This window comes from Manis pentadactyla, chromosome 13 (genome assembly GCF_030020395.1).
Source record: "Manis pentadactyla isolate mManPen7 chromosome 13, mManPen7.hap1, whole genome shotgun sequence".
NCBI classification, from domain to species: Eukaryota; Metazoa; Chordata; class Mammalia; order Pholidota; family Manidae; genus Manis; species Manis pentadactyla.
The window spans coordinates 20754374-20826462 of record NC_080031.1 but is presented as its reverse complement, the minus strand read 5'-3'; the positions used below and the strand labels follow the sequence as shown (position 1 = coordinate 20826462).

The 72089-nt window shown below is 41.7% G+C and overlaps 1 long non-coding RNA gene across 1 annotated transcript; it reads left to right on the top strand.

The window, feature by feature from the left end:
* Nucleotides 1-44148: 44148 nt before the first annotated feature.
* Nucleotides 44149-69012, top strand: LOC130680369 (uncharacterized). The gene is made up of 3 exons (XR_008993360.1): nucleotides 44149-44272; nucleotides 51824-51990; nucleotides 67726-69012. It is a non-coding gene; the product is annotated as an uncharacterized LOC130680369 (long non-coding RNA).
* The last annotated feature ends 3077 nt before the right edge of the window (nucleotides 69013-72089 follow it).

Below are 72089 nucleotides of genomic sequence, written 5' to 3'. Positions count from 1 at the left end.
TGGACTCACCACCGCCCAGTCCTCCAAGTACCTGCTCCCTGGTGTCTGATCCCAGGGGCACAAAGTTTGCTTTCTTTCCCAGGAGGCTCCCCAGACCCTTGTAAAAAAGTCTCTGATGGCCGATCTCAGTCACAGAAGTTTCTGAATATCCTTTCACTCGGGCCCTACAGGTTCAGTCTTCTATTCTGAACATCGAGGTTCTGAGAATCTCTAATGAATATAACTAGGGAAAAGGAAAGAAAGGAAAATAATATGTATCGAATACTTAATATGTGAATGCACATTGTTAATTTCCTTACCTGTAAATTCTATCAACACAATGATCTATATATAGTGATAGATTTTGATTTTCTAGCCCTATTTAATTGATGAAGAAATTGAAGCTCAGAGGCATCAAGAAACTTGACCAAAGTTAACACATTAGTAAGTATCCAAGTTGGGATTTTAGTCCAAGTTTGGCCTCAAAGAACATGCTATTTCTACTATGCCACAAAGAACTATAAATTAAGAACAGAAGTGCTCACAGAGAGAGAGACAATCTATCAATGTGCTGAATGCTAATGAACATTAGTCAGTTGATGGACATTAGCTACGACACATTTGCCAGGAATATGACCTCTTTCTTGCAGAGTTTTGCTATTTATAGGGCATTGAAAATTGCTTCATTGAGTTCTGGCTGCACTATGTATTAATCACATTTTGGTACAATATAACTAGTTACTAAATTCTGATGTTGTGATACCCTATCTGCACAATTCTGTGCAATTGGTTAGAAAGTAAAATAATGAAAACATTGAAGCTGTTGCTTTCCATTGTGAGAGTTAAAAGATTTAACATCTCTAAATTTTATAGAATTAACTGATTTTTTAAATAATTAAATCAACTGGCTTATTTAAGCTTTGAAATTCCAAGAACCCAAGGTTCTTTTCAGTTTTTATGAAGCATAAGAGGAAGATTACCATCTATATCAGTGGTCCTCAGCACTTATAAGAAAACAAGGACCTCTTAAAATTGTCTTTTAAAAAATCAGAATAATACAAGCACATGGTATAAAAAATCAAATGCTTTAGAGAAATTGTGATGAAGGCCAGTAGTCTCTCATCTCACTGTTTACAATTACAGTGCATTTAGCTTTCAGTCTAAGAAGCAGCACTAGGCCAGTTATGTCACATCTCAAAGTCCATACACAGGGCCGGCCCCAGAAGTGTGTCTCAAGATCGCGCCTAGCTGCTCGGGAGCCTCAGTTTGTGCTTTGTCCCCTCAGAGTCTCAAGGTGGCTGCAAGCTCCATCTGTCCAGAGCAGTGCAAGACAGTGACTGTCTCCCCAGTTAAGAAACTGACACCCTTCTCTTCAGTTTGATCAGGGTCCTCCCTGACCCCATGACTGAAACTGGCCATTGAAACTTCAGGCACTGTTTGTCCAGATCAATACTTTTCTACCTTATTAGATCCAATGCCCTTTTGGAGAACACATTTTTCATAATCTCCTTTTTATTAGCCTGATAACAAGTGATGGACATCATAACCCATCTCTACACAAACACACCCAAAATTGTTAAAGTGTTTATATTAACATGTCTCAGACAAGCTCAGTTATGTCTAGACCTTTGAGGTAAAAGTGAATAAAGCACTGTCTTTTCCAAACCCAGATTTCTCCATTATGTATATATTCTTGTGACCTGAATATCCTATATTTCTCCATTTTTGCTTTGATTTCTGTCTGCCTTGACCAGCTGCCGTCAATGCTCACTTTTGCCCCTGAGCCTTAGGGAAGCGGATATCCCATTGGAGGAAGGACCTTTGAGCCTTAATCCTCCCTTTTTCTTTGAGTGACTCATCAGTACTTACTGAGTTTTGCCTATTTCAATCCAGGCCACTGTGATAGTTGCAGAAACTGCTATTCCAGTGAGTGAGAGAGTGCCAGGATCTCAGGTCCAGGGAAGGAAATAGAGACAAACATAGACAAAAATACAAAGTTCAACATTGTCTCCTTTGTGAAAGTGCTCAGAGACAGTCCTTAGGGACTCTGTAGTTTTGGATTTCCTAAATTCAGCCTTTTCTTGGGGCAAGTTTTCTCTACCTTGTTACTAAAAGGGAAAGAGGGGAAGATGATAAACATTTATTAAACCCCTACTGTGTGTCAGGGACAATGTCCACGTGATAGACCATTTACTGTTCACTAGGACACTCTGAGACAGCTGCTCCTGCACACACTCTGTAGATGAAGACGAGACTGTCTCCAAGGGTGATGAGCACAGAAGGGAAGTGTGGGGCTGCAAGTGGAGCTGGGTCCTGTGCGAGTCCAGAGTCCAGCCTCTTTCTAGACATCAAAGAAGTCATTCTCACCTCATCTCCCACTTCACTTTTATTGTTGTTTTAAATTAGAATGTCCTTGAGTTCCCCTGGTCCCAGAAAAAAATCCAGACTAACCCAATCCTCATGCCCCCACGTCTAGCCTCCACCTTTATTGCTTAAATTGCTTTCCAGGGGTCACCAGACTCTGCTTAGACAATTTCAGTGTTAGGAAAGTCTCTGCTTGGAGGCAGCCCAGAATCTTCAGTTGCAGTGGTTGTCAGAAAGCTCTTTCAGATATTGCCTTCTTGAAGCTTGACCCACTGCTACCAGTTGTGTTCTCTGAAGCCTCTTTGGGAAAAGTCTAACTCCCACTTTACACAGTGGCTCTACAAATATTTGAGTCAAAATTCATTTGGTTGTTTTCATGCACAATGAATGGGTTCACTGCAGATGAGTTCATCAATAAAATGCCCCCCACACACACACACACGTGGACCCTCCCCCACTGTTCTGTGTTCTCAACTGAGTTATGAGCTCAGCTCATTATTGACACCAAGTGAGGTGATGATTGACACCTTTAAGCCGCTTTGGGCGATTTAAGCTGTGCTGGCTCAGGTGATCAGTTTCACTGTATATCTGTTGAGTGACTTAATTAATGAGTCTTTAGAGTTGCACTCTCCTGAACCACACACACACGTATAAAGGGAAGTAGTTTTGCAGAAGTCTACATATTATATTTTTCCAATGCAATGATAGATGAATCAGATAACAAAAAGATGGACAACAGAAATTAGCACACATATAGTAGGAGACTGGGCATTACCTAATAGGTCCTGTTAGTCCCTATTCCAAATAAGACAGTGCAGAACATCCTGGGAATTTTGAACACACTCCAAAAAGGCCCTGAATAAGTTTTTTTCAATGTAAAATCCCCCACTCCTAATGGGCTCAGTTCCATACTGACTTTTTAGATTCAGCCATGGTAGCAGCCCCAGGAATAGGACACAGAGGAAATGGGGTGGGGTGCTTTGACCTAAAAGATGCAGGGAATTGGTAAAGGGTGGCAGAGTTGGTAGGACAAGATGGAGATACCAGGGTCCTGTTGGGAAAATAAGATCTAAAAGTGGAGGAGAAAGATGAAAACAGCATGGAGCAACAGTATATACTTACAGCTTGATTTTCCCAAAGTAACAGCAGTATAAGTGAGGTAGGTAAGAAGAAAGCACTGTATGTAGATTTGACTCTAGTGTCCATCTTCAGGAATTTACTTAATTGCTCATAGTCTCAATTTCCCCACATCCTTCTTCTCAAAGTTGCTGCAGGAGATTGATGTTCAAGATGCTGATGTAGGAGGACCCTGAATTCACATCTTCCCATGGACACACTGAACCTGTGCTGCATATGGAACAATTTCCTCTGGAAAAGAACCCAAAACTATCTGTGTAACTCCTACTCACAGGCAACTGAGAAAAAACCCACACTGAGGCAGGTAGGAGAGGCTGAGACACTGTCTGGCCATGAACCCCACCCCTGGCATGATGACCTACAACTGGCAAGGAACTCACAGCCTTGAGCTTCCAGGAGTACAAAGGGTTTGAACCCCACATCTGGTTCCCCAACTTTGAAGACCTGCACCTGGGAGACAAGCCCCCTGAACACCTAGCTTTGGAAGTCAAAGTCACTATAGTGTGGGCCTTCTAACCACGAAGGCTATGCAGACGTTGGCGTTTCCACATTGGCTCTCTTACGGTGGATATTAACAAACCCTAAAATAATTATTTCAAAGAAGGCACTTTTGAAGGTCCGTGAGATTTGGATATTTTTTTAAAGTTGGCATTTGATCGCTGTTCTGTTTTGTTTTTTGTCTGATGAAGCAGGAGAATGGGCAGTAAGTCAATTTGATGATCAAACATCAAGGCCTCTTTTCTAGGTACTTCTCCTACTTAAGGCACACACGGTGTTCTGTCGCCTGGCTCTTGCACCCCAGATCACTGGGAAATGATGAATTTCCCAAAAAAAAACCCTGGATCACCCAGGGCAAACTGGCAGCCCCAGCTCTGAGAATCTTGTCCAGAAGAGCAGCCCTGGTAATCCCTCCGGACAGCAGTGTCCACCGCTTGGACATTCAGCAGCATGCACAAAGGACTCCCTGGGCAGAGAGCTGAAGAACTTGGACGAGAAGGCAGACTCGTCTCATCTGCTGGCTCTGCGCCCAGAGCATCAGGCTACTGCCTGAGTGATATCACTAAATGGGGGGCAGGATAACCCCACCTGTCTCTAAATATATCATTCACTGAGCTTGTCTCTTACAACTCATTACTCAAATGAGATAATGACATAATGCACACAATATCCATGACATAATTTATATAAAATCCTTAAGCACAGAGTCTGGCACATAGTGAGATGCCAATAAATTTAACTCTTAGAAATATTATGAGATGTCCATGTGAGATGGGGTGTGGAAACTACTTTAGACAAGAAGGAACACACTGAGCCATGGACAGTTATTAATACTCAGTTCCATACTGACTTTTTAGATTCAGCCATGGTAGCAGCCCCAGGAATAGGACACAGAGGAAATGGGGTGGGGTGCTTTGACCTAAAAGATGCAAGGAATTGGTAAAGGGTGGCAGAGTTGGTAGGACAAGATGGAGATACCAGGGTCCTGTTGGGAAAATAAGATCTAAAAGTGGAGGAGAAAGATGAAAACAGCGTGGAGCAACAGAAAGAATCCCACTCAAGAACCAAGAGACATGGTCTTCATCCACGTCCAGTCCCGAGCTAGCTCAGCCTCTCTGGGTGTTATTCAACTATGAAGTGATGGTGTGTGATTAGATCACCCCTTAGGGCCTGTCCAAGAGTAGCAAAGGCAAACTTTTCCTACCTTTTCTTAAACCAGACTCTATATGTAATAAGTTTATAGTATAGAGGGAAACTTTGAAGAGTTCCATAAATGTAAAAACTGTCCAAACTACATAAGGTGACTTACAAATGAGAAAAGATAAAAATCTATGCTTTACAGAACCACATGCAGTGTCTGTTGTCCCAAGGCTCCAGTAAATCTTACCCACAGCTTGCATTCCTTTGCAGTTTAAAGCCAGTAAAGATATCTTGAAAATGAACTGTAAAATAAATTTTTTTCAACTGGTAAAGAAGAGGCATGTCAGAACCTTTGCAAAGATTCAGACTTCAAAAATATATGTGCCCTAGCATTGTTTGGTTTGTTTTATTCATGACATGCAAGTTATTTTGAAATTTTGAATAATGTTGAAGAAGGGCATGAAATTGTTATATTTATCCAAATACAGAGGTAAGTTACCAAAAAGAAGGATGTTTAAGGTGGAGGCATATTTATTTTTCTCTTATTTTCTAAAGCAATTAAAAGTCTTCTATCAACCTCCCTGCTTCAGTAAAATAAGAAGCTTAAAGTTTTGGAGAGTTCATTCAAAAGAGAAGTAAGGGAAGCTTGAAAATTCTCCCAAGTTCAGCCTAATGACTTATGAAGATAGATAGAAGTAGAAAACAGTAGAGGATTATGAGGACCCCATCTGGATTCCTGGGCCAGTGCCGGAAAGCTGGGATGGGAAAAAGGGGCAACTGATGAGAAACTTGTATATAAACAAATACCCTTGGAATTTAACTTGAGCTTCAAAAAGCAAAAGTTAACCCTCCCCTCCTCAGTCTCCAGCAGCTTATGTGCTAGGGGCACTTTGGCAGCGGGTGCAATTTATAGCTGAGGTCATTCAATCCTCACAGTCCAAGAGGAACTGCTCTGCTTCCATCCTTAGGGTGTGTGCTTTGAGCTGCTTCGCCAGCTTGAGTGATAGATGGGTTTGCAACCATCTATTCACATTCTCTGGCCCCGAAGCAAATGCATTTGATCAGGAACACAAATGCACAAGCAGCTGTCCAAGGTCAAAAGTATGGTCTGTGGTCCTGGCTCAGATTAAGGCTTGTGTATCCTCACAGGGATACATTTAACCAAGAGGTCAGTAAACAGTTCTTCTGATTATTCTTCCTAAAATACCTCTTTGATTATATCACCATACTAGTCAAAAACCTTCCATGGTCACAGGGTAAAAGATCGATATACAAAAATAAAATGTATTCATGTATGCTGCAGCAAAAATTTGAAAAATGAAATTTAAAGGATATTATTTACAGTAACATCAAAAAAACACTAATACTTGGGAATGAATCTTCAAAAAGTGACATTCGAGGCCTGATGATTGTAAAATATTGCTGAGAGAAATTAAGTAAGTGGAGTGATATGTCTTATGCATAAATTAGAAGATTCAATATTGTTGTCAGTTCTCTACAAATTGATTTATAGACTCGTATTAGTCTTGGTTCTCCAGAAAAATAGAACCAATAGGATATATATATTTCTCTCATATATATATGTGTGTATATATATGTATATATATTTCTCTCATATATGTGTATATGAGAGAAATATACTATCAAGAATGGTTCATGTGATTATGGAGGCTGAGAAATCCAACACCTACAATCAGCAAGCTGGAGACCACAGCACAGCTAAGGGTGCAGCTCCAGTCCAAGTCCAAAGGCCCGAGGACCAGGAGCACTGATGGTGTCGGTTCCAGACTGAGTCTAAGTCTGAAGGCAGGAGACCAATGTTCCAGCTCAAAGACAGTCAGGCAGAAAGAAGTCTTTTTTATTCAACCTTTTATTCTACTCAGTGGATTCGATGAGATCCACCCACATTGGGGAGAACAATCTGCTTTCCTAAATTTACTGATTCAAATGTTAATCTCATCCAGAAATATGTCCACAGACACACCCAGAAATAGTGTTTAACCAATTATCTGAGCAACCCTGTGGTCCAGTCAAGTTGAAACATAAAATTAACCTTCACAAGACTCAAGGCAATTCCAATAAAAATAAAAATAAAGAGTTGATTCTGAAGTTTATATAGAAATGTGGTGAACCTCAATAGCCAGACTAATTTTGAAAATGAATGTCAAGTTTGGGGACTCACACTACCTGAATGCAAGACAAACTGCAGTGCTGTAGAAGTCAAGCAGGTTTGGAAGTTGTATAAGGCTAGACAAATATCAATGGGATAGAATTAAGATGGCAGAAATAGACCTAAACATTAATGGTCAACAGACTTGCAACAAGATCTTAACTAATTCTACAGAGAAAAGAGAGTCTTTTTAACAAATAATGGTGGAAAAATTGGATAAACATATGGAGAAAATAATAAGTAAATAAACTTCCCTACCTTATACCACACACAAAAATTAATTCTAAATGAATCATAAATGTAAACATTAAACCTAAGTCTGTAAAGAAAACTTAGGAGAATATTTCTAGACTTTAGGGTAGGTAAATATTAGGATCCAAAACTTATAATCTTAAAAAATTAAATGCTGAACTTCATCAGATTATAATTTTTGTCCATCCAAAGGTATCATTAAGAAAATTAAGAGACAAGCCACAGACTGATTAATACTATTTTTATTACATATATCTGATAAAGAATTTGAAACCAAATATATAAAGTACCCTTAGAACCCATAAATAAACACATGCATATAGGATCAATTAATATATGATAAAGGAGCCATGAGTATACAATGGGGAAAAGACAGCCTCGTCAATAAATGGTGTTGGGAATACTGGATAGCTACGTAAAAGACAATGAAACTGGATTACTGTCTAACTCTATATACAAAACTAAACTCAAAATGGATTAAAGATCTAAACATAAGATATGAAACTATAAAACTCTTAGAAGAAGAACATAGGCAAAAATCTCTTGAACATAAGCATGAGCAATTTTTTCTGGACATGTCTCCCTGGGCAAGAGAAATAAAATAAAAAATGAACAAGTGGGACTGTATCAAACTAAAAAGCTCCCATACAGCCAAGGACACCAACAACAGAACAAAAAGGCAGCCTACAGTATGGGAGGATTTATTTGTAAATGATTTATCTGTAAAGGGTTAACATCCAAAATATATAAAGAACTCATATAACTCAACACCAAAAAAACAAAAACCCAATTGAAAAATGGGCAGAGGACCTGAACAGACATTTTTCCAAAGAAATACAGATGGCCAACAGGCATATGAAAAGATGCTCCACATCGCCAATCATCAGGGAAATGCCAATCAAAATCACAATGATATGTCACCTCACACCAGTCAGAATGACCACTATGCAAAAGACAAGAAATAACAAGTGTTGGAGAGGATGTGGAGCAAAGGGAACCTCCTACACTGTTAGTAGGAATGTAAATTGGCACAGCTACCATGGAAAGCAGTATGAAGGTTCCTCAAAAAACTAAAAATAAAAATACCATATGATGCAATAACTGCACTTCAAGGAATTTACCTGAAAACAAAATTTCTGATTTGAAAAGTCATATGCGCTCCTATGTTTATTACCACATTGTCTACAATGGCCAAGACATGGTAGCAACCAAAGTGTCCATCAGTAGATGAATGGATAAAGAAGAGGTGGTACATATATATACACAATGGAATAATTCAACCATAAAAAAGAAATCCTACCATTTGTGACAACACAGGTGGACATAGAGGGTATTATGCTAAGTGAAATAAGCCAGGCAAAGAAAGACAGATACCATATGATATCACTTATATGTGGAATCTAAAAACAAAACAAAACAAAATAAACAAAATAGCAGTAGACTCACAGACACTGAAAACAGACCAGTGGTCACCATGGGGAGGGGGTGGGGTGGATGGGTGGGGTGGGTGAAGGGAATAAAGAGGCACAAAATCACAATCATAATATAAGTTGGTCATGGGGATGGAAGTGCAGCATGAAGAATATAGTCAGGGATTCTGTAACATCTTCCTTTGTTGACAGACAGAAACCACTAGTTAGGGTGATGATTTAGTAATGTGGGTAACTGTTGAACCACTGTGTTGTATACTTGAAACCAATATAATATTCTTTATCAATTATACTTCATTTTAAAAAAAGAACTCCTACAACTCAATTAGAAAAAGACAACCCAATAAAAATGGGCCAAAGGCTTGGACACTGAACAACAATAAAAAATCTATATGAATGACCGGTAAGCACATGATAGATAATCTCTATCATGAATCACAAGGGAAATAAGAACTGAGAGCATAATGAGATACACTTCACATCCACTAAAATAGCCAAAAATAAAGGGCCAGCAGCACCAAATGGTATGAAGCAATCACACACATGTTGCTGTCGGTAGTGTAGGAGTTCAGTCACTTGGGAAAAAACACCATTTCTTATAAATATTCATCTGATTTTTGGCCAGGAAATCCATTCTAAAGATACTCACTCAAGAGATAAAGAAGTACATGCTCACAAAAGGACTTGTACAAGGATGTTCATGCCAACTTATAAGTAAGAGGCCCAGACTAGAAATGACTTAAATGTTCATCAACAGATGAACCCATATATAAACCATGGTATATTCTGACAGAGAAATACTACACAGCAAAAAAAGACCATACAAAACAAGATTAACCTCAAAGGTGTACTGTATGAGAATTGGTGGGTATGAAAGAATATTTACTGCAAATTCCATGTATATGCAGTTCCAGAACTGACAAAATATATTTATAGTTCTAGAAATCACAGCACTGGTTGCCTATTGGGAGGTTGACATTGGCTGGAAGGGGGTATGGAATGATGGATACCGCTAATGTTTTGTTTGGAGTGTTGCTTTCTTGGGTATATACATTTGTCAGATCTCACAGGATTATGTGGTTAAATCTGCATTTAAACTCCATGTAAATTGTGCGTGGTCCTGTAAAAAGTGTAGTCTTTGGATTCAGACAGACCTGAGCTCAAATTCCAAATTTGTCACTAACTAGCTGTGTGATCATGAACAAATCCCTTAACTTTTCTGAGTGTTACTTTCCTCTTCTATAAAATGGAAATAATAATTTCAATAACTGAGACATAAACATAAAAGTAAGATTATGTTTAAGAGATTAGCACATGTGGCCTCTCAATAAGTTCTCTCTCTGGCTATTTTTTATGCACAATGAAAACTGAAGCTGTCGGCCTTATATTTAAGACCATAAACACAGTCCTATTCTACCTTTCCATTCTTCTTCCCACTATTTTGCTATTTTTGTTGTATTTTAGCTACTTTGTGTTAATCTTAATTTTTTGCCCAACCAGACTAAAAGGTGCTAGAGGGTAGCATGCCCCACACCAGCACACCCCAGCTCTTATTAGCTGTGTAACCATAGAAAAGTCACTTAAACTCTGAATCTCAGAGTCTTCATTTTTAAAAAGGGTCATAGTACACATCATAGGGTTGCTATGGAGATTAAATGACAGAATATATTTAGTAAACATAACAGAATGCCTGAAATACAGTTGTGTTCAATAAACATGTGTCCTCTCTCCCCACTGCCTGTCTAACACTGAATCCCTCACAATACATAGCACTGTGCTGTCTAATAGCGGTGTCTCAATGTGCATTGTTGAGTGGATGTAAGTGCTCATGGTTCGGGGAAATGATCTCAGAAGCTCCTGGAGAAGCCATCAGTGACATAGGTAACAAGATATGGTTAGAGACAAGAGGCACTGGCAGAGATCAGAGGAAACCTATCTATAACCATGCAGAACATTTGCAAGATCAGTCATCTAAACACGGCTCATTAGTTAGGGACATCATGCAAGTATCTAAGAGTCTGACTGAAAGTTCAATATATTAACATGTATGTCCCTGTGTGTGTGTGTGTGTGTGTATAAATTGTTTGTTTCCCACACCAGCTAAGACACATATCTATATCATGTAGTTTCACTTGCATGAAACTGAAAGATCTGTTTATCAATAAAACAATCTAATGTTTCATTTGAAAATATAAAACAGACCTGCCTAGGTACTTCAAATTTGCAATAATTAATTAGGTGCTAATGGAACACAAAAATATTTCAGATTGCTCTGGAGGTAACAAGCCTAGCTGCAAGCACACTGAAAGGAAGTTGAGAAAACCTTTCCAATGCCCTGGAATGCTACTAACTTGTAATAGTAACTTGAACAAGCCACACAGTCTCATTGGACCTCAGTTCCTTTGGAAGTTACATTCATTGGTCTTCCACCTCCCAAATTTCCATGACAGAACTTCCCCCCTATTGTGTATTGTGGACTAGAAAACCTGACCAACCCACTGCTGATGACAGTAAGTGTGGATGGATTGGTATCAGTGAGGTCTAGTTCTTTGACTACAGTGCAATAAAGTAAGAAATTAATGACAAAGGATTCCTAGGAAAAAAATCATGTATTTGAAAGTTAAGAAATGTGTTGGTCAAATAAGAAATAAAGAGGAAAAGTTTCTAAATACTTAAAATGAAACAATGATGGAAATATTTTTCAGGACTAATAAGATGTAGCTAAAGTGGTTTGGGGGGAGTGAACTGTAGCTTTAAAATAATTTATTATGAAGGAAAATCAGAATAAACACAAAGAAAACAGAAGAACAAAAACAAACTAAAGAGATGAAATGAAAAGAGCATCTACAAAGTAAAATTTAGTCTTTGAAAAGACTAATAACATTGACAAATCATTGGCAAGACTGATCAATAAAAAGAGAGAAAGTACATGATAAAACAGTCCAGCCACAGATTCTGTGGAGATAAAATGCAAGATGATATGAAGAACTTTGTGTTAAAATTTTTAGAACTTAGATAAAAAGGCAAAATTCCTAGAAGAATATAATTTACCAAGACTTGCTTAAGATAAATTTTAAAAATTGAGCCTATAGTCATTAAACACCATTTTAAAAAATCTTCCCACAGAGATAAAGCAGGCTGGAAAAGTTATACCAAACATAAAAAGAAAAAAAATAATTAGAAACATGCAAACTGGCTAGTGCACAAAATAGAGGAAATACTCCCTAACACAGTTTATGAGACTAGCACAATCTTGAGAGGTACACTGACCAGTGACAACATGAAAAAGTTAAATTAAGGGCCAATCTTATTCATGCAATTTGTTCCGGAAATCCTAAGTCAAATACTGGTAAATTCTATTGAGCAATGTTAGTAAAGTTTAAAAACATGATACGTCAATACTAAGTTTGGCTTTTCCTATTATTGCTTAGGGTCAGCTAATTGCTATAATAAATTCTAAAATATATACTGATTGACATGATAGTTTACTTTCTACTCATGAGAAGTCCACAGTAGATGATTTGCCTCTGTAGAGAGACTGAGAGGCCCAGGACCTCCCATTTCTGGCTTGCCATTATTACGTGTTTTCCAAGATCCCATGCTCAGGTACCTCGGACTGTGGAAGAAGAATGAGGAGAGATGATAGTGCTCGGGGGATTCTATTAGACCAGGCCTGGAAGTGGTCCATATCACTGATAGTCCCCTGGCCTGAACTCAGTGCCATATGCCACGTGACTGCAGGGTCAGCCAGTAGTGTACTTGAGTTGTGTGCCCAAGGAGGAGGTGAATGGGTTGGGAGAACAGCTAGCCACAACTGTAACATCCCAAAGACAGGATGTAATTTCTCATATTAGCTTGTAAAATGAGAGAATGCATACAGTCATCTCAAGAGATGCAGAAAGCAATCCTGGAGCATCTGTTATATGTTCATGAAAAAAAATTGATCAAACTAGGAAGAAAACTGCCTTAACCTGATGTAGAGCAACTGCAAAAAAGTTCATTACAAACATCTAACTTAAGGGCAAAACACTGGAAGTTCCCCTGTAAGATCAAGAAGAAAGAAATGGTTACTGAGGTGATGGATGTAGTAATTAGCTTGATTGTGATAATCATTTCACATTCTACATGTAGATTAATCATCACATTGAATACTTTTTAAAAAATCACATGTACCATCTGAATATATATAATTTTTATTTGTTAATCATGCTTCAAAAAAGCTGGGGAAAAAATCAAGGTAAGGATTCTCATTATTACTATTTATATTCAATGCAACATTGGAGGTCATAGTTGATATATAAATAACACAAAAATAAATAAATAGCATGTGAAAGACTGGAAAGTAAGTAACAAAACTGCCATTTTTTTTCAAAAAGGATATGATTGGCCACATGAAATAACCCAAGGTAAACTAGAGTAAAATAATATAATTAAGAAGAGAATTCAGCCAACTTTGTAGATAAAAAAACTAACATAAAAAATCAATTGCAAAAAAAATTGCATTTTATATACCAACTAGACAGATCAAAATTCAGAACTTAAAGTGTCATTTGTAGTATCTTCAAAAATATAAATTATCCAAGGATAAATCTAATAAATGTTGTGAGAGCTTTTTGGAGAAAATTATAAACTTACTTAAAGAAGAGCTAAAAAAATGGATAAGGAAGACTTGCCATTGCAAATGTGTCAGTTCTCCGTAGTGGACCTATAGATTTACTGCAATTCCAATTCAAGTCCTAGTAGGATGTTCACGCACCTTAACAAGGAGGTTACAAAATTTAAATGGAGAAACAAAGAGTCAAGAAATTCCCAAAACTCTTTAGAAGAACATGGGATAGAGAGGGATTGCCCTACCACATATCAAGAATTATTATAAAGATATTAAGATGAAATAGAGTGGTAATGGCCAAGTGAGAGACAAACAGTTCAATGGAGAGGCCAGAAGGAGGCCTGCATGTGTAAGTCCCCCTTTACCCTTTACATATAACAGAGGGGACATTGTGAAGAACAGGACAGCTTAGTCAATAAATAATGCAGGGACAGTGGGTTGTCCTTACAGAAAAGAACAAAAGAGAATTCCTGCCCAACCTAATCAGTTCTCAATGGATAAGAGGATAAAGACAAAATAGAATTTTAGCATAATATACAGGAGAATATATTTATGACTTCAGTTAGGCAAGAATTTGCTATAATACCTACCAATCATAAAAGAAGACTGATAAATTCAACTGTATTAAAGTTAAGAAATTTTGTTCCTTAATAAACAGAATGTCTTTCATGTTCATGAAAAAGCAACATAAAGGAAATGAAAAGAAAATCCAGAAACTGGAGTAAATATCTGCAACACATAACCAGCAAAGGATTACTATTTATAAAAAATAAGAAGAGCTCCTAAATTCCTCAAAGCAGAATAAAACAGATACTCCAATAAAAAAGGGCTAACTAAATACCAGAATAGAAAGCACAAATGGCAAATAAAGATCTGAAGATATGTGCAGCCTCATCAGTAAAGTCACAGAGAAGGACCATTTTATACCCACCCATCTGGAAAATATTACGAAGCCTGAGAACACACAGTTGGTAAGACTGAGTAACAACGCTGTTAGTAGGAGTTTAAACTGGCACAACCACCCTGGAACACTATGGGGCATTATGTAGTAGAGTTGAATCTGTCATACACTGAGACCTGGAAGTTTCATTACTGGGACTAAAATCTATCAAATCTCCTGTTCATATGCATCAGAAGACATGGACAAGAATGTTTAAAACAGCATTGTAATGGTAAAAATGAAAAACAACCGAAATTTTCACTAATAGAGAAATGGTAACCAAATTGTGGCATATTCAGCACCAGATAGGATTGTAAGTATGAGTTTACATGGATCCATATAGTAAACCTCACAAATGTAAAAGTGGACATTATGGACAGGTTGCAGAATAATACACTCAGCAAGAAAGCAAGTAGAACAACAAAAAGGATATTATGTGTGGTTTTAAAACAACCGCTGGGATACAGACAACACTCACCCTAGTGCTTAAGTCAGGGGAGAGAGAGGGACTGCATCAGGGAGGGTTTAAGGGGGCCTTGAATGACCTACTCATAATAATCTCTTTCTTACAATGGACTGGTGAGCACGCAGATGTTCATTTTTGTCTTTTTTAATTTTCTTACTCACATGCTATATTCTTTTTTATGTAAATACTTAAGTATTTTTTAAATGCTCTGATATTCTACACTTACAAAATGCTAGCAGTGTAAGATAAGTCACCTAGTCTCTGTCCCATAGCTTTACAAAAAGATCCTTCCTTTCAGCCTATCTCCCTGATAGTTAGAAATTTCTTTTCATTTTCCCCCTTGCTTTGACAAGGGGTAAAAGAAGTGTTCTTCAGGAAAACCAGGGCACCTACTTGATGTCCCCTCCACATTACGAGACAGTTTGCTCTTCAGGTAAAGGATAAATGGTAGAAGGAAGTAGGCTGCCAAGAGAGAAAAGTCCCAGCCATGAGGACACAAGAGCTGGCTGTAAAATACTTCCCATTTCTCACTAGCTTTTACACCATTAGGACAATTATCATTAGACCCATTTACCAATATGGTTTATGAGAAACAAGGACAAGAAATGACACGGACAGGATTAACAGCTCTTCATGAGAGAATCAAGATGGGGAGCCATTTTCCTGAGTTCTCCCTAGTCCTGCATTCTTTTCTTTCTCTTTTTTTTAACCACTTTAAGTTATACACGAAGGATAAATCCACCAACAGTACAAAAAAAAAAAAATTAGGCAGCTGACAGACCAATACGAGATATTTTTGGATAAGGGCTACTTGCCAAGCCCACCCCTGTGTAATCCTTCTCATAGTCTCTGTCTCATTCTCTCTGTTTCCACTTTTCTTTCACACAATGAGTGAAGGCATCTCTCTGTCCACACACACATCATTTTGACATAGAGATATGGAACTTTAATTTCTAGACATAGGTGGTAGTTTTAATTTCTAGACTAAAAGATTTTGCTTAGCATGGCCTATGAAGACCTGCATGATCAGGCCCCTGCCTGCTTCTGCCGTAAGAAGACCGGACCCCCTTCATATCACCAGCCTTTTCTGACCTAGTCTCATCATTTCTTACTCCAGGATAGTGCTCTTTTTCCAATTATTCCTTGGATAATTAATTTTTGTGAGCCTTGTTTTCGCTTTCTTGAGGTAAGTTGCAGAATTTTCAGAATCTCCCAATTAGTCCATTTACATATCAATAGGTGTTTATAGCTGTAGCTTCCCGCAGCCTCTGGAACGGAGAGAGAACAGCCATTCTCTCCTCCCCTTAATTCCTAGTAGGTAATTGGTCTGACATCTGCCAGTCACCAAGGACCAGCCAATGGAGTCCTCCTGGAAGGGGTGGGTGGGAAGTAGAGAGCACACAGTGTGGGCAGAGCGTGAGTGGAGCCGGAGGAGATGGGCGGGGCGGGGCCAGCTAGCAAATTGGAGGAAGCTGTGAGCAGTTAACGATGGTTTCCCCCAACCTATCTTTTCCCTTGACTTATTTCAGTTTCATAAGGGATTCATTCCGGGCCAAAGGCACCCTTTCCCCACGGGGCAACACCTATTAATATCACATATTGCTGTTAAAATTGTTACAAGGCAGGGAGTGTCCCAGTAGGGGCAAATAGAGGCTGCGGGAAAAACAGCTCTAAAAAGAGAGACTGGGATGGGGTACAAGGGAACTTTGGGGAATGATGCAAATGTTCTATATCTGATTGTGGTGGTGGCTAGATAGGCATACACAGTTTAAAATGTATACTTAAAATGCGTTCATTGATTGCATATAGATTACTCCTGAATAAAGTTGGCTAAAAAGAAAGTGAGTCTTGAATATTTAGAGCCATTCATCCCCACTCCCCTGAGGAGCCAGACCAGCTTAGGAAGACTCGGCCGGTAGCACTGCACCTCATCACTCTCGGTCTACACACAGAGGGAATGGGGGGAAGGAGAGGGAGAGAAAAAGAGAGTCAGGTCTGGGTGGGACTGTGTAGCCTCTGTGCCTGCAGCGCTAAGGGGGCAGAGAAGGGGAGGGGGCATCATCCCCCTCAAAGCCAAGGAGAGCACTAGAGTTCTAAGAGAATCAGTTACAGAAATAGGAGTGTCTGTTAGAAGGGGAGCCCAGTGTCTTGTTGCCTTGCTGGACTCTTGGAGAGATGCAGAATCTGCAAGCCCAGTCACTGTTGCCACAGGAGCAAAGCAATGAGGAATTTCTTTGGAGAGTCTGTCACCCACACCCTGATGTTTTTTGAGCTATAAATAAACATAGAGACTGGTGCCACCTATTTCTAGAGCTTTCTGAAGGTGGAAGTCTTGCTGGAGAGCTTTGGCAAGGTAAGAAAGGACCCTGACTGACTGTGCCTGGGAAGAAGATGGAGGAGGGCACGGACCTACCCAATTCTCACAGCCACTGAGTGAAAAAGATGACCCTGAAAGTTCTCAGGCCCCACCAGAAGGGGTTCATGTGTTAGAGAAGGAAGCAAGGGTTAGTGGCAAATGAGGCAGAGCCGTCCATGCGAAAAGGTGCGGAATATGGCCCACTGGTGGAGTAAATAGGAAATGTGGAGTCCCTCTCCCAAGGGTCCTTGATGATGAGGGAGTCGAGATGAAGTGCTCACACTACCTCATCCCACCCTCGGGGAAGCGGCACGCATTTGCAACAGACACCATGCTAGCAGAGTCCCCAGAAGCAGATAAAACCAGAGCACACCACTGCAGGGCGCAGGACACTTGGTCACCACCCCACGGCCAGTTATAGAAGAAGATGCCACCTCAGCTGTCCTCACCTTCTGCCGCATCCCACCAGGGCGTGACGCCTTGAGCTAGAGGTGGGGAAGAAGCATCTCAAAACCAAGCCATTTCCTCCCAGCTCCCACCTTTGGCCAAAAGAGCCCATGCTGGCAGGAGAGAGTTTTGGATTTGGGGTTTTGAGTTTGAGCTTGAAGTTTGAAACCAGACAGAGCTTTTAATACCAAGAAGTGATCCAAAACCTATAGCTTGTGCCCAACAGATCTTATGATAGAGTCAAAATAGCCCTGTTAGAAACAGTGATTTAAACATAATAATAAATTTGTTTCATGTTTACAGCCTACTGAGATGAGATGAGATAGCTACTGAAGGGAAAGAGATAATGCTTGGTAAGTCCTTAATCAAGTACCTAGCAAATGGGTGAGAATCATTACTTACCCAGGTATAGAAGAGCCATTAAAAATAAATTTTGCTTTATCTCACTTTATTTTATGAATTTAAAGTCCATTCATTCCTCTATCCATTCAGCAACTATTTACTGAGCACCCAGTGTGCTCTGGTGCAATCAGAGGACGCGGTCCCTGCTGCGTGGAACGCGCCGCGTGCTGGCCCGACAACGCCCCATGCCTACCGTCGTCTGCTCCCTTGCTGTACCTCTCGGATGCGACCTCACTCTTCCTGTCTCACTTCTGGGGTTACTTCTAACCCACCTTTCTCTGCCCACTATGAGTCTTAGGCTTCTCAGTAAGACAATTCCTCCCATTTTATATAATACTTTGGAAAATGTAAACCTTCCCTGGTGTATTGGAAAAGGTACAGGATTTCCTGTCAGACTGAGCTCTGAGTGGGGACCCAGTTCCCGTCAGAGCACAGCCTCTTCTCAGCTGGATGGCGGGATTGTGGGCAGGCTCAGTGAGCCTGCGGAGAGGGATGTACCGCCTCATGGCAGGTTGTGCGCATTAAATGAGAAGATGTATGTAAAGCGCTTAAGCACTCTGTAAATCATACTTAGTATTACCATAACAGGTGAATCTGAGCAAATCACTCAACCTCACTGAACCTAGTTCCCTCGCTTTTAAAACAAAGATGCTAATTACAGACTTGTCTGCTTCACCGGGTTGATGTCAGACCCACTGAAGTGATAGAAGTGAAAGACATTTTATATATTATAAAGAGCTATTCAGTGGCATGCTTTTGTTAGCATTCTCAATGATACACTGAGCCGAAAGCTTCTTTTAAAAGGACTCCAAGGAAAAGTGAAAAAAAGAGAGAATACAGCCATGGTGTTGCCATGGCCTTTTTATGACATTTATAAGCAATCTGGAAATCATCCAGCTCCAAGAGTTAATTTGATTCTGCTTTGAATCACAGAACTGCCGTTGGAGCATTTCAGTTCGCCTGTCTCTTCCTCAGTCTTGATTTGACATGCCCAGAGTCAGTAGGGAAAATGCCAGGCTCGGAATGGACTGGAGCCTCTCCATCCATGTTCTTTGCTTTCTTTGGACCTCGCCCTGGAAGGCGCCATCTCCTTCCCAGAGTTTTGAATCCTGTGGGAAACATCAGCTCTCATGAAGTAAAGCCAAAGTATGAGCATTGTTCTATTGGATGCAAGAAATCATCCCAGGAGAGCGTGCTTTGGCCCTGGGAATTGTTATGTTACTGATTGCTTGAGAGAAGCAATTATCTGCCATGGGAAAGACTTTTCCCTAGCAGGGCCCTCTGCATAGGAAGCATGTTTCAGGAGGTGGGAGGGAGGTTCTCCCTCCGTGTTAGATGCCCGGAAGCTCCGGGAATGAGGCTCCTGGTGCTTATTTATGCAGTCACTGCCATGGTCTAAACCTGTTGGTTCCCAGAACGGCAAGCCAGTCCTTCAGCCGCTCAGGTTCTAGGTTGACAGGAGGTAGTACTTGCTCCGTAGGTTACAAGGTTTAAGTGTCAAAAAAATATATTTTAAAAGTGAAATGCTTAGAACAATACCTGATGCATAGTAAGAACTCACTGTATGTAGGATGACCACATAATTTATTATCTTCTATGATTTATCAGGACACTTTTGAGAGTAAAAGGGGCCTTGCACAGATGGAACACAGATGTTACAACCAGGACTGCCGCAAGCACACCAGAGTGAATAGTGCAGTGAGCCTGTATTAGCTGGTACTGGTCCCAGGGTATGCAGACCCCAGCGGCTGGGAATGGGTTAGTGCTGGTGAGCTTGGAATTGGCTCCCTGAGCCACCAGACTCCCTGAGGACTGTGTGAGGCTCGGTGGAGGTAGGCATGTCTCCCTGCTGGTACTGCCAGTCCCAAAGCGGTAGTGGGAAGAACAGCCCCCACATGTGGGCTCTCTCTCTGTTCTTACAGAGGAGTCATCCGGTGGTATCTGAGCTCTATCCCCGGTACCCCTAAAGAAGGGGACTAAGAAAGTCTCAGTGTTGTAGGGTCCACTTTTCCTCACTGACATTCCACAAGGACAGGCCAAAGAAAACTGGTTGGCATGAGGGTGAAAAATAAATGCACCACAATCCAGATAAGGAATCTTCCCCTACTTGATATATCCCACCAAACTGAGAGGCTGATGTGGGGAGTAGGTGAGAAGCCAACCTTCTGTGTCCCCCAAACCACCCATCACTGCCATAACCCTCCAGCGGTACTGAAGCACTTGGGGTGGACACCTCCTCATGTAATCTACTGCCTTCCCTACCTGCCATATTCATTTGCTTGCTCATTCATTTAGCAGTTCTTAAGGCCAAATTCTCTTCTAAGCACTGAGGATACAGTAGTGAATAAATTATAAAAAGTTTTATTATATTCTAGAGTTTTGCTCAGTATATAGGTAATAGCTACATGAGGCTATTTAAAGTAATTTAAATTAAATTAAATTAAATGTTTGATTTTCTAAGTTGCTATGGTCACATTTCAGGTGCATGATAGCCACATGTGGCTCATGGCTACTGTACTGACAGCTCAGACATAGAACGTTTCCATCATTACAGAAACTTCTATTGGATGGCACTGTTCTAGAGGGAGGAAAATAATAGAAATGCAGTAAACAAGTTAATAGACAAATATGTTATAAATCAGATGATGATAAAAGTGCTTTGCAGATGTATTAAGTTAAACAAGGTGCCTAGAGAGTTCACTGGAAAAGGGAGATGAGGGATAGGGTGGTGGGGACACCTTGCTTATGATTCGAGCTAATCTCTCTGCTAAATGTTAAAATATTTCCTTGCCAAGTGCTAAACAAGCATGGCCCAGAGCCCCTCTGCTATGCCTGCCCTCTCCACCACGTTGGCTGTCTTGGCTCCATTTTCAAAGCATTCCTTACAATCCAGCTATTGAAAGATGAATTCCTAGTTGAGCAGAGGACAAGCAGGACCCTGATGGTGCTCGGTGCCCATGACTGCTCTGATTCATCAGACTTCAGAATGCCAGAACGTTTGAAAAGCATTTTGAATATCACTCTTGCCTAAGTGTCATTTAAGCACATCTCAAAGGAAATGACAGGAGTGGCCATGGGGACATATGGAGAAAGGTATTCCAGGCAGAGAAAATAGCAAGTGGGAAGGCCCGAGGCTGGGGCACACTTGGTGTGGCCCAGGAAGAGTGAGAAGGTGCTGTGGCTGGAGCACGGTGAGCAGGCGCAAGGAAAGTAGTAGAAGATAGAATAGGAGAGAGAAGGAAGTTGTGGATCACAGGGGCCTTGCAGGTCAGTTGCTTCAGGTTTTTATTGCCCCAAAAATGTTGCCTAAAGAGAACCACAAAACCCAGTGGCTTAAATCAATAAGTCTTTTCTACTTATGAATCTTTGGTTCACCTGGGCTCTAATGATCCTGTCCTGGCTTATCTCACTAGACTTGTTCGTTGAAGGTCAGGTGGTAGACCGGCTATTCTTGAAGGGCCTTATTCCCGTGCCTGACTGTTGACTGGCTGCCTGCCAGGGCAAGGAGGCGACAAGACCACATGTCTCTCACCATCCTGCTGGCTAGTCTGGGCTTGTTTACCTGGGCACAAGACAGGCCCAAGCCCAGAGGTGGTGTGCTGTCTTCCACACTGCATCCTGCCAAGCAAATCTCAGGGCCCGCCCAGATTCCCTGGATGGGGAAACAGACTCCGCCTCCTACTGGGAGGAGCTGTACAGTCACTTTGCAAAGGAGGCAGATAACAGAGAGGAATGGAGAATTTCACCATTTATATAATCAATTTACTCCGCCATTGTAAAGACTTTGACTTTTAGTCTGAATATCAAGGGATGCCATTAAAGTTTGCCATTAAGGGGAAGAGGGATGTCACATGATTCCATTTGTATTTTAAAGTGATCCCTCTGGCAGCTGTGTGGAGAATAGACTGTAGGGGACAGTGGGAGAGACAGGGAAACTAGTTGGTAAGTATTACAACAGACTAGGTGAGAGATAATCGTTCACTGAGAAATGATACCAGGGGTGGAATCGTAAAAAGTGGAAAATTCTGAATTAGATTAATGTCACAATGGATTAGATGTAAATTAGAGAAAGAAAGGTGTCAAGGATGGCTCTAGCCTGAACAGCTGGGAAAGTGGAGTCACCGTTGACTGGCATGGAGAAAGCTGTGGGCAAAGCAAGTTGGTGGAGAAAGATCAGGAGATTCTGATGGGGTGTATGATAGATGCTTGATGCATCTGTTAGACATCAAAGTGGCAGTGTTGGCCGCACAGGTATACTATACTAGCCTGGAGTTGGGATGGAGAAATAAATTAGGGGTTGTTGGCATATAGGTGATATTTAAAGGCATGAGATTGGATGGGATCACCAGGAGTGAGAAAATAAGACAAAGGACTGAGCCCTAGGAGCCTCTGACATGGAGAGGGGAAGCTTCGCAAGAGCCTAAGAAGGAACAGCCAGTATGGTGAAGGGAGAGCCAGGCGACATGGTGTTTTGGAAGCCACTTGTAGAAGCATGTGAGGGAGAAGAGAGCAGGTCGACTGAGTCACTTCCACATCCAGCTTCCATCCAAGGAGTTCTTGGAAGATGTGTGCTTTAGAGTGTTTCTCTGGAATGGACAAATGTCTTCCTTCAGTCTCATGGATATTAATAGGAAAACGTGGTCTTAGGTTTTGCCTGGGGTACCAGTGAAAAGGAGGGAGATTGAGCCTGTTGCATAGAAGGGGCCCGCCACTGACCTCCTGTGGCTAGGATTCTCCAAGAGGCTCTCTCTGGCTCCCAGGACAGGACACTGGTGCTGAGACTGTGCAGGGGCTCATGATCCTCCAGAGAAAGCCTGGGAAAGAGAGGCACCATTGTCCGGAATGTTGTAGACACCAAAGAATGTTGGGTAAAGAATGAATGAATGAATGAATGAATGAGAGAATGACTAGATAAATGAAAAGTAGCCATGGTCATAAACTACAGTTAGTGATGAAGAGAAAATGAAATTTTAAAAAGGCAGATCCTGGGGCGTGAGAAAGAAAACACATGGGTGACTTGAACCAAGACGTTGCCTGTGAGATTTACATTGATCACAGCCCTCTCCACCCCATCATATCTTTTCACTCTTTCCCTGACACTCAGAGTCCCAGCTCCCTCCTTCTCCTTCCTTACTCTACAGAAGCTCCTGGCTCTTCCTGAGAGGTAGATGGGCACCGGACATGGGATAACACATCCTAGATTTAAGGTCCACTTCCACCAGCTATTAGCTGAGTTAATATCTGATTTTCACAGGATTGTTGTGAAGATTTTTTTTTAAACGAGGCTTATGAAAACACCTTGTAAACTACAAAGTGCTATGCAAATGTAAGGGAATTTATTTTCCAGAGAACTAAGTAGGGAAAAGCACACTGCCAAATAGTGTCAGAGGGGAAAAGAGAGAATTGAAAGACAGCTTCGTGCTAAGGGAAATATGGAAAGATGGGGAGCACAGACCCACAGAAAGTCGGCAGAGCAAAAGAGGAGAGCCGATGGCAAGACGGCGGCCGGTAGCTGTACCGGGACGAGGTCGTCACAACCCCAGCACTCTGGTGACCTTTCTGCTCTCGTGATTCCTGGCATCAGTGGATGTTACCTCCTCCCAAGGAAATCAGAAGCTTTGAGATGGATGGTGTGGGATAGGGGAGACCACAGTCTCGGAAGCGGGGACGCTGAGGAACCTGAGGAAGTAAGGCTGAGAGGTGCAGACAGGCTGGCCAGGGGCCACTGGTGGTCATCTGCTGTGGAGTGGAATCAGGCCAAAGCGCAGGATGAGCCAGGAGGGGAAAGCAAGCCTAGGGTGGCATTTAGGTCACACACCTGTATACAATGTGAGGTGACTTATTTGGTGTATAAAATAGACTCTATAGGACCTCTAATGAAGTTATCAATAACAGATTAATTGAGGAAACATTTTTCTCCTGTTTTTACTTTCTTTCCTACCCTCTAGTGTTTTACCACCTCTTGTATACCTTTTATTGTGTTTCTTTCTCCCCCTTCCCCTGCCTGTGCTTGAGGGTGTGAGTTTCAGTGACTGAGTCTCAGCAGTGGCCTCACCGCCCTGCCAGCGCCTCCCTCTCCCCTATGCCCCTACCAGGATTAACACTGCCGGGAAAGGGCCCTCCATGGCATGACAGGCTGCGCTGACTCATGCATGACCCCCTCCAGGCCCACTCCTGGGCCACACCTCTCACCCCGTCAGACAAAGGGGAAAAATGCACGAGGATAACCCAGAACAGTGTACACAGTTTCCAACATAAGCCCTGCAGCTCAGAGATCCCGTCCTGCAGAGCATCCACCAGCTTCTGCTGAGCCATCCAAGCCACGGAAAATCAACCCACTGTGAGAGAACAAAGGCAGCCTTAGCCCAGGCCTGTGCCCGCCTGTTGGGAGAGGCAGGCGGCAGCACCTGCGGGTGAGCATGGTCCTTGGAGTCCTGCCGAGCCAGCCGCCCTGAGCATGATGAGGCGAGGGAGGCGCCCAACAAGCCCCAGTCAATGAGGAGGCAGATCTGCCTTGAAAACAATAATGAATGAAAAGGCCTAGTTACAGAGTCTTGCCTCTGGGCTAGCCTGGTACACAAACAGACTCAGTGACATATTCAAAAGGAAAAATCCACGATCACGATTTGGAGTCCTTTGGGCCACCTGGTGGTCAGCAAACAGGTCCAAAGGCCTTCCATTGGTTTTACCAGCAAGCTTTTCAAGAAAGGACGCTTGGCCCTGACCTGTGCTCCAGGAGGTCTGGCACTCCTCTGTGCCGAATGACTGTGAGGTGGCCTACTTGGAAACAGAAGGATAGACTAGATGAACCTATGAGGCCATGTGATTGCAGGTCAAACAGACAGACAGTGTGTATGAGAGAGATGGTACCTGTGACTGAGAAACGGCCAACTGGTAAGGGAATGGAAGCAGAGACCAGAGGAAGGGGCAGGAAAGGGCAGGGCCTTCTCAGGCCTCAAGTATTTGTTGAGCTCTCCTTGAAGGGTACAAAAATACATATAGCATCCCCCCCTCAAGGTGCTTAACAGACCATATATATCTAAGAGTGCTCTAAAAAATAAGTTTAAGGGGGTGAGGAGTTATTATCCTGCCTATCAAAGGCACCTGGAGATATATGCAGCTCTTGGGCCAACAGTGATTAATTGTGGCGCCGCCAGGAGGTCTGTACTGAGAAAGTTTGTTATGGCTTGGGTGTGTGCAAGCTCTGCAAAAATGAGTTCCTTGACACATCAGTGTTGTCTGCAGTGGGTGAAGGGAATGCTGTGCATTCCGTGACCTGAGTTCCAGGAAAGGCAGGGGGCAAAGATGAGCAGCACCAGCGCTAGACTATCACTGGGAAAGCAGGACGTGTGAGCACAGTGCAGAAGCAGGCATCCTGTGGCGCACTGGCGCTCCACTGTGGGGAGGAGGAGACAAAGGGCGGGAGATGCCGAGAAGGCTGGCTGCAAGATGCCACCAAGCAGCGCCACACGCACACGTTCGGTTTTCAGAGTAACAGCAGCTACTGCTTAACCTTCCTCCTCTCTTTGCCAGAGCGTATAAAGTCAAGCTGGAGATTGCCAAAAACTTGGCAAAAGTTTCTCACAGATCTACCCTGGGTTGAATGCTGAAGGAATACTATTGATTTCTTAAGATGTAAAGTATCAGCAGCCACAAATGATGATGAGTAGGTGAGAGCTAAGGCACACATTTTATTTGCATGATAATATGGTTAGTTGTGTGTCTGTCTCTCTACATTAAAGATTCTGTGAAGATCGTGGTGTCATCTCTGCATTGCCCAGCACCTAGTCAAACTATAAATAGTAGGCATTCAGTGTATGTTTATTGATTGGATAAATGAATGAAGGAATGAATCTTTTAATTTCTTCTTGAGGGAATCCAGAGATTTAGGAGTCGATCTTCCAGCCAAGGGAGAGAAAAAAAATGCCCTTGTAAGTGTTAAGCCTTAATTAACACAATGTGGTGGGCTTAGAACTCAGCCATTCCAGTCAGGAGAAAATAATGATAATAAAATAAGTAGTATTTCTTAAGGAGTTACTATATGCTTTATAGGAATGAATAAGTCAGGACCAATGAAATGTTTTAACAAACAATTCTAAAAATCTTAACAGTTCAAACCACAATCCAGTGTAGGTCGGCAGGGGCAGAGGGAGGAGCACCAGGCCCTTCACAGTCATTCAGGGGCCCAGGCTCCTTCCATAGAAGAGCTCTGCCTCCCCTGGGCGCCAGAGTCCTCCCCTGGATCCTCTGCAGACGAGGGAAGAACGGGGTATAAAGGGTCACAGGGGAATTTTTAGGGGCAGGGCTTATATTGCGTAGTAGATATCACAGCCATCCAGATTCCACTGGCCAGGCTTAGTCACGCAGCTTCACTATGATGCGAGGAGGCTGGGAAATATTGTTTACTGGTCACCCAAGAAGAAGAGAAAACAGGTTCGTTGTGTATCTAGCGAGTCTCTGCCACAATGCGTTATCTCATTTAATTCTCCAACAACCCTACAAAGCGAATACTATATTTATTTCAGCTCTGCAGATGAGCAAACTTAGGCTCAGGGAGGAAAGAACTGCCGTGGAGTCAGTGACGGAAGCAGGAGTTGGTCCTCCGTCTGACTCTAAAACGTGTGTTCCAGACCTTCCCACCAAGCTTTGCTTTTTCATAACTGAGGTTCAGTAATGCCTGTTCCTCCCTCTCCCTTCCTGCCACACAGATTCTCATAGTGCTGATTTTGGCTATCGTGGATATAAACTGCTGGCAACGTGTAATGATCTGGCACCAGAACACAAATTATCTTATCTATTCCCCCATGCACTCCTATGCGGTAGGTATTATTATTAGCTCTACTTTACCAGGGAAGAAAGTGAGATTAGCTGGGTTACATAACTTGGCCATGAACATTCAGCTAATGAGACACACATTTGAACACTGTATCTTGTTCTTTGGCCTGGAACTTTGGAAGACCTTTCCCGGAAGTTAAAAAAAACACTGACAACAAAAAGTTGAATCATAAAAAATAAAAAAATGCAGCCATTCACTTTCTCATGAAATATCCCAAAGTGTTTGGCACTGAGGTCACCCAAGTCAAACAGGCTTCTTACTCCTCAGGTTTGATTTCATCTGTAAGGTAGGAAAATCAAGAGTATTCAGCAGCCTCTGGCCTTATGAATTATAACTAGATTGGCACATCAACTCTTGAAGATGTTCTTTCAGCCAAAACCATCCAGGAAATGAAGAATCAGATAAATAATAAGGCTGATGTAAGGCTAGGGGAATATTCCAGACTCAACTAGGGGGCTGTCCCTCCAGGCCACCAGCAGCATTCATGTGGAAGCAGAAGCCAGAGCGGGCTTTATCTGCTGGGGTCTCTTCCCCTCTCTCCCATCCTCACCCCTAGCCTGACCAGGCCACCCTCTCCTGGGCTGTTAGCTCATGCAGTTTGTTCCTTTATCCCACCCTCTCTGGGCATACACATGCCATCAGATGTTGTGTGCTGTTCTTGAGAGAAAACAGGAAATGAAGCTAATTAAAACTGTTGCACTGTGAAGAAAGAATTCATGATAATAACAATAACGCAATTGGAGAACCTGGCAGATTGGCAGGTGAAAGAAAACAATCAGCAGTGGATTATGAGTCTCTGAGGCATTTGATTTTACAATACTGTTTATTATGCAAACTACAGTGGTCATAGGAGCACAGTGGAGAATCCCAGCCCCAGTGCCATGCCAGCTCCCTGTCTTCCCTACACCAGCCCAGGCAGGGATTTCTTTCTCCTAACTACAGCCTCAGATCTTCCTTCCTGAGGTATTCTTTGCACCCATTGCATATTCTCTCAGGCTAGACTTCATGAGATTGACTGGAGATTTGAATAATCCTTCCTCCTGGATACTTTGAGGTCTTCTACCCCCATATCCCATGAAGCAACTGGGGCCAGAATGGGTAAACAACTTACCCAGAATCACTCTGCTGGGTTAGGGGAGCCGGGACACCAGGTCTCTAACCTACATGTTTGGAGAGTCCCTTCACTAGATCACCCTTGGTTGTGTGACTTGCAGGTGCATGAAATGATTATATATTCTATGCTAGTCCTCATAAAACATATATAAAACCTACCAAAATGTGCTGGGCAAAGCCTTCCAGCACTGCTCCTTGCAGAATACTTGAGAAGGAGTGTCTCTCTCTAAACTGAACTGCAGCCCTCGTCTCCTTCCCTTTCAAGTTCTCCCAGGAGCCTGGATTGTAATTTACCACTTCTCTCCATCGGAGCTGAACTTATTTGCTACCTGCTTAAAAAGCCTGTCTTCCATCCTAATTCCCACAATGGACTCAGCTTCCCTACCTCTGTGCTCTCCCTCACACCTGCCAGAAAGCTAAGGTCCTCATGTTCACTCTGCAGCCTTTCCCCGTTTTAACATTTCTGTCTGTAATAGAGAAAGAAAACCATCCTTTATTTTTACATTTAAAAGTTCTCAAAATAAAAATAAGGCCACAAAATCCCCATCTCAGATGGATTCACCGCTGAATTTTATTAGACATATAATACCCATTCTCCTTAAAGTTTTCCAAAAAATAGAAGAGAAGGGAATACTTCCAAACTCATTCTATGAAGCAAGCATCACTCTAATACCAAAACCAGGCAAAGACCCCACCAAAAATAGAAAATTACACACCAATATCCCTGATGAACATAAGTGCAAAAATACTCAACAAAATATTAGCAAACCGAATTCAAAAATACATCAAGAGGATCATACATCATGATCAAGTGAGATTATCTCAGGGATGTGAGGATGGTACAACATTCGAAAATCCATCAACATCATCCACCACATCAACAAAAAGAAGGACAAAAACCACATGATCATCTCCATAGATGCTGAAAAAGCATTCGGCACAATTCAACATCCATTCATGATAAAAACTCTCAACAAAATGGGTATAGAGGGCAAGTACCTCAACATAATAAAGGCCATATATGACAAACCCACAGCTAACATCATACTGAACAGCGAGAGGATGAAAGCTTTTCCTCTGAGATCGGGAACAAGACAGGGATGCCCACCCTCCCCACTGTTATTTAACATAGTACTGGAGATCCTAGCCACAGCAATCAGACAAAACAAAGAAATACAAGGCATCCATATTGGTAAAGAGGAATCAAACTGTCACTATTTGCAGATGACATGATATTGTACATAAAAATCCCTAAAGACTCCACTCCAAAACTACTAGAACTAATATCTGAGTTCAGCAAAGTTGCAGGATACAAAATTAATACACAGAAATCTGTTGCTTTCCTATACACTAATGATGAACTAGCAGAAAGAGAAATCAGGAAAACAATTCCATTCACAATTGCATCAAAAAGAATAAAATACCTAGGAATAAACCTAACCAAAGAAGTGAAAGACCTATACCCTGAAAACTACAAGACACTCTGAAGAGAAATTAAAGAGGACACTAACAAATGGAAACTCATCCCATGCTCTTGGCTAGGAAGAATTAATATTGTCAAAATGGACATCCTGCCTAAAGCAATATACAGATTTGATGCAATCCCTATCGAACTACCAACAGCATTCTTCAATGAACTGGAACAAATAGTTCAAAAATTCATACAGAACCACAAAAGACCCCGAATAGCCAAAGCAATCCTGAGAAAGAAGAATAAAGCAGGGAGGATCTCGCTTCCCAACTTCAAGATCCACTACAAAGCCACAGTAATTAAGACAATTTGGTACTGGCACAAGAACAGACCCACAGACCAGTGGAATAGAATAGAGAGTCCAGATATTAATCCAAACATATACGGTCAATTAGTATATGATAAAGGAACCATGGACATACAATGGGGAAATGACAGTCTCTTCAACAGATGGTGCTGGCAAAACTGGACAGCTACATGTAAGAGAATGAAACTGGATCACTGTCTAACCCCATTAACAAAAGTAAATTCAAAGTGGATCAAAGACCTGAATGTAAGTCATGAAACCATAAAAGTCTTAGAAAAAAACATAAGCAAAAATCTCTTGGACATAAACATGAGCAACTTCTTCATGAACATATCTCCCCATCAAGGGAAACAAAAGCAGAAATGAACAAGTGGGACTATATCAAGCTGAAAAGCTTCTGTACAGCAAAGGACACCATCAGTAGAACAAAAAGGTATCCTATGGTACTGGAGAATATTTTCATAAATGACAAATTCGATAAAGGGTTGGCATCCAAAATATATAAAGAGCTCACACACCTCAACAAACAAAAAGCAAATAATCCAATTAAAAAATGGGCAGAGGAGCTGATCAGACAGTTCTCCAAAGAAGAAATTCAGATGGCCAACAGACACATGAAAAGATGCTCCACATCGCTAGTCATCAGAGAAATGCAAATTAAAACCACAATGAGATATCACTTCACACCAGTAAGGATCACCACCATCCAAAAGACAAACAACAACAAATGTTGGTGAGGTTGTGGAGAAAGAGGAACCCTCCTATACTGCTGGTGGGAATGTAAATTAGTTCCTATTGTGAAAAGCAGTATGGAGGTTCCTCAAAAAACTCAAAATAGAAATATCAATTGACCCAGGAATTCCAGTCCTAGGAATTTACCCTAAGAATACTGCAGTCCAGTTTGAAAAAGACAGATGCACCCTTATGTTTATCACAGCACTATTTACAATAGCCAAGAAATGGAAGCAACCTAAGTGTCCACCAGTAGATGAATGGATAAAGAAGATGTGGTACATATACACAATGGAATGTTATTCAGCCATAAGAAGAAAACAAATCCTACCACTTGCAATAACATGGATGGAGCTAGAGGGTATTATGCTCAGTGAAATAAGCCAGGTGGATAAAGACAAGTATCAAATGATTTCACTCATATGTGGGGTATAAGAACAAAGAAAATATTGAAGGGGCAAAACAGCAGCAGACTCACAGAACCCAAGAATGGACTAACGGTTAGTTACCAAAGGGAAAGGGACTGGGGAGGATGGGTGGGAAGGGACGGTTAAGGGGGGGAGGGGAAAGAAAGGGGGAATTATGATGAACATGTATAATGTGGTGGGGTGCATGGGGAGGGTTGTACAACACAAAGAAGACAAGTAGTGATTCTACAGCATCTTACTATGCTGGACAGTGACTGTAATGGGGTATGTGGGGGGGACTTGGTGAAGGGAGGAATCTAGTAAACATAATGTTCGTCATGTAATTGTAGATTAATGATACCAAAATTTTATAAATAAATAAATAAACAAATAAATAAAATAAGGCCACGATGATTTCAGCAGGTCTTGCATAATCCCACCACTGCCAGCCTCTCCGCCCTCCTCTCCCATTAGGCTGCCATGCTCTTACTGTGCTGCACACTGGCCTCTCTTCAGTTCTTTAGAAGTCGCTAGGTTTTTTCTGTGTCATGCTCTTTGGTATGCCATTTCCTCTGACAGAATCTCATTTCACACCCAGCTCTCCCCCCAAGCTACTAGGGCCCAACTTCTACTTACGTGTCAGGACTCAGCTTATGTGGTACTTCCTTGAAGAAACCTTCCCTGACCTCTCTCATTAGTTTTGGTCCCCCACTAAACCCACTAAATGCTCTCAGATAACTCTGTACTTTACTTTTATACCCTTTCTCATAAATGTGATTATATGATTACTTTTATAATTTTAACTTACTGTCTATGTCCTCCAACAAACCATAAGTAAACTCCATGAGTAAATGGCCAGAAGGGACTGACACTTTGGGCATAGACATTCCAAATACCACTCTTAGGACACTTAGCTGATATGCCTTACTGTGCAATTGCGTGCATACATATGGAAGCACCTGGCAGGAGTATAAATCCAATTAGAGCAGAAGCCCTTATAGCGATGGATACGTAACAAATGTTTATTGAATGAATAGATGGATGGATGTATATAAAATCATCATAAAAACTTGAGGGGTGCTAGTTTACTAGTAAACTCTCAACAACAGATATAAAACATTGCCAGTGTGGAGGTATGAAGCTATCTGTTATTTCTCTTTGTCACTTTCTGTTTTTGTTTGCCCTTCTTTCTAGGAGTTTTTGTATTAGCCTCCTATGCTGTGGAACAAATTACTAAAAACACAGTAGCTTAAAACAGGTCACGTTTATTACAGCACATGTTTTTGTGGGCTACGAATCTAGGCACAGCCTAGTTGGATCCTCCACTTAGGATCTCATAAGACAGCAATTAAGGTAATGGTTGGGATTCAATTCTTATCAGAGGATCAGCTGGGGAAGGATTTGCTTCCAAGCTCCCTGAGGTTGCGGTGGAATGTACTTCCTGTGACTGGGGGAGTCATGGTAGCTTGCTTCTTCAAAGCCAGCACCAGCATGAGAAAGAGACTATGACACACATGGAATCACATTTTCCATCTCTATTGCCACATCCCATTCATTAGAAACAAGTCGCAGGCCCCTCCCATGATTAAGGAGGCAAGGAGATTACATGCAGACATGATTCCAGAAGACAGGGACTGCGGGGATTGCTCTGCCGTCTGTCTGAAACAGCCTGAACTCTGGCTCCAGCAATTCGCAACCTTCTACATTCAAAATGCACCCACCCCCTCCCAAGATTCCCAAGAGTATCATCCCATTATAGCTTCAGCTCCACAATCTCATTATCTAATCATATCTAGCTGAGGATGAGTCTCCTGGGCATAATCCGTTAAGTACAGCTCCTGTGGCAAAGTTCCTCTTCATCTGTGGAATTGTGAACCTAAAGAGACAAGTAGTTATCCATTTCAAAATAACCAACACACAGTGGTGAGGCAGGCATAGGATAACAGTATAGATGTTCCAGTTCAAGGTTAAAATGAAAGATTAAAAAGGTCCGTCGCAGTTTTGAAATCCCATTTGTCAAATGCTGGAAGATCCTTGATGATATTTCAAGATGTGACTATTGGCTGTGGCCTCTGGGCTCTTGATCCCACTTTCTGTTTCACCCGTCCTTTTCCCCTAAAAGGAAGCACATGTTTGCAGCTGACTAGTTTATCAACCTTACGGCCAGTAGAATACGCAGGACTCAGCATCATTCCCTTATTGTGTAATCTCTTTGTCACCGTCAGTTCAGGCTGCTGCTGTTTCTGCTGAAATCATTTTCTCAAGAACTCTGTGGGTTACCCATTTATATCAGTGGAGTTTACTCTATTTGACAAAGCCATAGTCAGATCTTTTCAAGATAATCCTTTCTCTATCTTCAGCATCCCGTAGAGATGACTGAGGCATACCACCACTCTAATGCTTTCCAGAAACCCTATAGCTTGAGAAGATTTGTGAGGCACACCCTTAACATTGTTAGCAGACCTTCTGGGTGAATTATGTGACATCTGGATTTTCTGAGGTTTTTAGCACAAGACTGTACAGTTGCACACTAACCTTTTTCTCTATGCCACAATTTTTGGAGCCATTTCTGACTTTTAGCATCTTTTGCCATCTGGAGAGGCTGATCATTTTCAAAATCATCAAGTTCTGGCTTCTTTTTGTTTACCAGTTCTTTCCTCAATTTATCTCTTCACTTCCATTTTCCTATAAGCAGCAAGAAGAAATCAGGCAACATCTTCAATGCTTTGCCTGGAAACTCCTTAAATAACGATGTCCAGTTACAAGTTTTGCTTTCCACCTAACTGTAGGAGACAATTTCACTGAGTTTTCTGCCTACCGCAAGGAAATGACCCCATTTCCTTCTGTTTCCAATAACTTACTCTTCATTTTCTTTTGAGTCTTCACGGACAACACCCTCAAAGTCCAGGTTTATACTAATAAACAGATCAAAGCACTTTATGATTTCCCCTATTATGCTCCTCAAAAGCCTTCCAGTTCCCACCTACTACCTGCTTCCAAAACTACTCTTGTTTGTGGATATTTGTACAGCAGCGCCCCACTTGCAGGTACCAAAATCTGTGTTAGTTTTCCATGGCCATGTAATAAATCACCACAAACTTAGCAGTCTGAAACAATATACCTTCATTATCTCACAACCTGTAGGCCGGGAGTCTTGGCACAGCTTAGCTTACCTGAGGGCACTGCAGGGCTTCAACCAAGGTGTTGTCCAGGGCTGGGTTTTCATTAGAAGTTTGACTGGGCAAGTGTGATATTGTGCATTGTAATAAGGAATATATATTTGGTCTTCAGCCCTGTTTCTGAAAGAGCTCCTAAAGCCCTTGGAATTTCCTAAGTGATAAGAGATCAAGGTGTCTTTGCTATTCCTAGCAAGTCCCTTTCAACCACACATGAGTTAATGTTAATGAAGTGACTTTTGGGAATCCCAAAGATGGGGTTGTTGTCAGGAAACCAATCATGATTAGAGCACTGGAACTTTCAGTCCCACCCACCCCCAACATTTAGACGGGGAAGAGCGGCTGGAGTTTGAATTAATCGCCAATGGCCAATGATTTAATCAATCATTGCATAATGAAGCTCCCGTAAAAACCCAAAAGGATGGGGTTCAGAGAGCCCCAGGACTGCAGAGCACCTGGAGCTGCTGGGAGGGAGTGCACCTGGCAGATCATGAGAGCTTCGTGTCCCTTCCCTCATGCCTTGACCTGTGTATCTCTTCACCTGGCTGTTCACTGTATCCTTTATCATATCCCTTATTATATACTACACTGGTAGACTTAAATGTTTCCTTGTGAGTGATTTCTGTGAGTCACTCTAGCAAAGTGTCAAATCCAAGGAGTGGGTTGTAGGAACCCCTATTTGTAGCCAGCTGGTCAGAAGTACAGGTGTCAACCCGGGACTTTTGATTGGCATCTGCAGGGAGTGGGGCGGTCCTGTGGGACTGAGCCCTACACCTTGGGATCTGATGTTATCTCCAGGTGAATAGTGTCAGAACTGAGGTGAACTGTAGGACACCCAGCTGGTGTCACAGAGAAGTGCTTGATGTGAGGAAAACCTACAACGCCCGTGTCAGAAGTGAAGTGAAGCATGGCCGTTAGTGTGAGAGTAAAGGGGAAACACTGGGGGGCTTTTCCTTGTACAGGAAGGATCTTCCTCCAAGCGTCCTCAGGCTGCTGGCAGGATTTATTTGCTTGTGGCTGCAGGTTTCACAGCAGCTTGTTTCTTGAAAGTCAGTGAGTGAGAGAGAAACAGAGACAGAGAGGAAGGAGAGGAAGGGAGGCTCTAGAAAGACAAGCACCTCACTTTCATGTAATCACCTGCACATAATCACGTACATCCATCCCCTCTGCAACAATCAAATGGTTAGAAGCAAGTCACATGTTCTGCCAACGTTCAAGAGGAAGGCATCATACAAAGCTATGAATATCAGATCATGAGCTACCTGAGAGTCTATCTTTGTAGCCCATCAACCATTTCTTGATACTCTAACTCCTCCACGGAACTTTGTAAGTTGGCGCCACTCTTTTCTGCATGTTATGTCCCCTTCCAAATTCATATGATGAAGCTCTAATCCTCAATGTGATGGTATTTGGAGACGGAGCCTTTGGGAGATCATCTGGGTTAGGTGAAGTCAAGAGGATGGGGCCTTTGGGTTAGGATTAGTGCCCTCAAAGGAAGGGACACCAGAGGACTCCACTGGTGTGCAAGTCCTTAGCCTGCTTGCTGTCAGACCCAATACCCCTCTCCCTGCTCTACTGCGTCCTCAGGGGACACCATCAGGGGTCAGTGTTTCCCTGGTCCCAGTGTTGCCTGGACTAGGCTGGGTTCAGCCAGCGATTGGCACTGGCAATCCAGGAAGAGAAAAGGAGAAAGAAGGGTGTTTCTCCCTCTTTTTCTCCATCTGCACAGCAACTTCATCTCTCCTGAAGTTCCTCCCTTCTCCACACAGCCCATCCTCAGCTTCCGATGGGTAACCTGGCCCTGGGCTCTCAAAACCCCACTTCCTCCCCTCGTCCTCACAATCTTGGGGTAGCAGCCGCCTCTGCTGTGGTGAATCTCTGAGTTGCCTCATAGTCTGCTACTGGCTTTTCAGCCTAACTCTTGCATAATTAATGTCTTCAGTAAAGTGTCTCTGGTTTCAGTGCTCAGAGTGATTTCCGCCTTTAGTATTTTCTGCTGTAGTGGGCAGCTTATCCTAGTCTTCCTGAGTTGCTGTAACAAACGCCAGTGACGGTTTGGCTTAAACAACAGAAATTTATTTTCACACAATTCTGATGACTGGAAGTCCAAGATCAGGGTGCCAGCACAGTCTAGTTTTGCTGGGATTCTTCCCAGAGGTGGCTGCCTTCTCACTGTGGCTCACGTGGCAGCAGGGAGAGATAGAGAGAGAACAAGCTCTCCACTGGGGTAAATGCTTATTAATCAAGAATTAATATTAATTATATGAGATATTGTGGTTATTTCATTAAATCTTTTATACAAAATAACTATCAGTGTGAAGTTATAACTTACATTTCTGTTACAGGGAAATCTTACTCTTACATTAGGCATCCTGAATATCACCAGATGCCTAATATGCCCTTCACCCATGTAATCTCAGTTAATTTCAAATAATTTATGCAGTTTTCCATTTTCCTTCCTACCTGCCCAGTGGCCATTGCCCCTGGCAACTAAAGGGTCCCAGGATGTGGGGCTCAAACTTGGCCTGTCCTAACCCAGCTCCTTCTTAGCTGTCCAGGGGGCTGTGCTGTCGTCTCTCTACTGTGAACTCTGTGCTGTAAGCAGAGAACCACCTACCAGTTCCCGGAGGGCCCGCTCTTTCATGTTTCCCTGACATCACTTTCACACTGTCCCTTGCTAGGAATATCCTACCTTTTAGGACCAGCTGATGGGCAACTTCTCTGTAAAGCCTTGAGCCCAGCTTCCTGGCAGAACTGATCACTCCCTCTGCATGCCCCTCACAAACATGCCCTTGCCTCCTTAGATTGCTGTAGGGGTTATCTGGTCACATACGGGCTCCCAGGGTATATTCCTCTTCTCCCACTAGCCAAGTGCCCCTGGTCAGCAGCTCAGGAACATGGAGGCTGGAGGCTGGAGGCTGGAGGCCGAATCCTGGGGGAAGAGGCTCGTGCAGTGTGAGGTGAGGGTCTAGAGCCCAAGAGACCTAAGTCAGGCTGAGCTCTGCCATCTCCATCTCCTAGCTGTGAGCTCGGACGGGCAAATTCATCTTCCAGCCTTAGTTTCTACTCTGGTGAAAAGGGGCACAGCAAGCGCAAACCGTATCTTAGGGCTATTTTAAGAATTAAATTCTATTATCATGTCACGTGGTGGTCATAGGAGACTCTTACCAAACGCTGTTTTCCCTTCACTTTCCTTCTCTCCTACAGCTGACCCCAGGCTACTGAGTCCCAGGAGTCATGCCAGGCCCAGCACAGGGTGAAAGGCCAGACTATAACTATTTTAGGCTTTGTGGAACATATTTGGTCTTTCACATAATTTTGTTTGTTTCTTTACTTACAACCCTTTAAAAGTGTTAAAACCATTCGACAATCCAGAAAGCAGGTCATGTGACTGGGTCTGCCCCATTGCGTCTGCAGGTTCCCGCCGGCCCCCAGCGCCCTGCTCGAGGCCACAGAGAGCTGCTCTGCCTGAGCCCGAAGCTGCCCTTCCTGGGTTCTTCTTTATTTACTTTTCTTTTCTGATTTACTTGCATTTTATCTATGTCCCTTCGGTGCAGGAGTGAAGGACCCAAGGCACCATCGGACGTGTCTGGGTGCGAATCCCAGCTCCACTGCCGTGAGCAAGTCACTAATGCCTCTGGGTCGCTGTCCCACCCCCCTTACCAGGCCCCTGTGGGAACCTCCCCCCGGGGCGGGAGAGAAGGCGGGGAGGGTGGGCACCCTGCGGTAGGTTGCTGCAGCCAGGTGCACAGGCGTCTGAGAGCCAGTCGTTAGGTTCTTGGGAAATCTACAGCCCAGCTCCTAAACCACTGCTAGCTCAAAATCAGCCCCGACCATACTTTCACCCAAACCAGCAAGCACGACTGAGCGGCCTTCCTCCCACTCCCAAGCTGACTGCCCCGCACCAGGCGCTGGACGCACCCCTGTGCGCGCGTTCCTCTCGCATCCGCGGCTCTCCCTGCTTCCGTTTTCACACTGCAGAGAATTAATGATGGACCGAGAGGCGTCCCAAGAGAGGAAAACATGCTCTCCCAGAAAAACGCAACAATAAAATCCTCACAACAACAAAATCCTCTGCTCAGCCATTGTGTCTCAGGCTCCCCTTCGACACCCAGTTGGTGAAGAACAATTATACTGAAAAGCACTTGGTTGTCACAGGGAGGAGCAGATGCTTTCCTGTAAGTGTTAACAGAAGAGAGGGTGGATTGCCCTGTGATTTACCCAAATGCTAAGAGCCCAGGAGGCCTCCAGCCAGCTGAGAGCAGGTGGAGTTTCTGAAGACGCCACGTAAAATCGACAGTTTCTGTTAATAAACCCAAGGGGAAGAAAGAATGAGTAAGGGGGGAAACACTTAGCTAAGCTGAATGGACATTTCAAACTGGAAATCTGGGAGATGTTCTTCTTTCTAACAGCACAACCTTAACATTTTGATTATTGTTTTTTTGTATGTGTGTGGAATAGAAAAGTCTTCTTCTTTTTGACTTACCATCTTTTGGGCTCACTATTTAATCCAGAAGATAAAGACACAACATTTAAATTCATTTTGGGAAGTCCTCAGTTCACTTTGTTTCATTTGTTTTCATTCAGTTTAACATACTATAGACTCCTCTGTCCACCAGGAGTTGTGTTTGGCTCCTAGCCACGCAGATCAGAAAGGAGAGTGGTTTCAAGCAGATAAAATTTTATTTCACTGTCATGTAAAAAGAAGCCTAGATACAGACAGTCTAGGGCTGGTGTGACAGCTCTTTCTATTTTTGGTTTTCTCTAACTATAGCTCAGGGTATTCATTCTCAAAGTTCCCTCATGGCCAAGGTGACTGCCACAGCTCTACTCACCACTTTCACAATCTAGGCAGAAAGGAGGAAGAAGAAAGGGGAAGAACTGTAAATGTACTTCTTTGGAGATTTCCTAGAATTCCTGCCCAGCACCTTCTGCCTCGGTTTCATTGACCAGCTCTAGTTGTGAGGAGGCAGGGAACATACAGCCTTGAAGCTGAGCACGTGGCCACCCAAAGTAAAATCTGGGCTTACTCACCAAACACCAAGGGAGACAGGTTATGGGATGAATACCAGTACTGTCTGCAATAAATGCCTTCTTTGTTCAAATTTCTGTGTATGCGTGTTTGGAGTGAGAGTGTATGTCAAAATAAGAAAAGGCTCATGACATTCCCTGACTCAGAGAAGTGCACTCTCATCAACTCACACCCAAATGCACACACACATGTGTACACATGAACACATACATTCACAGCAAGCCTTGAGAGGTGAAGTAAATGAACTGAAGAGGCAAAAACAAAGAGCCCTGGAAACACTATGTTAATGAATCCTGCTGGTGATCCAGGGTGTATTATACCCTAGCTCTCTGCTTGCATTCCCCAAGTTTGGTCTGAAATTTGTGCGATTGTATTTGTGTGCGTGTTTATGAATGCTTCATCCTTTTTGTGAAGATGAAATGAAGGGAAAGCAAAATGAGAACTCTCCCCCAATTTCTTTCTATTCCTCTCCTTCATGCTCTGATTAAGTGTTTTGGTTATTAATTTTCTTGAATTTAGAAAAAGCATTGCAATGCTGTTACATATGTATGTATGTATTATTTCTTACATCTTTATTAAAAAAGAAAAAGATTTGAGACCTACAGAGAGACATAAAAGCTAAGTTTTAAAAATCAGGATATGGGAGGGAAGAGAAGACCTCTGAGAAAAAAGGTCATGTAGAGAGTGGCTCAGAGCTCAGATTCTCAGACTTTGTCTCAGCCCTCCTTTCCCTTCTGTAGCTAGTAAAGCTTCACAACTTTGGGCAAGGAACTTGATATTTCTGTGCTTTAATTACCCCACCTATAAAATGGGGATTATAATCCTACCTCAGCTAGATTAAATGAGTTTGTATGTATAAAATTCAGAAGAGTACTTGGCACATAGTGAGAGACAAATGTGCATGATATTGTTATTATCATTGCTATAGGCAAATAAGTTGAAGTCAAGATAAGGACAGTATCAGAAAATATACCACTGAGTTTAGGTATAATGCCTTCATCATTACCACTAAATTCCACTTTTTCATCTGTCTTTCTATATGCCACAAAATCAGGATTGCTTTGCCTCTAAGGCAGTCATGAGGATCAAATGAGCCAGTGCCTAGCACAGTGCCTGATATATGATGGGTGCTTCCCCTCCCGCCCCCCCCTCCTTGGTCCTGTTTTTGACCCTGAGCCTCATAGACCACTGACTCCCATCTCACAACACACGGGTCAGGAAGCCACAGGGAACAGCCTGCATCTGGCTCGTCTTGGCTTCTACACACCAAGCCTGACACGCTGGACACCTAACAGGAGCTGGATGGTAGTTGAATGCACGCGCATTCAATAAACTCAAAATAAAAACAAGTTGGAAGAACAATGCATCATGTTGAGGGCAGGAATGGAAAGAAGGACATTGCATGGAATTTCGGCTTTTACCAGGGTTTATCTCATTTCACTGCCTTCTATAAAAACTGGTAGCTAGCGCCTCCTTCTCTGCACTTGACAAAAAAAAGCCTGATAGAGAAAATAAAATACTTTCTTCTCACTTTTTAGGTATAATCATTAAATTGTATGTCAGCAAAGGATAAAAGAATTGTCCCTTTAAACTTTTACCAAGGGAAATTTCTCAACAATTCAGTCACCAGATTTAGCTTTCTGCCACTTGGAGCCCACCTGGTACCCTGGGAGAAGCTCTCTGCAGTTTGCATTAGCGTGCGTTCCCAAAGAGGCAGGGAGAGGAGCTCCCTCCCTCTCCCATCCTCAGATGAGAGTTGAGAGGCTCCTGAATCTCTGAGAACAGGAGTACCTGTCTGGGGCTGTTAGCATCTTCTCCTCGTCCAGAAACGCTGCTCACTGCCACAAACCATGGAAACAATAATCACAACCATCAGTCACTGGGAGTTTCCCCTACCCCTGGCATGGGGTTAAACAACTAGACGCTCTCTCACTTACTCCTCGCAACAGCTGTGTGAAGGAGGTAAGACTACTACCACCATCTTGCAGGCCACACAACTGAGGTTCAGAGAGGCTGAGTCACCTGCCCAAGTTCACAGCTATTTACATGCTAGAATGAGGGCTTGAACCCAGGGTAAGATCGCTTTCACTGGCCAATGCCTGAATGCCGTCACCGGCAGGTCTTCTGTGAGTGGACTAACCGTGCATGGGGACCTAGCTTAATTTTCAGAGGCAGGCAGTGGTTCAGAGCCCAGGGCACCCGTGAGTGAAGCAGCTCTGAGCCGCAGCTGGGAGACAAGCTGAGGGCCCTGAGCCCAGGGAGAGTGGGAGAAGCCACCAGGCAGGCAGTGGCGTGGGAATGGGGGGCAGCCGTCCACTCAGCACTGTAATCCACAAGGCCTCCCTTGAGTCCCGGTGCCGGGAGCAGTGGTGAGCAGGAGGGGAAGACGCGGGCTCTGCCCTCCTGGAGCTGACGGTCTCATGTTGGGAGAATCATTTATAGAACCCCACCAACAGCTATGGAATTGCAGCTGTAATAAACGAGTGGGACAAAGAGGGATGAACATGACATCATGAGACTAAAACTTTGGATTTGGGGCTATTTTAGCACTTCAACAACTATTACCTCATTTGAGAAGGTTTTCAAAGCTGGCAAATGTCATTTACCAGGATGTTGGCAGTTCAAAAAACTCTAGGAAAACCAAACCGGTCACCACCTCTGGAAAGAAAGGAAAGACAATCTGTGTGCTGGCCATAGACTGTATAAACCTGTCTCATGGATGCAGGCTCAGGGCATGCTCGCATGGGAAGACCCAGGGACTGGAAACAGGAGAAATGCTCAAGAAGACAGCGTCGGGGACAACTGTGCCCCACGAGCAGCTGGGCATCTCTGCAAGTAACACGATCTTCCCCTACATGCTTCTGGAGACAGGCTGGAGAGCAGCGATGGCCAGAAGCCACACACAGTTGCCTGACCTTGACTGTTCTGGGGAACTGTCTACCTCGAAAACACCTGCACACAAATTACTTCAGGCTGGTGCTGACTGCAAATAGAGTTCTGGAGATAAGTTGTCTCCAATCCAAAGGACTGGGAAAATTACATTGCATAACACAAATGGTTTAGGAATCTAGGTCAATCTGTGGATGAAGTATTTACAGAGCATGGGAAGCTCAGGCCTCCCAGGCCACCCACACCCTCTGGGTTCTCATCCCCGGGCGTCTCTGTGTGTCCACACCTTCCACTGGGCCCTTGGAAACTCATGCTGTGTCACTGGAAAATGCTTCTGTATCTTCAGCCTCTCTGAATTTTTCCTTTGCACTATGGCTGTGTGGCACAGCTCAGGAAGGTATTGTCCACACAGCTTCCCGTGTAAATGGTACTTATGCAGGTGGACAGTGCAAGTAGCCCTGTGTCTACCTTTTGCTTGCTGAATCCTGCCTCTCATAAGTGGTGGCTATGTTTCTTCTCTCCCACACTAATCCCTGCTTCCCATTTTTATCTCAAAATCATTTTCCTCCCACCTGCAAAATCCCCAGGTCCTTTAAGCACTCCATGATGCCCCCGTTACCACTAACTACCAACCCCTGAGTGCTCCCTTCTTCAGCGGTGACTTTAGCACCAGACTATCATCCGTTCCTCTGCCTCTCCTGTCATTGTACTTTGCAGCTTCAAAATCCATGTGGATAATCCATCCACCACTCCGGCCGCGGTCCTCCCCTGCCCCCTCACTTTCAGTGACCTACTCCTCCATCCGCCTCATGCATCCTGCCCCATGATCATGCCCTTGACTTTATGGTCTTCTCTGGTATCTCAGTTTCAAGTGCCTGTTCTCTGATCACCAGCTCTTGTACTTCTAGGTCACTTCCTTTGAATACTCTTACTCCAGAAATTCTTTAACCTCATCCAGATGATGAATCCACTGGTGCTACAGTCAGTCAACCCACTCATGTCCTTCCCTCCTTCCCTAGTGAAGCATTTATGGATTATCATTATAATCACCCCTTTATAAACACTCTTAAATCACCAACCCCTCCTTCCTTCTGTAGCAGCAACTGGCTAAGTCCCAACTTGATTAAACCCTGCTATCGCTTACTCTGGGCTTGCAATCCCCACAGCTGAATGTTTCTAGATAAAAAACATATGACCACAAATCTCAAACAGACACTAAAGTAGACAATCTACAATTCTCCATTCTTCAAAACTGTTTCTCATTTTTTTTCTCTCTGCTCAAATTTCACATACCTGTGCCCTTTCACCCTTGACCTTGTCTTATACATCACAAAAAAATTGAAGAGACGCTAAACAAAGAACTGTCTTTTCCTTCCCATATCTAAACTCCCAACCTGCCTGCATTGGACATACTGTTCCCTCTCATATTAGTCTGGATAAAGGGTCCCTGCTCCTGACAAAGTTGAAATAGCTCTGCTCTTGCCCTATAACTTAGCCTTTCACTTTCTGCTAGAATCTATTGCTGAAATTATCCATTCTCTCTTCTGCATTATGGGTCTTTCTCTACTAATTCATCCCAATCAGCACACAAGCATGCTCCAGTGTCTCTCCTTAGAACAACAGAAACTCTCAATCCCATATTCCTTCCAACTCCTACCTCCTACCCTGCTCCCCTGCTCCCCTGCATAGCAGACTTCTTGAAAAGGCTGACTATAATCACCGCCCCTGTGCCTCCCCTCCATCCAGAGGACTAGGGCTTCTTTCCTTGCCATGACCCCAAGCCTTGCTGTCAACTGTCTCTATATCACCAAACCCAGAGATTACTTGTCTATTCTTATCTTACTTCTCCATATCAGAAATATTTGACATAGTCGGCCCCTGTCATCTCCTTGAAACACTTTGTTCTCTTGGCTTCTGGACTCAGGCCTCACAAACAGCACTGCTGGTGGCTCACTCCAGTGACCTGGGCACTCTCCTTGGTTCCTTCGGCTTCCTCTCTCCCTACCTCAAAGCCATCAGGGGATCCTGTGGATTCTACCTTCAAAACATCCTGAGGCCATCCGTGTCTCCACCTCTCCACTACTACTCATCTAATACAAGTCCCCTGCATCTCCCTCTGGTAAGCTTAGACATTTCCCCGCCTCTGCTTTCACTGCTTTCCATTCTGCACACGTTAGTCAGTGGAATATTTTGTAAATATCAATCATATCATGTGTCTCCCTGCTTAAAGTTCTTCAGTGGCTCTGCATTTCACTCTGACACTAACCCCGAGCTGCTTGCCCTGGGTGACCTGGACCTGCCCACCTCTCTGACTTGTCTCATTCCTCCCTCCCCATCACCTGCTAATTTTCAACTGTTGGACCTTTCAGTTCCTCCAACAGGCCAAGTTTGCTCTCGCTTCAAAGCCTTTGCAGTAGCTGGTTCCTCTGCTTGCCTGAACTGTGCCTCCCCTACTACACCTCCATATTTGCATGACTGATTCCTCTCATTATTCACAGCTGAAATGCTGATTCTTTAGAGAAACCTTCCTTAACCACTCAAACAAAAAAGTTGATGCATTTCCCTCTACTTCCTCTGAGTAGTGCTTACTACTCCCTGACATTTTCCTTGTAGTTTCATTTATTGCTATATTGTCTGTCTCCTCCTACTAGATTATAAGTACCAGGAGTGTGGGGCCTCAAATGTTCACCCCAAATGCCCACTACCTAGAACTGGGTCCTCTCACTAAATGCACCCCAATTGCCCACTACCTAGTAGGCCCTTTCACTAAATGTATCCCAAATTCATGAGCCTAGTGACTACACTGCACTGTGATTAGGTGGTATATGAAGAGGATAGTGAAAAAAAAATCCTTTAGAAGCTTAAACTCTATCTCAAACTCTCCTCTAAAATCCTAACCCTGTAGTCTTCTCAACTACCATTACAGGCATCCTAAAAGCAGAGATCTTGCCTTTTATTTCCTATTCAATATAACACCTACATGCTATTAAGTTCACAGCTGGTGCTCAGCATACAATGTGTTGATCATGCCACCTGAAATAATCATTAAGCAATGCAAGGCAGTACTGTTACACTTGACCTATCTGGAACCATGTATCTGGCAAATTTCTTTTAGAGTTACATAACCACAAACTTCTTGGTGGCAAAAGAAGTACACAAAAAGAATCTAGAGCAGTCAAAATAGATGTCACAAATCTCATGTTCTGACAGAAATGCAAATTACAAAGAGCACAGCTTTACTCAAAGAGCCTTCTGATTCTTTCTTTGTGGAAAATCTAAGAGAGTTAGTGAATTTCCAGATCTGCCTCATACTACTTCTTCATTAATTCAAGCATTTATTGAGTTTCTTCTATGTACAAAGCACTTGCTAGGCACTGGGGTGGAAATCCAATGATGAAGAAATTAAGTCTTTGCCCTCATGAAGCTTGCAATCTAGGAGAGAAAGTAGACATAAATATTTTAAAATATGTAAACAATATGCAATTATCAAATAATATAAATGCCAGAACAGAACAAAAAAGGGTAGAAATCATCTAACCTCTGTTTTATTACATGTTTCTCACTATAAAAACATAAACTTATTGGAAGAAGTTAAAAACCGAAAAGCATAAAAAGTTTATAATCTCAAAGTATATAAACTCTTGTGTGCTGGGTTAGAATTCAGAACCCCAGGCAGAACTTATAAGAAGTGAGAGGTGGCATCCGAATGGTAAAGAGGGTTTTTAAAAATCAGATGCAGAAAGTAAAACGAAACAGCTCAGTCTCAAGTTACTTTTAACAAAAATCCTCTAATACCGACTAGGTTTCAAAAACAATGTCACATTAGGGGCAGTGCTATAGCTAAGGTCTCTAATGAGGGCCTGCGGCATCTCAAGGAGTAAAATAAAGTTTAAATTCAGTTTGAAAAATAAATAGTAATAAATGTTTTAAAAGATTTTCATCTACAAGCTTCTTAATTGTATTTGTTGTGTTCCCTTTAAGAAATCATTACCTACCCAAGAATAGAAAAGATATTTTCCTAGAAACTACATGGTTTTTCTTTTAAATTTACATCTCCAATCCATCTCATATTCCTTTTGTCAGTGAAATAGGTAATGGTTGAGTCTCTTTTTATTCTGTGTAGATATCCACTTACTGCGGGAATATTTGTTTTTAAAAGACCCTCCTTTTCCCCCTATTGAGCTGTCTTGGCATCCTTGCCACTCATATTTAATTGTGAGACACTGAAAAAAGTGGATGTGAATTTCCCCATGAACTGGCATGGATTTTTGACCAATAGGCTTCCCTGTGGAATGATTGGGTTTTAAATCAGCTTTTTAGTCAGTAATTGGTACAAACTGTCAAATCCATAGGTCTTAATTCTGGGATCATCTAGTTACTCCAGAGAAAGACCTAACATCCTCTCGCCTCACAACATCAGGTTGTTTCAGGCATTCTAGTTACTGGCTGGGGGAAGGAAGCTGGGAGTTTCACTATTCCATAAAGACCTCTTTTCAGTTTTTAATCTCTCCTCGTCTCTGTGCTTGATGACTCAGATCCATTTGGGTTTAATTTCACCAATGAATAAACCTTCCATCTCTCTTGGGGTTGAGGGAAAGATCCACACCCAGCTATGAGGTGGGAAGTATTGTTCTTATTCTTCTTTGGTGGATGGATTTCTAACCAATTCCCCTGTTTTTTATCCACATTTTTATTCCACTTACCTCTTCAAGCTTTCCAAAGATCTTTCAAACAGAATTTACTTATCTGGGTGTTTCCCTTTACAGTCATGCCTTACTCCACTCTCCAAAGTTCTTGCCTTTCTACTGTGTTTTTAGATATTCTGTAGTTGTATTACGCAAGTCTCCTAATTTCACTGAAGACAAAATTTTTATTATTATTTCTTGCTGTCCTTGTTACATTTGTGTGATGTCTGTGAGGGAAGTGAAATATGGCCTTTAGTCCAACACTTAAAAGCAAAAATCATTATTTAAAAACAGAGGTTATTGGGCTTGGAAGGTGATAAATAGGGAGATCCGGTTGCAATTCAGGTGAGTTTGAAGACGTGAAACACAACCATATGTTTCTGATCCATATAAAATGCCCAATTCATCTTAGGTATTCTCTTGAAACTTAAAAGAATACCACCCTGCTGCCAGCTGGGTCATTCCTCCTGATTCCCTGCCCTAATCATTAGTCAGTAGAATTAGTCATTGGAATTCTCCCTTCTCTCTCCTTGAGCACTGTTTGAGCACTTACTGTGCCAGTCACTATGTTAGAAAATGGGACCCACGGATGAACGTGATAGACATGTTTCCAGCACTCAAGTGGCTTATAGCCCAGTAATGGGTAGGAAAGGTCATCAGGCAATTAGTACATGCCGCAGTGTCATGGTCAGGCATTACAGACTGGTATGGGAACACCTGGGAGGTACACCTGCCCCAACCTTGAAGGCTTGAGTCAAGGAGGTCCCCCCAGAGAAGGTGATGCCTGTGAGACCTGGAGGGTGAGCCGTTGCCAGCCAGGTTGTGGAGGCAGAGTGGCTGGGAGAAGAATGACTCAGCCTGAGACAACGGCGCGGGGAAAGACCCAGAGATGGGAACACGGTCAGTCCACAGGGTGCATGGAGAGTAAATATTTAGGCTCCAGTGTTTCATTTTCTGTAGAGCACTTTTCAAGAAGGGGTCTTCAGAATGCTGCTTCAGAATTAGTTGAGGCCACTTTTTAAAAATGCAAATCCTGGGTCACACCCCAGAGCTACTGAATTCTCGTCTTTGAGGAAGAGGCCTGAGAACCTGTGTTTAACAAACCAACCAAGTGCTTCCTTTGCATACTGCTGTGTGAGCGCTGGGGCTGGAAATGCAGAACCAGACCCGGACGGAAGGGTAAGGCCTGTTACGGAGTCAGCGCATCATCGTAGGAGCGCGGTCATTAGACACGTCTTCTGATCGGCCAGATAAGGGACCACTGCACGTCATTACCTTGAGTGGGCACCATGCACCAAAAGGTCTTTCAGTGATTCAGGTTGCTTCATAACACAAAAACATCAGCACAATACGAAAAGAAATCAGGAAGTATTACCCAGAGAGAGAAAAACAAATGAGGTCTGAAAAGGAGGAGGAAGAGGCAGGGGGAGGGGGGAGGGCAAAATGAGATACTGATGAAAATCCTAGATTCTGTCCGTCTGTCCTCTTGCCCTAGTGAGAACCACCGCCTCGCAACAGTCAGTCTCGTCACAGAAACGCGTCCCACCGCAGCGGCGTGTCTGTCCACACAACATCCTGCCCCCACCGGTGGGCAAGACCATGTGACTACTTCTGGCAGGTGGGTTGTGGGAAAGGGCATTTAATTACCAATATGACTTTCTCTCACTCTCTTCCCCTGTTGCATCATAAAGGAATCCTCTTGTAAAAGGGTTAAACCCACAAGACCAAAGCAGCCTGCAGTTCTGAGCCCGTGTGTGGAGGAGAGTGTCCTTGCAGGGTCTCCTGAAACCTTAGGGGGCTAGGCACGTGGGAAATAGACCGTGGTCGTCACTACAGCACAGCCTAGCCTACTTGGCTAGCATAACATTTACCCTTTATTATGCACCTCTGTTGACAACAGTTCTCGTCTGACCTTGATGCCACCTCATACAACCTACCACCACAGGAGCCCAACTAAAATCCAGTGGTGCTAAGGGGGAGAGATGCTCTGTTTCCATTTGCCCAGAATTTCCTGATTACTCTCTGAACCCCCACCACACCGACTCCATGCCAAGACCAACAATTTAATTTAGTGAAATGGGTACATGATTGTATCATTTGAAAAGAAATATGAAATAGAACATTGTTAACTGATAACAAATATTAAACATGCTTGAAAGAGAGGAAACACAAGTATAAATATACATGTACATACGGTCTGAAATCCTAGGGAAGCTGATGGTTTATTCAATCAGCTGTACTGGGCTGAATTCATTCAAAGTCCCATTCCCTTCCTTTAGAATAGTAACCCCAAATTTTTAGTATGTGTAAGAATCACCTGGAGAGTTTGTTAAAAACTGAGATGCTCAGGCCCCGTTCCTAGAATTCAGCATTGTGAATAGGGCCTGGGAATTTACTTTTAATAAGTGGCCTCAGTTGATTCTAAAGCATAGGTCTACAATAAAAAAAGGATGAAAACTTGCTATTCTCCACAATGTGAAGGACCTAGAAGGTATTATGCTAAGTGGACACAGAAAGAGAGATACCATGTGATTTCACTTATATGTGGAATCTAAAAACAAGACAAAAAACAAATAAAACAGAAATAGACTTGTAGCCACAGAGAACAGCCTGATGGTTGCCATAGGGGAGAGAGTGGGTGGTATGTGTGAAACAGGTTAAGGGAAATAAAAAAATGAGTGAGAGTGTTTGATAACTTGATCTGGGTGACAGTTTCATGAGTATATACATGTCAAAATTCATCAAGCTGTACATTAAGATTTTCATGTATCTCAATAAAAAATAAAAATTAAAGAAGCACAGGTTTAAGGACAAGTGCTCTACAGAATATGAAGCCCTAAAGCCTCAATATTCTCTCTTAATGCTTTCTAATGCAGTAAACCCAAATGGGCTCAACGTTCTCATAGACTTTAACTGACTGATCTGCAGAGCTCAGCTAAACAAAAGTACTTAGTCTCTGAGTCCTCTGGATGTGGTCCCAACTAAATGGTGGGATCCCAACCCTGTGTACCCCAGAAGTTCAGAAACGGAGCTAGGACCAGTCAGATCAAAACTGACCGTGATGACTCAGGGATATGAAGTATTTTCGGTAATTTATAAAAAGGGGATTTTCATCAAGAGGGGTCAGAGAATCCATCTGGACAAGCCAGTGGTTTTGATCAGGACATGAAGAGTGATCAAAAGGGATCATAGGATGATAGCTACCAGTGAAAGAGTTAGTGTCCCTACCCCTAACTCATCTCCTCTTCCTTACCCACAGGTATAATTCCTCTGACATGTGGGCCTTTGTTAAGAAATAGGCTGCAAATGAGTCTAGTGACTTCTCAGAAGACGCATAATGAAAGGGTCTCAGTCCAACACACCCCAGGGGCTAGATCCAGCATCAGTAGGGAGGAGAGAATGATTCAGTTGGAGGCTGGTGGAAAGAGAATGCCACAGTCAACTCATACTGTAGATCCTCAAGCATTCTGGGAGACTCAGCCTAGAAGAAAGTGTTCTCTAAGGCCTCAATTGCATGTCCATTTGCTTGTAGCAAAAAAGATCAATGGTTATAGGTGGAATTACCACAGTGGTCTCTTGTGACAAGGTCGTCCTAGAAATTCTCATTGTAAAAAAGAGCTGTCCCCACTTCATTATTCAATATTGATAAGCTTCTTAATGTAATTTGTCATATTACATAATTTTTCATGTCCAAGAAGACTTAGTTCTGTTTAGATTCTAGTAAGACTGAAACATTTCCATTGGTGAAAGTTACCAAAGAATACCTTGTTTGATGGTCAACTTAATAAATATATATAATTTAATACACATACATATATATATAATAAATGATTTTTTTCTTAACGTTAACAATGATTGCAAACTTAAATTGTTGTGAAGTATTTCAACAGATACAAATCCAGTGACTGATTTTTTTTAACACTTCAAACCCTATAAGCAACAAAATTATATAAAATTTCAGTTATCACATAATATACTGTATTACTAATAATACCATACTATATATTACTAATATTTAATCCTGCTCTAGAAAATCAACATAAGGGTTTCATTAATTAATTTTTTCCATATTTATCCTACTATCTTCCTAGGTTATGGTTCTATTTATTTGGATGCTTTCCTAGCATTTCAGTAACATAATTTGATGCCTTGCCAGGGCTACAGGAATCACTCTAGATGGAAAGAAAAAGAAAACAGGCTTACAGGATCTGGTTTATTGCCTAAGACAGGACTTTGTTGTTTCTCCCAAGGCAATTCAAGCCAAAACCACTGCTCATCAGACTGAGTTTCCTTCTTTTCTAGTTAAATTTAATTCATTACATCAGTGAGACTTTTTAGGTCCACACACAGCCATAGGTACTATTGGTTTTGTGTCTCACCACAAAATGATATATTACTTAAGTCTCGCTTGGCCAGTGTTAACAAAACCCATTGTTCTATCCTTGCAATATATAGCTCTGATTTGTTAGCATTGTAAATACATTTATATTCTTTGTTAATATTTTATTGAAATTTAATAGGATCTATGAGGAGTTTTCATCCCCTATGAACTGGGAGGTAAAGTCTGCATACTCACCTTTTCTCCTGAGGACATTTGGTTAATTTATATTCTTGGAACACAGTGTTGAACCTGCTTTTGATTTGATCATGGTGTGTGGCCACTGGCTCTGTTTACTTGTTCAACATCCTTTCTATTTGATTATTCGGTATGACCACCAGTGCTGACCAGTCCCTCCTGTTCTTGATATAATACTTACCTCTATTAGGTGTATCACAAGTTAAGTCCTTCCTGTTTATGTAATAGAAACAATTGTATACCTCTAACAGTTGGTTCTTGAACGACATGGGTTTGAACTACTCAGGTTTATTGGAGAAGATCGTCAAGAAGACATTGCCACTGGCTGACCCATGAGCTAGACCCCAGCAACTGGAGGCTCCTTGCCCCAACCCTGCCCTTGGAATGTGCCTCCCTGTTACCTTCCCAGCTCCCAGAGGCCCCACCAAAGAATGCAGCCTTGAGAGAGTGAAGTGATGTGGACAGCACCTGGATATTATACACGAGTGAACCTAGTTACAGCCTCTATATGAACTTTAAGATTCTGGCAGGAGATTCAGGAGATCAACTGTCTTGCAGCCACTCAAGACAAGCCTCGTAAGTAGAGTTCGCTTGCTTTTAAACCCACCACCTACCCATCTGGAGTGGTGTGACCTCTGCCTTCCACCTCTCCTTGTCCTCTACCTATAAGGATCAGTTTCAGGTTACACTTGGGAAATTACGAAGGAGATTGTGATCAACAGGGTCCACTTATATGGACTTTTTTCAACAAATATATTGGAAAATTTCAGGAGATTTTCAATAATAAATAGCAGGCTATTAGTAGTCAAGTCTGGGGGGAGCCAAAAGTTATATGTGGATTTTTTACTGCATGGGGGTGGGTTCCCCTAACCTACATTGTTTAAGGGTCAACTGTACTTTAGGAACAGCCATATATTTAACAGACGATAGAATATGTATTATTCTATTCTATGCTATAAGTCATTACTTATAAGTTGTTCCTTTTGTCATTTTGATACCAACCCTGACAACTTTTTTAAAATATTCTAATTTAGCTTTTTATATAAAAAACATTCCAGACCTTCCCTGATCTTTTCCTGTCCCAATAAAGGGAATCAACCATATTTCATAGAATAAGCTAGGTTGTGATAATATATAAACAAAGAATATGGAATGGCTGAAACACAATAGAAGTTTATTTCTATTCATATTTTGGGGCGAGGCAGCTATTTCTGGTGAAAGTCAGTCTCCTATGTGTGGTGACTGAGGACCTTCCACCTTGGGGCTCTACCACCCTCTGATCTTCACTGTCATTTTCATCCAACTGATAGGGATGGAGTATGGAGAAGGCATGCCTGCTTCATGCCTAGACGAGGTGTGCATCATGTCTGCCCACATCCTGCAGTAAGAATGAGTTGCATGGCTACATCTCAGTGCAAGGGAAGCTGGAAACTATAGTTTGGTCTTGGCCCTGGCTGCAAACCTGTAACTAGACAGGAGACAACAGACTCTGGTGGATACATAGCAGTCTTTGCTATAACTACTCTCCAAATTGCCCTGGTCCCTTCTGGGAGAAAACTGTATTTGAGACTAAAATCTGAGTACTAACAGATATACATAAGAATTGAAGGTAAAAGGTAGGGAGAAGAGCTATTAAGCTATAGTTGATGATGAAAAAACTGGAAAAATACTATTTTTGATATTGGGAATTCACTCTGATTTTTCCTATTTGACCTAACATGTCACTGTTTATCGCCTACAGTCAAGTTTTCATCATAGAAAGTTTTCATCATGGACATGCTACAAACCTGACACTGAGAAGGGGAAATAGGGTGCCGAGTAATACAGCAGGGCACACTGCAAGAATCAGGAGCAACGCTTGTAACTGGGATCTAGAGAATTTACCACGGTACTTGGTAATCGGATATAAGCTTTGCTTGAAGTTCCTTATCTGTAAATGGTCCTAGTTCTGGATGCATAAAGTCAAAGAGTAATGTAGATGGTAATGCCAGAGATAAAATTCTTTTTTTGTCTTACATCTCAGGAACTTCTCCCCAAAGCCCAGCATTCAACTCCCTAAGCTGCTAAATGGCCAGCCTGAAAAGTCCTCAAAGACAGTGAACCTAAAGGCCAAGTTTCTATCAACAGAACTCAGTAGGTGTTCTTAAGAGAGAAAAGATGGCGCCTGCTTCTGTTCCACATACCCAGGCTGGATGACCTTGGAGGACCGTCTGGCATCTCATTTCTGTTTTCACAGAGGTCTGGCTTCAGAACCCTACAGCGCAGTCAGACCCCAGGGAAGTATGGATTAACTTCCTCCTTGACAATTTCTCAACTGTCAGAGAATTACAACTTCCCGTATCATTTAGAATGAAAACCAGTGCCTTTACAATATCCTCCATGTCCTGTCACTCACTGGGCCGGCCCTGTGACCCCTTTGACCTCAGTTCTAACACTCCCCACCCCTTAATCCCTGGACTCTACTGCAGCCTCTTTGGCTGCCCTCAGACCAACCAGGCTCACTCCCAGCTTGGGGTCTTGGCACTGCTCTGCCCTCTAACTGGAACATTTTCCTGATGATATCCACAGGCTTCAGGTCTTCGCACAAATGTCATCTTCTTAATAAGGCCTGTCCTGACCACCCTATTTAAAACTGCAGCCAGGCCCCCAACCCCCATCTGCGCTCCCATCCCCTTTACCCTGCTGGAACAGACACTGCTGAAACCCAGCCCCCTGTGGGTTCTCAGCTGCAGCTGTAGTGGACAGGGCCCCACGAGCTGACAGATTTCCCCATTAGGCTCCTTTCCAATGTCCTTCACTTCCAGAGGCCTGCTGAGCCTGCTGGGGCAGCTTTGAAGGCTGGAGCATGTAGTCTTTTCAGGGGCACCCCTCACCTAATGAGGGATCAAGTTGGTGGATAAATAACCCAGATTTCCCAGCTTTCAGGGGAACGATTCTGAGATGTTTATTCCATGATTTCTCAGGGGGTGCCCAGCAGGATCGAGCCCTCTGCTCAATGGGACAGTGAACTGCTCAGCATGAGCCCCCTGGCATTTCCCCCTGCCCTGTGCTGTTTCTCTTCTGCCGCACTTGTGCTCTCTGGGCTCATCTCCTAAATAGTCAAGTGCACCAGATCCCTCTTCTCAGGGCCCTCCTTCCGGTGAACTTAGAGAGAGACACTTCTCTTCCTTTTTCTTTTTTCATGCTACTTACGCTCTAACCTACTGTGTCATTGACTGATTACATGTCGTTTATTTTCTGCCTCTCCCCATTGAAATGTACGCCCCATGGAGACAGGGTTCTATGTCCATTTTGTTCATTGACATATTTTAAGTACATAGAGCAGTACTGGTGTAAAGGAGGTGCTCAAAAAAAACTTGCTTAAAGCATTAGAGGAGTGAGGCTTACTGAAATTCAGTCTTGAAATAGTGTGTCACTTAGGATGCCTTGGGCTGCAAATAATAGAAAACTCAATTCAAAATAGCTTAAAGAGTGCAATTTACTTTCTCACCTGACTGGAAGCCTAAAGTGAAGTGGGCTCAGGAAGGAGGAAGGTGGGAAAGATGCTGGGTGGGCAGCCAGCAACATCCCCCCATGTCTTATGGGCCATTAGCCCATCTTTTCCACAGGTACTTGGGGAAAAGAAAATAAAGGTGTCCTCTGGTCATTTAAATTAGTTCTATTAACTTATGATAAAGGAGACAGAGTATCTCTCTGGCCAAGTATAAATTTGTTATTAGCTGTAGATAAAAAATGTGAGCATAGAAGACAGGATGTGTCATCAGAAAAGAGAGAGGCCAGCAGAGGAAGGGTTAACTGTGCCCAGGAGGGTCTCTGAATCTGGTTCTGAGAAGCCCAGGCCTCCCCATGGACCTGATGCTCTCAGAACTGCCCACCTCAGTATCTTCTCATTCCTACCCACCAAATAATTTCCTGACCTCTGATCCAGCTCCCGGGATACCTCAACCCTGTTAAGGGTCACTGGCAGTCTGGTCACTGGAAAGTTAAGCAAATGAGCCATGGGGCAGCACACAAAGGGGACTGACTTCACTTTAGGTGCTGACTCCAGCACCCTGTTGCCTCTGTGCTGATTCAAATTAAAGGGTAGTTGCCCACAATCCTATGGTGGGCCTCTCTGGAGCTTGAAGAAAGAACAAGCCATAATTCCATAGTACCTACTATTTGATACTAAACAAGAGATGATTCCTCTGGGATTTTAGGCAATTTGATCAAGTATGCGCAGTTCCCAAAACACAGCCTCCCACCACCCGACCTTTCACTACTGACAGATAGCGAAGGAAGGAAGGAGATAAGAGGGTACAGAAAGGCCCCCACTTCTTTGAGCTCAGACTCAGTGCCCACGACTTGTACCAGTTTGGGGCTGACAGACCCTCTATTTCTGTAACATTATAACCAAGAAATTCTGGCCCCAGTTCATCTTTGTTAGTTTTCTGGGTAAAAATTAAACCTAGGAATAGCTTAAAAGAGCCGTGGCTCTGCTTTCTTCTCTCACTTCTCAGATATCTCTGCCCTCCTCTTCTCTCCTCCTCAGTCTTTCTCCCATGGTGTTCGACCTGTCACTCAAGCTACTAAATTGATAGAACGATTCTCTTTATCAGAATTACACTTTCCTACATGTATTTGAACCTGGGTTTCAGAAAACCCTAGAAACATTTATTAGCAAATAATCCTAACTGAATCCCCTGGGCATCCAGGGCTGACAAAGGGCCTTACGGCTCTCGGGGCGGGTCCAGGGAAGGGTGGCTGCAAGGACAGCTGATGGAGCCGTGAGGCCAGGCCCAGGGAGGCAGATGTGGGCCTGAGGGTGAGGCCAGGGTCTGTGCCGAGAGGAGCCCAACTTACAGCCAAAAGTGGAGTCATGGCCAAAACTGAATAATGAGGTCAGACTGCATGTGGGCGAATAAGAACCACCAAGAGGAGCTGGAACAGGGAGAGGGCGTCGGGAATCAGGGTGCGAACGGACGAGGTGGATCTCTTGCAGGGTGCATTCGTCAGGGTCAAGAAGTCAGGTAAGCGAGAACCGGCTGGTGTCTGACCAGCTACACCTTCAGCCCTGACAGATCACACTTTATATTCACACTTTAACAACGCTGTCTCCATCCTCTTCCTCTGGGCCGTTGATGTGCGCCCAGCACAAAGTTTCCCACAATGTGGGGCCGATGGAAGGTGTGTGCTCCCTGAAGCTGGAGAAAGGGGAGGTGAGGGCAGCTTAGACATCCCAGAGGTAGACAGGGTCCCAGGATGGAAACCTGGGCAGGGCTCCAAACCAAAGAGCCAGAGGCCAATACTGGAAATCCATGAGCAGAGGCCCGCAGGCGGAGCAAACAGCACAGTGATGCTGGGAACTTCCTTGAATCACCTGGGCAGGTAGGGGGCGATGTCTCTGGGGGTGGTAGCACCGCTGGAAGCTCACCGCGCAGAAGGGTCTGCTGCACTGAAGGGCCAGCCCGCAGATCATCTTTCCTCACCCTCTCGGCAGCCTGTTTTAGAGATAAGGAACCAGGCTTAGAGAGTTTACACGATCTCCAGGTGATGGGGGTGTCACCAGAAACTGCAGCCCTATTTCTCCTACTGATGAGCAATGTCTGCCTTTGAAACTAACAGAACCTCTTTGTTTCTGTTTGATTCTATTTGAAAAAACAGTAACCAAGAAAATATCAATATTAAATCTAAAGTTTCAGCAGGTGGTATCCTTCAGGTAGGAAGCTCACAGGGAGTTGTTTCTGCAGAGGGGCGTGGGCTGTGGGACTGGGCTGCGCTCCTCCCCTCACAGCTCCAAGATGCTGATTTGTTCTTTGGGACGAGTTGGCTAGAAGGGGCCAATCAGGCTGCTTGTCATTAACAGAGAGCCGCAATACTGAGTGCGGAGAACTCTGAACCTGTACCCAGCTCATAAATGAGGCCTCCAAACAGACCATTCTTTCATCAGCAAGTATTTACTGAGAAGCCATTGCTCTGGAAGGGGGCCAAGTACTGAAGTATTCGCTGTCTTCAAGGTGTTCGTACACTTGGGTAAAACAGCGAGCAACCCTTAGTTCTACTGTTAAACAGTGACCACAAATACAATATTTCAAAGAAGGCAGATGGCTCTGCCCTCTCGGAGCTTACAGTCTTAATGGGAAAGCTTCTTTGCTTTGAAGAACAGGTAGAATTTAAAATGTTTGAAGGTAGAGGGGAGGGCATGATGGCAGGACCAACAGTGCTGGGGCTCAGTGGGGAGAAAGGTCAGGGAACAATTGTATAGCCAAAGGCAGGCTTGGCGTAGTGTTCTGGGACACTGGAACTTCTTTATAAGGCAGGTAAAGGAAAGGAGCAATTTACATTTGTACAGCCACTTACTTTTTTTGCATCTTCATTTCTGCCTTCCTCGAGGGAATTATTGCTTTCTCGCTAATTCAATTTTCCAGTGTTTTTTACCTTCCTTACACTATCTGATATATGTTAATTGCTTACAATGAATAGTTCAAGATGCATCCAGCCCTAGTGGAAAGAGCCCAGCTGGAGAACTGGTTGACCTGGACAGATGTCAGATGAGTATGACAATATGGAAATACAGGGAGGGGGCATCACCACTGAAATACAAGGCCTGCAAAAGAACTGCACCTCCAGCCAAGCCCCAGGACTACAACCAAAAGCTGGTCAAGCAGCCATCAAGTGCCTCCTCACTTACTGACAACGACTGCTAGTGATGATATAGCCCCATCAGTTAATGTACTCAATATACCAGGTGCACTTCTAGGTGGTAAGGAGGTAGGTAGCATGGTCCCATCTCCATTTTTATACATCATAAGCAACTAGAAAGAGACAATTGGAATAACATTAATAATAATAATGTTCTAGAATCTGAAGTTCCTTGTGTGTAAGTAAATAAAGGAAAGGTCAACCACTTTAATCAACTTGGAAAAGGCTTGGAAATTGAAAAAGGACTAAGTGCACCAGTACCCATGAGGCTGGCATCTGGGCTGGACCGGAACCTGTAGCCATTCCTGGGCATGCCAGGCCTCTATGCAGCCCTGAAACTAAGCCACCTACCAGGTGTAGCTCTTATGCTCCATGCTGGCACCATGCATGTGTGACTCAGATGTTAGCTAGGGTCACCTAGCCTCTTCAGACCTAGATGAAATTAGTTGGAATGATGATTTACTGTTTTATGGAAGTTCAAAGCCTTTTAAAATATGTATATATTTCTGCCAGTTTTTGAGGGAATTATGCTACCTCCAATGTGCTCTGTTAAACACTAGAGCAACCCAGAAATAAATTTCATCCCCTTCCTTTATTTAGAAGACAAAAGCAAAGCAAAATAAATAAACCCTTAGACATGGAAAACATTTGTGGACATAATAATTATGATTCTAATATCCCAGCTAAAGAGCCAACAAAAACAATTTTAAGTTAAACATTAGTCATCTCTCTTTTCAAATGTTCTTCAGCCTTCCTTACACTGGGGAATTTTCACTCGTCACATGCCCATGTGCTATGGTAGTCTCCCGTTATCAACTACCTTTTCTCAATAATATCTCCTCCCCCAACCCCATTACAAGAGTAATGCAGTGTTGAAACCTTTGGCCACTTATAGGGACAGATTACCAGAAAAAGAGAGTCCCAGGATCAGGGGAGGGTAACTGATGAATAACCTCTAAACTGTAAAATTCCAATTGCATTTTAGCCTTTGGCATGTTTACCAGGGTTAGTAGAGGGATTTTAAATAAAGAGGCTGTTGTTGGACAGTAATCTAGGACATATCCATGCTTTCACTACTTCCTTCCTCCCAATTAAAATCCTATTGTTCTGGATTCCACTCCCTTCTCTCTTTTTCCTGATAATGGGTGAATAGGCCAACAGATGGATCAGACACTGAAACATGGAATGTAAATCTGGGAGAAGGAAAGGCGGAGCAAAGACGATCCGCCAGCCCTCGTCAAGTACATGCTATTTGCCGGGCCCTTTAAGTTACCCCAAAGGGATCTTACATGCCATATCCGAGTCCCTGATTTTATAGTTGATTGTCTAAACTGAGGGGGTTCAACATTTTGTTGTGCAGTTTGCTGGTGTCAAAACCAACTCCAGAAACATTTCATTTTCTTCACTCAGTCTAGGATTCTAATGACTCCATCCTCAATAAAACCCCTGAGGAAGACCCTGAGGGTATGACTTTCAGACAATATAGTAGGGTAGCTTGGACAATTTAGGGAAAGAAGAGAAATAATTTGGTGTGGTGGTGGTGAGCTGAAGAGGAGATCAGATATAGCCCAGGCTTGTAAGAAAATTCCAGAAGCTTAGTGTGCCCATGACACACCGACCTGTGCAGAAGCAAGGGATTGTTTGACTTTTTACATTGCTCTTCTGTCTAATGTTAATGCTGGTACTTGGATTTTTGCTCGAGGAAACGCAGCTCATCTTCCCAGAGTAGAGTCAGTGAAACGACATCTCTCCAAAACCTTTGTGTAGTATACTCGGATGGGCTGCTCAAGTCTTCAGCCTTCTCTAAGGTAGTAGGATTCCTACAGAAAGATACCCTTAAGGCCTCACTTAAATTTGGACCATCAATGAGGCTTTGAAGAAGGTTCTTAAGAAGCCAGATCCTCCTCCAGGTGTTTCAACTCTCTGAGAGCATGTGCTCCACCAGACAGAACTGGTTCAAGTGATATGATTATTGTTTTCCACCATCCATCAACAAAGGGGAAGCATCTGACTCAGGCCTGGCCAACCAAAGACCCACCATCCCCTTGGTTAGGGGAACTAGTTCAATGACAGGAATATTTTGTTTGTTATGTTTGTTTAATCTTGAAACTCCTTCTCTAAGTATAGATGATGCTCTGCTATATAAAATAATTGGCTTAAGCCAGTTTGAGCTGGTTCCTGTCACTGAAAAATACAGTAATGTCCTAGTTTAAAATGTAGAAAATGACCAAAGTTCAGCTGAACTTTATTTTATAAACATTTCACCTGAGTCACAAATTCTTCTGTAGACTCTATATATGCTAGGCCGACCATGATAAAAACAATGCTATTGAAAGTTAACAAGAGTTCCCCCCTTGGTAATTAGTATAGCCTTGCCTCTTACAAAATAGAAGTACAAAACTGGCTAGTCTTGAGAATAAATGGAGAAACAAATTAAAGCTTAAATGGCAAAAATGTCTCAAGTCACCCTTATTCAGATCTGGCATTTATGATTATAATTATTAGTAGGAATTAGTGTGAAAAATACACATGTATTTTAAATTCATTAAGGGTAGGAGTTATGTCTTGCTCATTTCTGGAATCCTCACAGTGCCTAAGATAATAAGATCATCACTTATTGGATGGCTACTAACTTCTACACTGAGTGTCATTCATACATTAAGACACAATTTTAACAAAATCCTGAAAAATGAACATTATCATCCCCCTTTCTCAGATAGGGAATCTGAGATTCCAGAAAGTTCTTAAAGTCATGTAACTATTACATATCAAGATCAGAATTTGTATCAAGTCTTTCTAATTCTAAGCTTGTGCTCATGAAGTTATACTATACCAAATAGAACTTAGCACAAAATAGGTAAGCAATAAATTCTTGCTAAATTAGATTGAAAATCAGAGCAGTTTTGTGAATAGGTAGAAAATTGAAAATAAAGCCAGTCTGGTATTTTCAAAAAAAAGTGTCCCATACACAGTGGGTACTCAGGACATTTTTATTTAATTCAAGGGCTCTGAATGCAGTTGGCATTCCGGATGTTTAATGATACAATCAATCCTTTTGCAACCTCTATCCAGAGGTTGGATACTGGAGCACCATCAGTAATTAAGCTTAATAAAAAAGAACACAAAGTTCTGCTTAGCCCACTTTGTCACTAATGAAGAAAGTGCCTATCTGTATCAAGTCACGCAATTAATGGAGCTTTCAACACATCCTTGAGCATGTAACAACCTTCTCTGTCACATGCCTGCCAAGGCCTGTATTCTAACCTAGAGGCTATTGTTTCACTCACTGCGTTTGCCATTAAACATTGCTGACTTCATCAGCTATTGAGAACTTGGGCTCAGGCCTCAACAGGTAGGAAGGCTTTGAACTTTTGTCTACCACTGTAGGCGCCACAGTTTTCAGGCATTTCGGCTATCTGGCTGCAGGGGCCTAATTACTGATTCAAGAGGTAGAGGATGGGACGCCTGACAAAGGCAGGAGGTGTGAAGAGCAAGGACAGCTGCTGCCAAGGCTGCGGGAATGATGGGAAGATCCAACTCCACGGGAGGAGCCAAGCCCACCAGCTTGCCGTGCACAAACACCATCAATCGCTGACCTCCCAGTGCCCGGTTAATGTTTCCTTATGCATTGATTGGACAGCTGGGTGACAAGAGGTAGGAACCGTGGGATAAAGGAAGGGAGGAAGTAATTTTACAATGCATTGATTCCCATGCTCTGAGCAATCCAAGAGCCTTGGAAAAGGTCCTCACCCAAGTAAAGAAGGAGGAGGAGGAGGACATAGCAGAGGAAGAGAAAGAAAAAGTGAGTGAGGAAGAGAAAGAGAAGGAAGAGGAGGAGGGGAAAAGGGAGAAGAAAATAAAGCAGGAATTCCTTTTTGAATCTGAATGCTGTGTCACTGATCTCCTGGTGAGATTGGTGGTACCAAACATGTAATTCCCAGAGGTAGTTGTCACACTTCAAGCTTCAGAAGAGACAACGAGCAACCTGGAGACCTTGATCCTGTTTAACCTCCACGTAGCTGATTTGAGCAGTCACCTCACCTCATTGGGCCTTGGGCTTTGTCTACTGCATGAAAGAGGAGGACAAAAATGAGCTTTTTGCAAACTTCATTTTTAAGGTTTTTAAATAAGAATTATATTTTGTGCAGAAGCACAAGCAAATTCAGTAAATAAAAGCTGCATGGCTTTTGCAGGAACAGGGATGGAGAGCTGACACTGCAATGTGTGCCATCCTCCTAGAACCCTCTGGCCAGCATGGCACAGGGGCTCTTGAAGTGTCCAAAGAGCAGTTTGAAAACTTCCACTTTAATGATTGATAATGGTCCCTCCAGCATATTCTATGATCAGTGACCCATGTCTAAATTCTCACAACTCCTTAAGGAGGTGATGTCTGAAGGTGGTGTTCAGAAAAACCTGTACTTCCAGCCTTGATCCAGTGTAGAAGCCACCTTGCCAGAGAAGTAGGTGGCAAAATGGGCCATAAGAACAGACTTGTCTCTAATACTGGAACAAGCAGCTCCAGTCCTGCTCTGCAGACCCACCACACAGAGTAACACTGAGCATGGTTTTTTCTCACTGAAGATATCTAACGTTGTCTTCAGGGCCAGGCTTATGAGTGTCTTAGAAAGAATGAATAAATTGTAATGAATTGATCCCCAGAGACATGAGCATTTGCCAAATGGGCTCATTCTTTGCAAGCAGTGAGAAGAAACATCATTTCGTGAAGTAACTTGGCTGAGTACAGAAGTGTGTGCATGTGCATATTTCTGTGTAGACAGAGTCCATATTACATCCCATAAGTGCCCTTCTCAGTCATCTCTCTTCCATCTTGTAATTCTCTCCAAATACCTAACAAATTCCCCAAAATGCACCCTTGCAAAGCAACTTAAGTCTGATGTCTCCCATGAAGCCTTCCCTAGCCATTCTGCTCTCTGTCCTATAAACCCAGCAGTTACTAATCATTGTTTGACTAATCTCTCCAGCAATGTAATCTTGTTGGATTTATTCTCGTGTTGTTTAATTCTCCATCAAAGTCATCTCCTCAGTAAAATTAAACCCTCATGGTTTAATAAGGGAAAGATCGTGTTTCTCTGTAGCCCACAGTGCTGTGCGCAGAGTAAACACTGCAGTATAATGGATAGAGCACAGTATATCTGACAGACCTGGCCCTGCCATTTTCTAGGTGCATGACTTTGACCTAGTTTAAATTATCCTTACCTAGCTCATCTTAAAAATTGGGTATTAATAACTAATTTACAGGAGGCATGCAGAAGTAAAAAATAATGCACATTAGTGATAGGTAACTTCTGTTATTACTACCCATGGATCAATGTATTTCTAGCGGTATGTAAGTAATGCTGTGAAAACTGATAGGAAAAAAGCTGATCAGTATAAGAGTTTTGTTGATTTGTTTCCAGCTTGTTTCCTTGGAATGAATCTTTGCTTTCTTCCTGGAAAAAGTGGCTTTTTACTTCCAAGTAAATCAAAAGATGGAGAGGATATAGTGTGATTAGTCAGATGACCCTGGGAAGGCATGACAGACAAGGCTGGAAAAGGGATCTTGTCTAAAGGCTTGTGTAGAAGAAACAGGTTGTGACTGAGATGTACCTTGATGAGAGAGCGTAGCCTTCAACGAGTGTGTATAAATTGGTGGAAGACCTTGAATCCCAGGAGTTTGTTGCATATCTGGAAGACGACGGGGGTAGCACGACAGCTAGGATAGCTGAGAGCACAGCAGGTTTATCTTAGGTAAAGTCAGAGACTGTGTTAAGAGTCACCTAATCCAATTTTCCGCTCCTGCTTCTGGGACTCTCGTGCCTCTTGTCATCAATGCACGTATTCAAAGCTGAGCAGATGCTGACTCTAGATATTTCATACAGGCTAAAATCCTGCTGTCATGGGTCTAGAACTGATGAATTCCAGGTCCTTTCCTGCCAATCTCTTCAGCCATTGGGCCAGGAAACTACCAAAGTTCTAAATGATTTGATGTGACAGGGCTTAGGCCCGAACTGGATTTTCAGTAATAATGGCAGTAGCTGTGGTCATTACTGCTGTGAGCACAGTTGACTCAGAAAGCTGGAGGTCAGTGATTTCTAGATATTCAAGAGGTTAAGGAAACCATAGAGAAATGTGGCTCCCTTGTAGTCACCTGAAGTTGGTAATTGAAATTACTTGTACTGTGACAGTGGTTCACAGATTAAATTAGACAGAAGTGTCCCTCTAGAGTTCCAGAGTGAGGGCACAGAACTCAAGGTCTAGGCATCCCTAGAAATTAGGAAATACACTGATGTGTGTAGCTGAGGGAGATAAGCCATAAGAGAATAAACCGCCAGTTGTTACAAAGAAGGTGTGTGCTTCTGAGTCACCTGTCCACAGCGTTATCTGGGTGGAACTGGGGCAATCAGCCAACAAACACATAAAGAGATGCTAAGCTTCATTCATGACTGAAGAAATGCAAATTAAACTCTTGTGGGAAAGGATTTGAGCCAAAAGTCATTTTTATACACTTTCCATGAAGTACAAGTTTGTGCAACCTTCAGGAAGATACTTTAATATTATCTGTTATAACGAAACAGGCATATATCAATTCAGCTAATAACTTTCCTGGTAGGAATGGCCCTAAGTTATGGTTGTATTTATAAGAATCTGTCAATATATATGTATAAGGATAGTCTTGGTTGTAGTTTATAAGAGAGTAACAATAGAATGATGCCAAATATATCTGACAATAGGAAACTGGTTAAATAAATTATAATGAGTTCATAATACTGGATACCTGAGTCACAGAGACGAAGCTGAGAGTGTGGGGAGACCAAAGCAGCTAGATTCCACAGCACAGAATGTCGGAGAGGAGAGAATTGTGCTGAGAGAGGAGTCTGGAAACTGAAAGAAGTTTCCCCTCAAATATTTAGCAGAGCACTGAGGAGCACATATGGGTGAAGAAACTACCCCAAACTGTGGATAGAACCATCCAGAAGAGTTAGAGGAAACAGCAGACAGCACTCACACAGGACTTGGACTAGTACCTGTTCCTACCTCCTAGACTGGAAAATCTCCTAACTCACAGCAAACTGGGAAGAGTATTCTAGAAGGGGCTTGCAGTAGTGGGGAGTATTCAGCCTCAGACTAAACACAGCTCTGGTCCCACCTAACCATCTTAAAAGCAAGGCTCAAATGAATCAGAGGTCCATAAATAATTCAACTATGTCCCAAAACAAAGCTAAAAAATATTTATAGAAATACAAAATATACAGCACTTATCAAAGTAAAACATACAATGTCTGGTACTTAGTCAAAGATTACCAGGCATGTAGTGACAAAGGAAATGCAATCAATTGCAAGAAATGCAAAATCTAAGCAGATGTGAGAATTAGAAGACAAAAACTTTAAAACAGTTATTATAATTGCCTTCCATATGTTCAAAATGTTAGACATTGAAAATATAAAAAAGAAATCAAATCAAAATCTACAGGCATGAACAGAATGTAGAGCAACTGGAACTCTCATGAACTACAAGTGGAAATGTAAAATAGAGCACTACTTTGGAGAGCAGTTTGGCAGTTTCTTAAAAAGCTAAACATGCTTACATATATTTCAGTTCTTTTACTCCTAGGTACTTCACCCAAACATATGTCCAAACCATAAGAGCTTATACACAAATGTCCATAGCAACTATTTGTAACAGTCAAGACCTAGAAACAATGCAACATCTATTAGTGGGTAAAGGGGTAAACAAACATGGCATATCTATACAATAGTTTACTGTCAGCAGTAGAAAGGAATGAACTATTGAAATGTATCAATGAATTTTTAAAAATTCTATTTGAAAGAATTCAAAGAAGAAAAGAGTACGTAATTTAGGATTCCATTTATATAAATTCTAGATGGAAGTGTGATGACAGAACATAGATGAATGGCTGCCTGTGGACAGGGTAAAGAACAAAAAGGCAAGAAAGAGAAAGATTGCAAAAGAGCGTGAGGTAACTTTTGAGAAGTGATGGGTATGTTCATTAACTTGACCACACTGATGGTTTCATGGGTGCACACATAATTTAAATTTATCAAATTGTATACTTTAAAATGTACAGTTTATTGTATGTCACTTATACCCCAGTAAAACTGTTAAAAATCAAAGAAAGGTGAGAAGGTGGGATGTTATGCGCTGATATAGGAAGAGTATATCCAAAATATGTTAACTGAAAAAATGCGAAGTGATGTGTATGATGGTATCCTTTTAGGTCACTAGACCCATATTTTTAAAATATCATATATGCATAAAATTTTTCTGCAGAAGTAACTTATAAATTGTTAATAGTACTTATCTTACAGGGGTAGCATAGGGATAAGAGGAAGTGTTTTTTAAAAATCCTTTTTTGGACTATCTAAATTATCTTGCATTATATATACATTTTATTTAAAGTAAATGTTAGCTGGGGTTTCATGCACAATAGTTTTGTTTAAAGTAAATGTTAGCTGGGGTTTCATGAGCAGTAGAATTGAGAAACATTTTTGTTTTCTTTTTGCTTTTTGCATTGAAATGTTTATTTTTGAAAAAATAGAGGTACATGCTTTGGAAAATATTTGGCAGTTTCTTAAGAAGTTAAATATTTACTTATAATAAAATACAGCAACTGCACTCCTATTAATCTCTCCAAGAAACAATTAAATATTATGTCTGTATAAAAGTAGGTTTGTGAATGTTCATTGCAGAATTATTCATGATAGTGAAATATATCCATCAACTGGTGAGTGGATAAACAAAATATGGCATATTCATGCAATGGAATACTATTCCACAATAAGAAGGAACAAGTTACAATATATGATACAACATGCACAAACTGTAAGAGAGTGATGTTAAGTAAAAGAAAGCCAAAGCAAAAGACCACGTATTGTATGATTCCATTTATGTGAAACTCTAGAAATGGCAAATTTAGAGACAGAATGCAAATCAGTGGTTGGTTGCCTGAGAGAGGAGGTAGGAGTAAAGAATAACTATAAACAGGCACAATAGGAAAATTTGAGGATGACGGATATGTTCTCCAACTGGTGATGATTGCACAACTCTATGCATTGACAAAAACCATTCATGTAAATTTACCATGGCTGTATTTTATGGTATGTAAATTATACCTTAATAAAGGAGTTAAAAACAAAACCCAATGACTGTGAAACTAGGAATAAAGTTAGTTGCTGCAGAAGATGCCTGTGTTTCCCATCTAAGCAGATGGAACTGTATGTCTAAATGCTAAAATGCAGTGGGACCTTGATGCTGTTGGGGCTGAAGTCGGTTGTTTCAGGATTGCAACATGTACATAGTGCAACTCCAGCTGTGAGGTGAGTACACCAGTTAGATACTGTCTTCTTTGGGTAGATTTTCATTTCAAATGTTGTACAGAGGGGTCTGGCATATGTCCAGTATGAGCATGGATGTTCCAGAGTGGTGGCGTATGGTAATGAAGAAGGCAGGCTCCGAAATCACTCCTTATTTCTTGTGAGGCTGAAATGAGATGAGGTATGTGATGTGTGTGGCGCATAGTAAGATCACAAAGTAAGATCTTTAATCTGTGTGTCCTCAAAGCAGTGGGCACTGTGCTGACTCATCCACACTCTTTTGCTGGGTTCTATTAGATCACCACAAGCTGATGGGAGCTAAGGAACCGAAGAGGTGGATGAACATCCACGCAGCTTGGAAGTAGACCTCTTTCACCAAGATCACCCAGTGCTTTACGTGCTTTAGGCTGGGGACTCTAAGACTTATGGATTCTAAGACTTTATGGATCAATAAAGGATTAAAGAAAATTTAGAGGACTGAAAGTATTGTCAACATTAAATTGTTTTAATTAAACTTTTAACTTAAGATGTGTAGATTCACATGCAATTATAAGAAATAATACAGAGAGATTCTATGTATCTTCTATCCAGTTTTCTTCAACGATCACACCTTGAAAACAACTACTTTTTATATTAAATCTGTGATCCATTTTGAGTTAATTTTTTAATTAAGTATGAGGTTTAGATCAAGGTTCATTTTTTTCCCTATGGATGTCAAATTGCTCCAGCATCATTTGTGAAAACTCTACCCTTCCTCCATTGAATTATGTTTACACTTCTATAAAAAAAAGCAGTTAAGAGTAGGTGTGTGAGTATCATTTAGGGTCCCTTAGTCTGTCCCATTTATCTTTGTCTATCCCTCCATCAGTAGCACACTCTTTTGATTATTGTAGCAATATATTAAGCATTAATATCAGGTAAAGTGACTCTTCCCACTATATTCTTTTTCAAGATTATTTTAGCTATTTTAGGATGTGTGTCTTTCCATATAAATTTTAGAATAAATTTGTCTATATCTACAAAAATTTGCTGTGATTTTTATAGACATTACATTAAATCGATAGATCAATTTAGGGAGAATTGACATCTTTACCATGTTGAGTCTTACAGCTGCTGATATCCTATGTTTCTCCATTTAGTTAGGTCTTTTTTTATTTCCTTAAGCAACATTTTGTAATTTTCAACATACAGATCCTTTCAATGCTTTGTTTGTTAAGTTTTTATTAAAATGTCTCATTTTCTATTAAAATGTCTCATTTCCTTTGGAGGAATTATAAATGGTATTATGTTTTTAATATCAGTTTTCCTGTGTTCATTGTTAGTATATAGAAACATTTTTGCTTGTTGGTCTTGTATCCTGTGACTATGCTGGATTCACTTATTCGAGTTCCTTGAGTATTTCTATATCATTGTTTGTCATTTTCTCAAGTCATTTAATTGTAAACAAGAACAGTTTTACTTCTTTTCCAATTTAAATGTCTTTTATTTCTTTTTCTTGCTTTACTGCTCTGGCTAGAACTTCCATTATTATGTGGAATAAGAGGGATGAGAGCCCTGAATGCTTTGTTCCTGGTCTTCAGAGAAAGCATTTAGTCTCTCATCATTATGTATAATGTTAATTTTAGGTTTTTGTTTGTTTTGTAGATACTTTTTATCAAGTTGAGGTAGTACTCTCGATTCCTAACATAAGAGTTTTTATCATGAGTGGGTATTGAATTTTGTCAAATGATTTTTCTGTGTCAATTGATATGATCATATGGTTCTTTTTCTTGAGCTTTGATATGGTGAACTATATTGATTGATTTTTGAATAATAAATCAGTCTTACATAGCTGGAATAAATTCCATTTAGTCAATGTGTATAATTCTTTTTATGCATTGTTGGATTCAAATTCCTAATATTTTCTTAAGGAATTTTGCAAGTAAGTTCAGGAGAGATATTGGTGTATAGTTTACTTTTTTTGTGCTGTCTTTGTCTGACTTTGGTATTCAGGTAACACTGGCCTCAAAAAATGAGCCTAGACATATTCCTTCCTCCTATTTTCTAGAAGACATTGTTAAAATTGATGTTAATTCTTTAAATGTTTGGTAGACTTTTCTAGCGATGCCTTCTGGGTCTGAGGATTTCTTTTTCAGCTTTTTAATTAAAAATTCAAGTTCTTTAATGGTCACAAGATTAATTTGGGTGAGTTTTAGTTTGTGGTCATTGAAGAACTGGACCATTTCTTCGAAGTTGTTGAATTTATGAGCACATATTTGTTTCTTTTATTCCCTTCTTATCCTTTCAATGGCTACAGGACATGTAGTGACAGCCCTGTTTCATAGCTGATAATAGTGATTCGTGTCATCTCTCTTTTTAGAAGTTTGTCCATTTGTTAACTTTATGGATTTTTTTTTAAGAAACCAATTTTGTATTTTGTTGACTTTTTTCAATTTTTTTCCTGTTATGTTGATTTTTTGCTTTTTTTAAAAAAAAAAGTATTTCTTTACTCCTGCTTGCTTTAAATTTGTTTTACTTTTCTTTTTCTAATTTCTTAAAGCAGGAGTATAGATGATTGATTTGAGACATTTAGCTTTGGTAATGTAAGCATTTTAATGCTATAAATGTCCCTTTCAGCACTGCTTTAGCCACATCACACAAATTTTGGTATGTTGATTTCTCATTTTCATTCAGTTATATACTTCTTTACTGTCTTTATGATTTTCTCTTTGACTTGTAGATTATTTAGTAGTGTGTTGTTATATTCCAAATGTTTCAAAATTTTCCTATTGTCTTTCTGTTATTGATCCCTAGTTTGAATCTAGTATAATGACAATAGAAATTCTATAGGGTTTCAACTATTTTAAAATCATTAGCCTTATTTCATGATACAGAATATGGTCTATCTTGGTGAATGTTTCATAGCCACCTAAAAAGAATGTATAGTCTGCTGTTATTTGGTATAGTGTTCTATAAAAGTCAAATAGATGCTATGTTCAGTTCTTCTGTATCTGCTTATTTTCTCTTGAGCAGTCCTATCAACTGCTGAGAATGAAACACTGAAGTTCCCAATTATAATGGTGAATTTGTCTATTTCTCTTTTTGCTTCTATCAAATATTTTTCATGTTTTTGAAGCTCTGTTGTTTTGTACAAAAACATTCAGGATCACTATATCTTCCTAAAATTGATCCCTTTATAATTATGTGTTGTCCCTCTTTGTTGCTAGTGATTTACTTTACTCCAAAATCTACTTTATCTGATATTGTTATAGCCATTCCTGATTTTTTAAATTAATGTTAGCATGATGCATCTTTTCCCATTATTTTCCATTCAACCTACCTATGCTATTATGTTTAAAGTAGCTGTCTTATAAAAAGCATATAATTAGGTTATTTTTAAATTTTCCCTGTCCATATCTATCTTTCATTTGGTGTATTTGGACCATTTATATTTAAAATAACTACTATTGATACATTAGATATTAAATTTGCCATTTTATTGTTTGTTTTCTGTTTTTTCACCCTCTTTTCCTCATGCTTCTCCTCTTCTTTTCTTGTCTTCCTTTGGTTTACCAGAACACTTACTAAGATTCCATAATGTTTAATTTATACTGTTTTGAAATAGATTGCTTTGAATAGTTTTTATGACTATTTTAAGTATTAATGTGTACACATATAACTTACCACAGTTTACTGGCATCTGTGTTTTACTATTTCTAGTAAAATATTAAAACTTTACTTTCATTTAGGTCTCTACCCTCTGCACATTTTAAACTCACAGTTTCAACTATTTCCTCAATATATATTGAACACCATAATGGATGTTGTTATAACTTTTGCTTCAAAACTTAAATATGATTTATGAAACTCATGAGGAGCATTGCCTATTATATTTACCCCTATTTTTTCCATTCCATTGCTCTTTTTTCATTTCTAAAATTCCAAACCTTCTTCTGTTATCTCTACCTTTCTGTTAGAGAGCTTGCAGCTGGCAGTTTTTTTCTCTCTACTTGAAAAATGTTGTTCTTTTTTTATGAATGAGAAACCCACTGTCGTTCAGATTGGTATTCCTATATAGATAACATAGCATTCTTTGGTTGTTTTAAGATTTTTCTCTTTGTCTTTAATTTTCAAAACTTTCATGATGCATCTTAGTATGGGTTTCTTTGAGTTTATCTTATTTGGGATTGTCTCACTTTCTCAAATCTGTAGCTTTGTGCCTTTTACCAAACTTGAGTAGTTTTCAGCCATTATTTCTCTGAATACATCTTTAGCCCAACATTTTTGCTCTTTCATTCTGGGACTGGTAATATCAGTGTTAGATATTTTGCCTTCTCACAGGACCCAAGGCTCTGTTAATTTACTTTCAGTCTATTTTCTATCTGTTATTCAGACTGAGTAAATTCTATTGAGCTGTCCTCAAGATTCTGTCTTCACAGTACTGTTGAGTCCATCCAATGAGTTTTTTATTTTAGTGATTGCGTTTTTCAGTTCTTCAACTTACATTTGATATTTTAATAATTTCTATTTTTTTGCTGACATTTTCTATTTTTCATTTTTTTTTAGAGAATTTGTAAGCATATGTTGAAGCAGTTTTATGGTAGTTGTTTCAAAATCTTTGTCATCTAATTCATCTAAGTGTTGATATGTGTTGATGGTCTTTTCTCATTCAGGCTGTGATT